This window comes from Phocoena phocoena, chromosome 1 (assembly GCF_963924675.1).
Source record: "Phocoena phocoena chromosome 1, mPhoPho1.1, whole genome shotgun sequence".
NCBI classification, from domain to species: domain Eukaryota; kingdom Metazoa; phylum Chordata; class Mammalia; order Artiodactyla; family Phocoenidae; genus Phocoena; species Phocoena phocoena.
In genome coordinates, this window is record NC_089219.1 from 75,555,395 (window position 1) to 75,627,483 (window position 72,089).

Here is a 72,089-nt window from a genome sequence, read left to right on the forward strand (position 1 = left end):
TATTTTTTCAATATTTTAACATCTCAAGTCAGGATGTGTCATACAATTAATTAAGCTGTGTTTTTTTGTTCTTAGTGGTATACAAAGTGGTGTGTCTTACAATTGATGGAGTCTGAGATTTGTTGAAATAAAATGCCAAAAGAGCTCTTTACATAAGTATAAGCATTCTAAATTGAGTTTTTAAAAAGCATTGTCATAATTTAATTGGCAGCATTGTTTTCATTCTTAGTGTTATATAAAATGGCACATCTTATAATTAATGACAGTTTGGATTCAATGAAACTCAGCAGTACCTACCTCACAGGATTGTGAGGATTCAGTGATTAATGTTTTAATGTGCTGAGAATGGGGCCTAGCTTATGCTAAGTTCTATGTCCTTAGCTATTAATATTAGTCTATCAGTCAGGGGCTTTGCTGTAGATTGAGAGATATCAATCTATAACAAAGCCTTAAAATTTTGTTTTCAACTTAGAGAGCTTCCCTACTTCTCCCACCTTATCTCAATACCCAGTCTTTATTGAGGGCTTACTTTATGCCAGGAACTGTGCTTGATACGGTGATGCAATTATCACCCACACTTTTGGACTTCAAGACCAAGTAAACAATGAAGAATTTTATCAATAATTATATAGACAGGAAGAAAGATAATACCAGGTACCAACAGGAATTAAGAGAAGGAAGAAAACCCAATGTCCATCGTTTACCATTTAACAGTGTTACCTAAGGATAAGCTTTAACCACTATGTGACTTGATTTTCTCATCTGTAAAATGGATTTATCATAAACCCTGTCAATAATACTGCTTGCAGTAACATGAATCGGTTCCATTTTCCACTTAGCCCCTGTTCACAAATGCATGTGGGCTCAAATCCTTAACTCTTGGTTGAAGCAAGGAATATGAAAGAGGGGGTGAAGGTGGGTGAGGAAGTGGCAGGCTGTCTCAGGAAGTGCAGAGGCAGAGGGTGAGTTAATCTCAGAGAAGGCTGATGAGACGGGCATCGACTACCTGGGAGATTTCTGGACTAATTCTGTTTTCCTAGAAGTACAAGTCAGACATAGGACTGATTCACAACTGTTGAAATTGTGCTTGGTATTTAGTAAGCTATTAATACACATTGGTTATTACTCTTATTATAGTGTGATATTAAAAACACTTAACCATCAGTATAGTATTAGCATCAGCCAATCAGGAGATACACGCAGTGTGAACATAACTATGGGTTCTACATGGGAGGATCATAGCAATTACTGGTCAAGCTGGGTCTCAAAGGAGAGGGAGAGTATGCTCACGTGGAGAATATGAACAAGGAGAAAGGCACTTCAGGGGGAAAAAGGCTGGGACGTATATACGGTAACCTTTTTGTTGTTTTACAATACTGAAGTAAAGGGTGGAGATGAAAGAAAGAAATGGCTGCAATATTAGCTTAGGGCCAAGTCATGAAGAGTAAGCATTTGGTACTTTATTCAGTAAGAAAATAAAACCGGCAACAGCAGAGCTGTGTAGTAGCTCATCAAAGGCTAAAGGATGCATTCGGTTATGAAGTTCAAAATGAGTGCAGCCCACCACACTCCAATATGGAAAATGTTTACATTTTAGTTCATTTTAAAAAACATATGCACAGATACTTTACATAGCTTCCAGTTGACCAAAGTTGAAAGAAAATACTTTGTAATGAAGTACAGATCCCCCAAAGGTTTATTTAAGGGCCTATTTTTATTTAAATAGTCTTTTTTTTTTTTTTTTTTTTTTTTTGCGGTACGCGGGCCTCTCACTGTTGTGGCCTCTCCCGTTGCGGAGCACAGGCTCCGGACGCGCAGGCTCAGCGGCCATGGCTCACGGGCCCAGGCGCTCCGCGGCATGTGGGATCCTCCCGGACTGGGGCACGAACTCGTGTCCCCTGCATCGGCAGGCAGACTCTCAACCACTACGCCACCAGGGAAGCCCTGGTCTTCATTTTTTGAAGCATTGTCCTCCAGTACAACTCTAATTTCAAAATCAGTATTTCTCAAATGTTCATGAAACTGGAAATTTCCAAGTCCATGATGGAAACAGACTGGTGCTCTGTGCATCTGATCAAACCAGTAGCAACATAATGTCTAACACAAATGGGAAGCATTAAAAAAAAATAAAAGCCCATAATGGCAACTCAAAGCAGCAGTGGCATCAAATAGGAACTGAAATCTCTAGTTAAAGCCAGTGAAGGTTTGCAGGTTAATTTTGAATTTTACTCCTTATGCTATTTCAAATCAGAAACCTCTTGCTACTCAAATTCAAGTAAGTGTGCAGTGTACATCTGTTTGTTACTTTTGTATTCTCAGGAACAACCTTTCGTCATCTGCTCCCTACACCTTCCCCTTTTCTGATAATTTTCCCTTCCTCTGGGGGAACTCCACATCAGCTCAGGAACGGAATGTGATCCAATCTGGGCAAAATAAAAGTTCTTACTCCAAATTTTACATAACTTGCTGCCAAGCTTTGGTTATGATGATGTAAGCTGAAACTGTCAACAGCTGTCACCTACCATCCTCACCTCACTGCTTCCCACCTCAAAGAGGGCATCCCCAAACAGAAAGTTTGCCTGGAAGAGAAAACCAATCCAGGAAAAAAAAATCAGGGTCAAGTATGGGGGCTGGAAAGATGGCTTCTTTGGTTCTTTGGATCCAGCCATGCCTGAATTTCCCGGTGTAGGAGCCAGTAAACTGCCCTTCACGCTGACACTAGTTTGAGTTGAGTTTCTGACACTTGCAATTGAAAGATGATTGGTTAATAATCAAAAGTATACAATATCTACCTGAAAATAAACAACACACTTTAATACAGTAATTTATGATTAAATAAAAGCAGAGTAGGCATCTTTACTTAATATTTAATGACTGATATGAAATCAGGTACAACACACTGTATATGCCAACCAAATTAAACAAAATGTATAAAGGAAATTGTTGGCCTCATAGTTATGTGTTTAACATTTTACTATACATTGTGAAACCTGAATCCCATCACTTGCTACAGAGAAACAAATTGGCTCAACTACACTTAGGAATCTTAAATATTCTAGTAACTCTCTTTAATTCATATTTATAATATGAACAGGTACAAGTTTTGTTTACTGTAAATTTATGGCTATTAATCCCATATGTAATAATTAGCAATTACGGAAGGCCTACCTTCCCTTTGAAATCATTGTTTAAAAAATAAAGAAGTCCAGGTGGAACTTTTCTCCTTTTAAAATGTGGTTCGTGAACAAAATGCAGGATGTTGAACTTAACATGGGTCAGGGAGTTTGTTTATTCATCAGAATTTGTCAGGAATCCAAAATGGTGAAGGCCTCTAAAAAAGAAATTGGGTTGTAATACTACAAACTTCTAGGGCTCTCAGTGAATTATTCCAATTCACCCCCTCCAAGCAGCTGACATGGTTATTCACTAAAACACATGTTTATTGTAAATCCCCTGGGAATAAATGTGCATATTAATCAAATGAGTTGATAGTTATGTCAAGGGAACTCTGCTAGTTAAATTCTTTCCTAAGGAATAGACTATAATAATTTAAAGTCTAATAGAATTCTAGACAATAGGGATGGTAAAGATGCATTAGATCATGTAGGGGTTTTTCCCTTTCTTTTTCCACCTGGGTAGGGGGAGGGAAAGTACAGGATAAATCCTTTGATTTTTGTCCAGTTTTCAATTTAAATTCTAAACGGGATGGAACTCAACACTTTTCTTGGAAATGAGACTACATCATAACAGATTTCACTGTCAGGAAATTCCTCTCCACCCTGATATTCAGATCACATGTTCTTTTTGTGTTCTTTATCCCACTTTTCCCAATAACAATTCTATGACACATTTGATTCAATTCATTCTCTTTCTTGCCTGTCTCAAGAAGACAAACTTCACTGTTAAATTTTGAATTCCCGTTTCATTGTCTCTCCAGTAATACTGTGCAAAACATAATTCTACACAAAGTTTTTGCTATATGAGGAGAAGATTCCTGAAGCTGCTTTAGGAAGTATATATATTTCTCAAATGGCAATGCCTTACTGTCTATGAATCACATTTCCACTATCACTTTTATACCAAGGGTCTTTGTGCCACTATTGCCTTTAGAGGCTCTTCTCATATATATGTACACCAAGTTACATATATCTGTGTTCTAAAAGTTTCTCCTATGCTCATGTTCTCATTATCTTTTCATATTTCTAATCTTTCCAAGTCTCTTTAATACCTCTGGTTTCCTTTTGGTCTAAAACTTATTCTAATTGTAAACTAAAAACAAATTTCACTAATGTCCAATTTTGTCATTGTTTTTTTAACCATTAAGTGCACAGATGCAATACAGATGTAATAATCTTTTATAGTCATATTGCAATTTCATAACTGTATAAATTCCAATAAAACTAGGAAACTTTAATTTTAATACGTGAGATCATAATGTATAAAGAGCTGTCATAAGGTATAAATTATGTATATAAAATAATTTATATACATACATAAATTATGTATGTATATACATAAATACACATATACATTCCAGTAACACTTTGATGAGTTCCAAGTGTTTTTTCTTTAGTTACTGCTAGATGTTTCAAAACACAGCATAAAACTGCTCATCACAACACCCTGTGTGGTAATGACAAGAGTAGAGTGGGAATGGGATGAAAGGCAAAGAATTCATAGTAAGACACAGCTCACTGTGTGAACAAGTAAAGCCAAATTCATGAGCACTGATGGTTCAAACAATGTGGAGCCACTGATTTTCTGAAATGAATATAAGAAATAGCAGTTCATAGTATTTAGACAACCCTTTACAAAGGACATCATACTGGGTGCTACCCAAGTATAAAAGACTCATCCAGTTGTCTCAAGAGGTTAAGTTACATATAATCCCAAAGACAAGAATAGGTAAATGATGGACCAGTCCTCCTGTGGCTAGATGGTCTGCCACATGGCCTTTCTGTTTAGTGAGGTTCCACTAAAGAGAACGCCAACTTTGTGGCTGACACAGGTGATCCTTGGGTTTGGTGTTGCATCAAACTAACAAATAACAAAAATTTCGGCCTACAGGATGAAGCATATTAAAGCCTGTGCCTTACGAGTCAATTCAAGAGGCTAGAAAATACATTAAAAAAATTTTTTTTTCAAGACTGTTTAATTACTTTTCAGAGAAACAAAAACTTCCAACCACCAAGCGACAATACCCCCAAATCTTCCAACAAGGTCCTCTGCAATTGTCTGGGAATTTTCATGTTCTTCCTCCAAAAGAAGTGCTCAATTTTAATTGCCAATGTTCTTAGTAGATTCACCTTTCACTGAAAAAAATAAGTAAACATACAGTCAAGTGTTTATGCTGTTTCTGTTTAGCCTGTTCTGTTTTCCCCTCTTCTCTCCTCCCTTCTGATGCATACCAACAGCACTGCTCATGGTGACAGACAAACCATGTCATGTCCCAGGCAGCTGGGATATACAATTCTGGCCACAATAAATAGAGAAATGATGTCTGAAAGTGGTAATTATATTTTGTGAGGTAACATCCTTCCTGACTCTGTGGAAGACTTGGGAATGGTCACTTCTCAGTGTGGGTAGGATCCAATACTTTTGCCACTGAATAGACCACTATTATCACAGAGGCTGGCCAAGTGTGGTTGGAATAAATTTTTTCCATGATTTTTTTTAAACTTAAAATTGAGGGTCAGTATATGTTGAGTGAATGTGGGCTGACAGAAGACTAGCTAATCTCCATCTCCTTCTTTTCACAGGAAAGAAGACTCAGAGCAGAAATGGAACTCCTTTAAAGGAGCTGCCTTGACTACAGCAAGACTATGATTCACTAACTAAACTGAGAGTTCCTTGAGGATAGACACTGGATCTTTCTTTCCTATATCTATCCCCCCCAGGGTAGCATGTATGCTGAATCAATATAACTGTAAGTTACTCCAAATTTTAGGTTTCTTTTTTCAATTTGAAAAATGGGAAGCAGAGTAACCGCACCACTTATTTCACTGTATAGTGAAGCTAAAAGGAAATAACACATAAACACTTTGAAAATTGTTAAGGTTAAAATAGAGATCATTTTGCTTGAGGCTTATAGCCCTTTATCTCCATTGTGTAGATAAAGAAAATAGAGCTCAGAGAAGCAGAGTGAATGCCAAGGACCCAGCTAATAAGAGCTGATGCCAGAACCATAAACTTGGATCTTGCCTCATATTCCAGTTGCCAAGTTCCTTGGGGTATGCCGATGGTACCTAGATGTACAATTGTACCAGCAACCAAACTGGTGTCCATTGAGTCCTTTTTATGAGGAAGGTACTGAAATAGGTTCTATCCAAGATATGGTCCTGATCCTTGTGGAATTTCATAAACTCTAGCAGAGTCCTTCAAGTATCTCCACGATATTACAAGTTAGTTGTTTTCTCCTCTGGCTTTCTCTGCACTGAAACCATTATAGAACCTATTGCACTGTGGCATTTACATGTGTGTTCTTGTGCCTAAACTCCATCCCCATCCCACTGCCACACACACACACACACACACACACACACACACACAGAAAGAGAAAGGAAGAAAAAGAGGGGGTAAGCAGGAGTGAGGGAGGAGAGAGGAAGAATGGATGAAAGGATTTATTGGCCCAAGAAGAGACTGAAGTGGGAATTCCCTGGCAGTCCAGTGGTTAGGACTCCATGCTCTCACTGCCAAGGGCCCGGGTTCGATCCCTGGTCAGGGAACTAAAATCCCACAAGCTGCATGGAGTGGCCAAACTCAAAAGAAGTTAAAAAAGAAGAGACTGATATGTAAGTAACTGCTATGCTACTATTTTCACTAATTCAAGTAATCATTTTTGGGTTGGACTCCTCAAAAGACAGAGATATTTTCTAATTTTGAGTTATATTAGAATAACAGAGACAAATATTTTGCTGGTATTTTTAAGTTAATGGGCTTTGTGCTGTTTGGCACTGCAGTTTGGGAAACACCTTTTCCTTTCGCTGCTTACTGAAGTTGCCCAGTTTTCTTCTTTTGATGGAACTCCATTCTTTTTTCCTTAGACTGAAATGTAGGATGCTTTCATTGTGTCATTTAAATCTACCAGCTAACTTTGGCAAACAAGGACCTGTGAGACAAGTAACACCGTTCTGAGCACCTCCCACTGGATTGATACAAGGTGGGTGAGCAGCTCTCTACACGCTACACCTAGTGGGCTACCTTACCTGCTTAACCTTTTCCAGTCAACCCTTTTCATTCTGTAAAAAGCAAAAAGCAAGCAAACAAAACTTGTCTATTGCCCATCAGAAAAGGCAGACTTTTGAAAAAATAAACTATGGCAATCTAGACTTATAACAAACATTATAATAATCATCAAGTGTGAAAAACAACTGAATCCCAGTCCAGAAACACATTTTTCCCAAACTAGAAGAGAGACACCTTTGCTATGAACTCAAGATCAAAATCCAACATTTTTGCCTCTGGAGAGAGAAAGAATTTCAAGGCTTTCCAAAGAAAATGCCCTGTTCTTATACAACCCTCCCCCTGCATTAAGGGACCACCCTGCAGAACATCCAACGCTGTGGGAATGTACAAAGAAACAGACAACTTGAAGTGCTTACACAAAGAAAAGCATCTACAGGAAGGCCTGGCATTATTTTTAAAGTGTGTGTATTTATGTGACAACACTGATATGGTCCTTAAAATCCTGCTAGATCCTCTTTGGTTCTTTGCTTCAGCAGCCCTAAATGATCTTCTATACTGAAAGCACGAGTCACTTGAGCTTCCTGTAAATAAGCCAAACATCGTATACCCACCAAAAAATAGCAAATTTTACTTCATAAGGTTCCAAGTACACTACAAAAGTAGCCTTTTCTTTTTGCTTCATGACAGGAAGCCTTACTTCAATGTGCATTCCTAAACAAGGTGAAAGAGGAACTGTGTGTGCTGTGGTTATTTACACAGACAATGTTTGCTCTGGCCAGTAACCCACATTACTAAACAACTTTCCCTGAAACCAACATTTAGAGAGAGAGAGCTATGTGAATTATATTAAGGAAAAAGTAAGGTTTTACACAGCTTAAAAAAAAAGTGAAATTGGTCATTTAGAACTGAAATTTCTAACTTAATTTGAGAAAATAAAAATGGATGTTCTCAAATTTTAAAAAATATAAAGTCAAGAATTCACCTAGGCTTCCCTGGTGGCACAGTGGTTAAGAATCTGTCTGCCAATGCAAGGGACACAGGTTTGAGCCCTGGCCCGGGAAGATCCCACATGCCGCGGAGCAACTAAGCCCGTGCTCCACAACTACTGAGCCTGAGCTCTAGCGCCCGCAAGCCACAACTACTGAGCCCACGTGCCACAACTACTGAAGCCTGTGCACCTAGAGACCGTGCTCCGCAACAAGAGAAGCCACAACAATGAGAAGCCCGCGTACGGCAATGAAGAGTAGCCCCCGCTCACCGCAACTAGAGAAAGCCCGTGCGCAGCAGTGAAGACCCAACACAGCCAAAAAAAAAAATCAATTGATTCAAAATGTTTAAAAAAAAAAAAAGAATTAACCTAAAGATTTAGAGACATATAACTGATTATTAGAAACTTTGTGTGTGCCAATTAAAAATCTGGTTTCACATTGTGGCACTGACAAAATTTTGGCCACTTAGGGAAAAAAAGTAATTCTATTAACTTTCACAAAGAAAAAATTCTATTAACTTTCACAAAGAAAAAATACACACATACAGAGAAGACCTTACAACAAAGGTTACTGCCTATTACAGTCCATAATGATGGTATAACAATAAAACCTGAACCACATATTTCAAAAGATATTTTAAAAAATAGAGTTCAATCCAATCCAAGGATTCTATGGCCCTCTGGAGTTTGTTACAATGAAACTTGTCCTGTACCTATAACTCTTAGCTGAAAGGGCTATCTAATGGTTTTGAGTTAAGTAAGTAGCTCTCTCTCTTTTTAGAAGTAATTTTAAAATTTTATTCATCCTCTAGAATTTACATACTGAAACATAATTAACTTAATCAGTAAATGCAGATATGGGTAAGTCACTTTATACACTAACATTTTACTTATATCGTTTCTGGTTTTAATAAATTCTCCCAATTCCACTACTCACCAAAGAGGGGAAAGTATCTACTTTTAAGGAATCACTAAAATGCCAAGGAATATAGCCAAGGAAACAAAATCAGAGAAAGTAAAACCAGTCGGTTTAAAAGAAAAGGAGATAAAGGGTCAAGGCAATGGCACCAGCTTATTCTAAATGCAGTCCAAATTTTAAACACAATGTCCCTTGAAACATTTCCCTTTTCTATAAGGCAGAATACTAAAAATGTTTGTAATCTCTCATTTTAGGAATCTCTAAAGAATTTTAATTAGGGAGTAAATTTATCTGATCATAGGCAGACTGTTACTTGAAGACTATTACCTTAAAAAAAGACAAAAACACACAAAACTCCCCAAAGGCAAAGTATATCCTTTTACAGCCAGACATTCAAACCGATTCATTCATTTTAAGTTGATGAAAGCTTACATGCTCTGAAACAGAATAGAAGCAACAGCTCAACCATATGGTTCTTTACAGTATTATCTGTAGTTACAGAGTAAATTCAGTTAGGTGTGTAAGTACAGTGGGAAAATATATAAAGACAATAATGTAATTGCTTCAGTTCACTAGAGTTATTTAAGCATTACAGGAACAAATTTACACTTACCTTGGTGAAGAACTTCCATGTCATTACTGTATTCTTTTAATACCACATGTAATGTTGGGTACTCAATGATCACTTTGTTCCTCAAATTGTCAAGGAGACTTTTGTCAGGATCCATTTCATAATATCTTATAGTAAAAAAGCAAAACCAAAAAATACCATTTTATTTGAAATTACTTGTAAATAAAATATGAGTCCCTTACATTAAAAAATTTTAAATGGTAATGACATCAATTCAACATCTATTTCCTTATAATATAGTAACTTTACCAACATAATCAGGTAAAAGAGCGATTATTATAGAGGTCCTAAAGCTAAATCAAAAGTATATGAAATAATTTGACATTAGGAAAGCTCTAGAACAAGTCATTCATTTTCATATCAATAAGGGATAAAGGCTAACTTTTATAAAATGAATTTTTCTTGGATAAAATATTGACTAGCTAAAAATTCAAATTCCTCAAATACATTTAGTTTGAGTCTTAAAAGAAAACCAAACAACTATCCCATGATAGTTCCTAGTAATATATGGTGCTAAAATGGCTACAAAATACTTTTGTAAAAACTTAATTCTAAATTATAAATACTTTCTGGAAATATATATTACCATATAATTAAATTTGGCTTTCCTTTATTTTGAAATTAAAAAAAAAACAGGTTTGAATTTATGAATGAGGTAAAAGCACAAAATTTAAGAAATATGGAGTTCATTTGTCATGGTATCATGACATAACCAGTAAATGTGTCACAGGTAATTAGATGGTAATACTCCTTGAAGTATGAAATTCTCAAGTCATTACTTAAAAAAAAAAAAAATTTTTTTTTTTTAGTTGATTAAAGTTGCATGCCCCTAGCATTCTCCCTTGCTTGTTTTCTGAGGTAGGAATAAAGGGGTGGAATTTCAGCTAGCTCACTAGGAGCTGCATAAGGGAATGTGTTGGCAAGTGACTATCACGTCACGACAAAGAGGAGAAAGTAGAGAACACCTTCACCAGTGTAGTGCAGAAGTTCTCCAACTTTTTTTCTCCATCTCCACCAATGACAGATGATATTCACATACAAAACATACATCCCAAGGGATACCAGGCCTGACAGCTGGAACTCCATCCCTTCCCCTTCCACTCAAGAAAGTACACTAGAATACCAGTCAGTGATCAAGAGTGAGGTTACCATCGGGATACATTTGAATCTGCTGTAATTTTAAGAGTAAATCATACAAACGTTGATATTTCTTAACTAGTGACAAATTATTTGCACCATACCTTGCAGCTGACTCAGACATGCAGCACACTTACTAAGAACTCTTGGTATAGTGATTTCTCTGTGTTCTAAGTCTGTCCTGTGCAATATTTTTCCAATAAGGGAAAGCAGAAGTGCTTAACAAAGTGCAAAGCCGAGCCCATTATAAAAACTGATTTCTTTTTAAGAAGTGGGTGACAAGTGAGAGGACTTGTAAAACCAAGACTTTACTCCTGTTTGCCTGACCACATGCCCCACTCCTGGAATTAAATTCTTCACTTTAGAATCACAGAATATTTTTTATGTGGAAAAGAAACTTGAAATGCAAAATATTCAGTTTTCCTAAACCAGCCACCCTCGTGCCCATAGGCCACAGAGTGCATACATTCTTTTCCCTGTGTAATATAATACAGATGTGCTTACAATACTTTAAAAGTGTTCTTCCAGCATTCAAGGATTAAATGCATCACATTTTTTGCACATTATTTCCCTTTGAAAGAAGCAGTGTTTTTTAAAAAGTTAGCAGTGATTATACAAAAAAGAGAGGCTGAATTAGATATAAAAGTATAAAATTAACTTATAAAGTGAAATATAAAGTGGATATAACTAAATTTTTCTTAAGAGAAAGCAAGACTTGAATTTTCAAATAGGAACTTTTCAAGTGGTATCCTACAAACACTTGAAGCAACTTATCTTCTGTGCATTTTAACTGAATCATAAGGCTTCTATTAAGAGACATTTCCCAAATCAGGGAATGTTTTCTATCAACACTTATTTCATTTTTTTCGTAAATAATTTTCAGTGTATACCTAATGTTTTAGGCATTTTATTTCTTTTTAAAATATTAAATCTTCATTAAGCTTCTCTAGATTTCCAAAGCTGAAACAATTAAAAAAAAAAAAAAAGAATTCTTCAAAAGCCACATGGTAATTAGAACCTAATATTAATGCTGATATAATACAAAATATGATCCCAGCAGAGGAACATTCAGAGATTCTTAAAAATTACCATGTAATAAGTTATACATTATTTCAATCTTAAAACTATAATTAATTACACTTGTTTTATTAATAAAATTGGTCCCTATTTTATGTGCCATGCAGGCTCTGTACAAAGTATTTAGAATGTAAAGATTTATGTAAGAATTTATAATGAATTACTTTAAAATATTTCACTCAAATGCAGTGAAAATCTGGTATGTTGTGTGGTTTTAATGGGAACCACTGAATTTTATTTAGTGTTTACCCGAAGATGTTGTAAACTTCTAATCACAGCAATATTGCTATTGAGTGTCAATAAGCTTCAAGGCCTCAGCTTTCCAGTCTGTCACTTAAAACAGGTCAGACTTCACTAGATAATTTTTCAATGAAATTCTGAATTTCTTTTTCTACTACGAGTGGTTACTCTTAGTCTACCATTAATATTTGCCAGTAATTAAAAAGTAAATTATGTAAACTGTTTTATAAAGAAAGGCTATTAAACACAGATGGGGTAACATTGTGGGACATGGGGTTTAGTTAAAGGAAGCAGTAACTTTTAGTGGTTGCTTGGGTTTGGAGTCTAACACCGAGTTAAAGTCCTGGCTCCATCACTTACTGGTCTGCGATTCTGGACAAGTTACTTAACTTCTCTAGTTCCTAGTTTCCATGCTTGAAAGTGGAGATAACAGCAGTATCATTTCAGAGAGTTATTATGAGGGCTAAATGATAAAACACAGAAACTGTTAGCTCATTTACTTAAGCCATGAACACAGTTTTACAGTTGTATTTACCTAAAATAACAACGCATTCTTACAGAAACTTTAGTTCAGGACAAAGTCACTGAACTTCTTCAGTAACAAAGAATGGCACTTCTTATGTAAGCACTGAAACACTTATTTGCCTTTTTATGCATTTTGCATTTTAAACGTAGCCTTACAACTTTCCGTATAACTTTCATTTTTTTATTATTTTATATTACATTTACTTCCAAGAGGCTACAACTACGTTGAATCCTCCTGTTTCCATTACCTTGAGGCAAGGTGTAGAGTCCAGCTTGGCATTGCCCAAAACATTTAGGTGTTAGCTCCTCTGCAAGTCATTAAGTCACTGAATCCTAAGGGGCAGCTTCATCTATTTTTGAAATTTTCAGGAACTCTGGTGTTCCCATTAGTGAAAGGGCTCTGCTACCACAAGACAAACTACTTGGGTTTGAAAGAATTAAGATACCAACATTTGTCTTTTATTTTACCCTTAGGGACCCTCTCAGACATTTCCTCTTGTTATTTCATTTGCTTTACTCTCACAGGCTCACTAGCTGACCCTGCTCCAGGCAACTTCACAGGGGCATTGTAAGGGCAGCATAGCTCAGTAGGCTAAACAGGTGTTACAGTGTTTGACATCATACAAATAAAAGTTGTCTTGATACTCAAGGGTAGGCTTTTAATCTTGGCTCTGTTACTAACTTTCAAAGAAACTGGCCAAGTTCTTGTACTTCTTTCTCTGCACTTCATTAGCAAATTAGGATTTATTTTTTAACTTCCCATAACTCAAAAGGAAACAGAGAATAATTAAAAAAAAAGGAGTCACAAACCATTCTATTTCCCACCTGATCACTGGCACCCCTTAGATCATCTCCCCTTCTATCCCCTAATAAAATACTTAAACTAAATTTGAATTTTCTCCAAATTTAACAATCTAATAGCAATCCCTACGCCACAGAATTTTTTCCACTATAAAATAAGGTCATCTGATGAGGTGATCATCAAGATCCCTCCAGCTCTAAAATTGTACAAGTTTTGATATTTGTTTGCCCAAGGCAGCACTTAACCAATATTCCTAATAGTCGTTTGTATTTATTTCTTAACTTAGGTTTCTAGGTTAAAAGTGCAACTAACTGATTCCAAACGTACACAGTTGAATCTCTTGCTGTTTAAAAAACTTAACCTTGGGCTTCCCTGGTGGCGCAGTGGTTGAGAGTCCGCCTGCCGATGCAGGGGACACGGGTTCGTGCCCCGGTCCGGGAAGATCCCACATGCCGCGGAGCGGCTGGGCCCGTGAGCCATGGCCGCTGAGCCTGCGCGTCCGGAGCCTGTGCTCCGCAACGGGAGAGGCCACAACAGTGAGAGGCCCGCGTAACGCATAAAAAAAAAAAAAAAAAAAAAAAAAAAACTTAACCTTAATATAAATCAGTTATCCGATAGCTAAACATTTATAAAGTATGGCTCATCTTGGTATTAACTGAATTCAGTAAGGTTCCTGAATGTATTATAAACTACATGTTTTAGATTCATACTTACCAAATTCCTTTAAAATAAGTAATTTAAAAGTACTAAACTTATTTTAATAGAGCAGAAAGAGAACAGATTAAGTGAACAAACTAGCTTTTAAAATCCAAATGAAAAGGAAGAAAGAAACCAGATCGTTAATGAAGACCCAGAATAGGAGAAAAAAGATACATACATTCAAACTAAAACATATAAAACCAAACTAAGTACAGGGGTCAGAGAGTTTTTTAACTCTTCTGTTTACAAGTAAAAGGTATTATTTAAAATTTCTCCAAATACTCCTGTGTGACAATTTTTGCAACTCAGACTGTCCACGTCACATTAGAAGTAGATTGTGTCAAAGTTAAATTTTTTCTTACCTAATTTCTCTAGTTTTCATATTAAAAAGATAACAGTAACTGAATTAGTGGTTTGCTGCACTTTGTTTTGGGACTTTTACGTAATTTATGTAAATGTGTAAACGAGGGCTCCACATACTTGACGTGGGGCACCAGTCATGAGTGGGGTAGCACAGACACATGCCTCCATTCAGAAAGCTCTACGGTCAGAAATGCGCTGGCAGATCATCCTGTCTATTGATGACAAAAGGTATGGGATGCAGTGAAATAAAGTGACTAATTACACATTTTAAAACATGCTTTAAAGAGGGCCTTACAAGGCTTTTGTTCTAGGTGCTATTTGTTCAGGCTTTCCTTATCTTCACTAGTAAGCTCAATTACTTTTAAATGCAGAAGGCTTGGGTTCCAATCTTATCACAGGTCCTTAGAAGCTGTGACTCCTCAAGGGTACTCAGTTTTCCTCATCAGTATAATGATGGAAAGGTTATCTACTCATCAGCTAGCTTATAAAGATTAAATGTAACAGGTGAAAATGTTTCTAAAGTGTAACTTGCCAAACTGATATTAGTAATAAGACTTTATACTTCAAAGGTAATTTAGCACCTTTAGCAGGGAAATAACATACTTATCAGGGATTATCTTCATGATCTGTATGATGGGCTAGTTAGTAGAAAAAGCATGAACTTTGAAGCCAAAAAGACCTGAGTCCAAATCCAGGCTTTGCAACTGTAGCTTGGTTTCTTTGGGCTAAGTCAATTTCTCAGAGCCTAAGATTCCTATCTTGTAAAGTAGAGATATAGTATGTACTTCATTAGAATTAATGCATGTGAAAATGTGAACAGTGCCTAGCTTCATTAATCAATCAATTCCTCAAATATTTATTTAGTGTCTACCATTACAGATAGTCTGCTAGGTAATGGAAGTTCATAGAAATAAACCCCACATTTTATTGGGAGTGCCAGTCAACAAACAAACTATCACATTTCATTGGGATAAGTGTCAGGATAGAAATCTAAAGCTAAGTAGATACTCAATTAACTTTCTTTCTTGTCCCTTATTCACCTCCAAATGTTCTTTCAAATATTATAGTGCCTATAATATCTAGGCACTTCATTTGCTAACTCTAGCTCTCCTCCTCCTTAATTGGTTCTTAAAATCCCTCCTCCTCCATGGATTTTCTCCTAATTAACATAGGAAATTTTAATTAGCCTTACTCTTGTTAACAAAACATATGCTTCCTCTGGTGCTAGACTAAATGCAGGAGTCTGATCAGTACAGACTCTTACATTTTCAATCTTTATTAGGAAGTATATCACTTTGGAAAATATGATCACGTTCCTCAGAAAAACTTCTGCTTAAATGTTATATTATTTTAGAGCTACAAAGAACTTAAGCTACTTTTTTTGTCTTCCAGGTGAGGGCACTGAAGCCCTGAGGAGTATCTGGCTCAGGGTTGCTCAAGGAGATGCAGAGTTAGGACTGTAAAGCCAATCTTTTGAGTTCTTCACTCAACTCTTTGCTTGTTTGCTCATTCCTCGCTCAACACATATTTACTGAGGGAGGTCTACCATGTACCAGATGCTGTTCTAGGAACTGGGAATACAATGGTGAACTATTAGGTATTCACTAGAGATGAAAAGATGAAGGCTTTCTAGGAAGAAAGTACCTATACAAGGTAGAGGATATGGGAATACACATAGAATTCATACAGTTTTGGTATATATAAATTTCAGTGAGAGGTCTGCTTGAAAAGGTGAAGCACTTTGGCTAAAATGAAGTATCTGAATCACCTAGAAATATCAATTAATTATGTCATTACTCTCTCTGAAGAGTATATAAAGTTAGATATAAATTATTATGTAACATAACTAGAATGGATAAATTTAGTGGATTGAGGGTTAAAATTTATTTTCCAAGTTTTTAGAGAAAACTCTCATTTTATATTTTACATAATTCCCTTAATCAATGATCAAAATAGTACATATTTGAAATGAGATCATTACTATGGAAATTGTAGTCTTTATAATCTGTTAAGAATTTGACCATAATATCACTTTGGATCTACTTTTCAGTATAGCCTCTCAAATTAAGTTTCTCAAGTTCACAGCAGCTGAAACTTCACTCACCCAGCTCTGCCAACTAGTAGAGCTTCAGCTTCCCTAGAGCTACCTAAGAGTAAACTTCCCTAGAGCTAAGTTTACAAGTCTTATCATAAAACTGCCTCAAGCAGAAGGCCACATATGAAACCCATTCCATCACTGGACGTGTCATCTCTGAGATGATAAAAGTATTTAGCACCCTGCTCTACATATTTTCTTTATGTGTGTGGACATTCTTCAGGTTGATTCTAACATTTTCTAGTCCTTAAATGATCCCTTGCTTCCGCTGTTCTAGAGTCTATGTCCAAAATGTGGCCAAAGGTTAAGACCATTTTGAGCATGTACTCATCCTGATCCTGATTCTCACTTTGGAAAACAATCAATAATCCCAAAGAGGGATAACAAAGAACTGGGGCTGGGTTCCACATAATCTAAGAACGTGCACTGTGGTCATTTATGGCGCTGAGAGGCATGTGCTATATTGCAAAGGCTTTGGAGACAGGTGGGCCTAGGTCTGGATCTAGGTTTCACCAGTTAGTGGTTACAAAGCTGCAGTCAGGGCTCTCCGTACAACTAAACATATTTATAATGTATAATGTATGTACAGCGTAACATAATTATAGTGTATACAAAATGCTTAACAAAGTACCTAAAATACAGTAGGAGACACTCAATAAGAGGGTGTCATTAGGACTTCCCTGGTGGCACAGTGGCTAAGTATCCGCTTGCCAAGGCAGGGGACACGGGTTCGAGCCCTGGTCCAGGAAGATCCCACGTGCCGTGGAGCAACTAAGCCCGCGTGCCACAACTACAGAGCCTGAGCTCTAGAGCCCATGAGACACAACTACTGAGCCTGCATGCTGCAACTACTGAAGCCCGTGTGCCTAGAGCCTGTGCTCTGTGACAAGAGAAGCCACCGCAGCGAGGAGCCTGCACACCACAACGAAGAAAGCCCGTGCACAGCAACGAAGACCCAACACAGCCAAAAATAAATAAATATGTTAAATATATATATATATATTAAAAAAAAGAGGGTGTCATTAATACTTATTATGTTCCATAAAGACATCCATCACCCTCTAGATTTAACCCCGATTTTAAATCACCCTTGCAGCAAACGTTTTTTTGTGTGTGTATTTGGCAAAACTTATTCAGGTTCTTCACACTTTCCTGCTTACACCTAACCTAAAATAATTTCAGAAAACAATGACACTTGTAGATTTTAAAACAGACATCTAAAATTTCATTTAATTTCTTTACTCACAAGCTGAAATAGATATAAAGAACGTAATTTATGGTATAGTGTAAATATTGATGGTTTAGAATGAAAATGTTACATCACTCTTATAAAAATTCACTAGAATCTAAGTAAAATGGGAATGGTACCAGTATCATCAATTTAAAAACTGCATGAACAAGTTCTTCCTTAATAGTTAGAAATCTTATATAGTTTCCTTTTTCCCTTGATTGTATTTCCATTCCAATTCTCCACAGAATTTTATCCTGAATACTGATACATTTATGCTTGAAAATCTTTTACTTATAGCCCAATCACACTTCTCTGTAACAAAAATGTGTATGTAAGCTAAAAATTTAATTTTATTACCTATGACCTTAAGGCTTTAAATGTTAAAATTTCTTCTGGATTGAATAATTATTATTAGTACAAAACTGATCAAAACCCAAATATATTACAAACATTTATAGTAAAACTTTACTGGAAATGCATTTCTTAATGTGATGGGTGAGTGCTGATGATGGCATCTTCTACTACATGCAAGGCTGTTTACGACTGACTCTTAGATTAAGTGATTTCCCCCATTTATCTCTGCAGAACTCATTGCCAGAATTAAATTCCAGAAGGAAAATAAAAGGAAGTTTAAGTAATCTCATCTAGAGAGCACACTGCTGTTATTCACTAACCCTTCCTTCATCACAGTTATTTTCAAGGGATCTAACTAAAAGGCAGAAATGGTCTCTGGCTATTTACATAAGACAAGGCATCTGAAAGTAGTTAATGCTGTTCTTAGAAATTCTGGAATTCCTTTAATGTTCTCTGACATATATTTAATTCTGTACCATTATTATCAAAATAATCTTAACTTCCAAGGTCTTCAGTTCTAATGGCAGGATATTTTTTTAAAAATCCTAACTTTTAACATATATATTATACATTTCCTATTTAGAGTATCTTTAAATATACTTTTCAATCATTCTCTGTAAGCCTGAAATAAGACTTAATTTTCTACTTCCAGTTCACTTAGGCAAAGGGTACAGACTAGTATCTTTAAGGATGTAGAAATCTGACTTCAAAAATTCATCCTAATATTAAATGACATATTTCTTTACACAACTTCAACAACTCAACTGAATAAACATCTACCAAATATTTATTATATAGAAAACATGCTAGACACTTGTATGGGATTCAAAAATGTCCTCAAGGATTTTATCATCCTTGGCAGTGTTTCTCAAAGTGTGGTCCCAGGGATAACTTATATCAGGGTCCCTCAGGAGGCAGAGACTTTAACAAATGCAGGTTTCTGGGTACTAGGTAAGACTGACTAAACCAAAAACTCTGAGGGTGGGCTGAAAATCGACATTTTCATCTGTCCTAGATAATTATGATGGACACTGAAATCTGAGAAGCAATGTTCTGAGAAAAGAAATACTGGTTAAATGATCAGTTGAAGAGATGCTTATGGTAAGGTAGCAAAATTGGCCAGTAGGGGTATGGGCTAGGTGAAAAGCAAGGAGGGACCTGGCAGGACTACGAGGTGAGGCAGGCAAGAGACTAGACTCTTAGAATCAACAAAGTCTGAGAGGTGGTATCTTGCAGGCAGAGTTGAGACTCTAGGAAGTCAGAATCTGAGCAAGTAATGTGAACTGGGAGGTCACTCTGCTTTAAGGTAGAAGGGGGTCTTTGCTTGCTGGTGGGTGGGTGTTAGCAAAAGTCAAAAAGACGTCAGGTGGGTCTTACTTGAGGCCTTTAGAGAAACCAATTTCTCTAAAAGGGCGTAGGAAAAAGTGTCTTACCTCTTAACTTCAGAGTGAATGATTTTTAAATATTTCATGTTACAGATCCAAAGAAAGTAAAGTAACCTCAGTTTTTTATTTAAAAAAAATCCTCTCAGCACGGAAATAAAATCATCCAAGAGAAATAGCTCATTCTTTTGCTGGTTGCCTTTTATAAAAAAAGAAAAAAGTGTTCCAAAATGATTAACTACAACCAGCACAGCAGGAAACAACTAATAGAATCTGCACGTACAATAGGGTAGTCCCTCCAAAAAGAGTAATAATCTTCTGTGACGTGCATGAAATCAAAGCTTAGATAAAGCTTTAATTTGGCTTGGGTTTAAAGTCTCAACTCTTGGCTCTATATGCCAATTTTTGGAAGCAGAGTAAAGGCAACTGGTCTGTGCATCAATCAAAAACTGACATGCAAAGATGCCATGTTTTCCACTGGTCACCTGCTATGCCGTATGTATTAAACACATATCTATTGTAACATTATCACACACCTATCTCCCCTCCTTGACTGTGAGCATCTTGAGGGCTAGTCTTTTAGATGTCTATGTGTTCCTAGTGCTTAGTGCTGTGCTGGTACATGGAAGGTGCCCAATGAATATTATCTGAATAAATGAAAAATAAAGACTTCATCTTTTTTTTTCTTTTTTTGAATTTTATTTATTTTTTATACAGCAGGTTCAAGACTTGATCAGTCTTAACCCATTGATACTTTAGGTCAAGGTTACGTATCAGAAAGCCTGTTCTCTGAACAGGTGCTACTTTTTCTGAAGAAACTTTAATTAATTAATTAATTAATTTTTAATGGACTGTGAAGACTTTTATTTTTATTTATTTTTAACTTTTTATTTTATATTGGAATATAGCCGATTACCAATGTTGTGATAGTTTCAGGTGCAGAGCAAAGCGACTCAGCCATACATATACATGTACCCATGAAGAAACTTTAAATTATACTTGGTAGTTTTAACAATCTCTCTCTCTCTCTTTCATTTTATATATTGAGAATTGAAGCCTGCAGGAATTGGCAAACTATGGTCAGCAGGCCAAATCCTGCCCATTGTCTGTTTTTGTAAATAAAGTCTTACAGTCATGCCCATTCATTTATGTATTGACTATAGCTGTTTATGTGCTACAATGGTGGATTGGCAACTACAACTGTATGGCCCACAAGTCCAAAAATATTTACTGTCTGGCCATTTGCGAAAAAGCTGTCCAAACCCTGCTTTAGAGTATTAAAGTGGTATCAACACCTAGCACATAGCAGGCACACATATATTTAAGTGCATTAGTACACTACTTATTAAAAAAATTAAAACTGAATTCCTATTATGGGAAAGTCACTGACTCAGCACTGCAGGAAATATAAAGATGAAGATGCCTAAGGCAGCCACTGTCTTCAAAAGGGAGTTTATCATCATATGGGATGTTTTATTGGGATAAAATATAAGACAGGATTGCAGGAACCTATGAGAAGTTTTTGAGGCTCAAAGGATAAGGATTACATCCAGTTGAGGGGAAGGGATAGGCTCCACTGTAGACACTGATAAACAATAATCTTCTCAAAAGAATGGAGAGAACATACAGAAGGCTCATATGGAGGCCGACCACGTAAGGCAGGGTGGTGAGGGAGAAGTGAAAGATGGCTCTAAGGTCATATGCCTTGCTTGCAAGAAGAATGACAGTGCCAATAACAAGGAATGACTGTCAACATTTATTGACTGTTTACTAGATGTCAGGTACATCAGCAGTCCATTTAATCCTCATTTAAAACAACACACACAGAAACACACACTAGGAACAAATGGATGTGGTGTGATGAGATCTAAACATGTTGAGTTTAAGATTTAATGAGATGTGTAAGTGAAGATACATGCAAACTAACATTTGAAGTCTGGGAGAAAGGTTGAAAATATCTCTAGATTTGGGAGTCATTTGTACAGAGATAACAGTTGATGACATCTTAAATAAAGTAGCCCCTGAAGCTTCATATTCTTCCAATACTAATTTATGTCAAAAGAAATGTAAACTAACATGATTGGGTATCTGCCCCCTTGTGGTTAGTGGTGAGTGACCTGTTGGGAGCACAGCTAATATTGAACTTAGAGTACTTCCCAGAAGTATAAGAAATCATTTGGCTGAAAGAAGCCATTATTTTTCAAAAAGTAATATGTAAGTCAACTGCCAGCCACACAGAACTTGTTTTTAAAAACAGATTTCCTCCTTTTATTGATACTAAGAAAAGTAATTTCTAGGATTAAAACAACAAAAACTCTTACATTCATTGAGTCAACTCAGCAAGATGTTGACCTAAATGCTGCAACTTGTAATACATGAATAATACATATTTACTGAGACTGATTTGCTATGTGCCCGGCACCATACTAAGTAGCTGACATGCATTATCTGGAAGCAATCTTCACAACAGTGCAATACCTTTGGCTTGATCCCCTCTTTCAGATGGGAAAACAGAAACTTAGTAACTTTCCAAGGTCTGCATCAAATTTATAACATTATTTCAAATTTATAGAAAATCTACTTTGATGTAGGTTTTTGGATAAGAGCAAAAAGGTTATTTTGGAACATCTCATAATTTGTGTTAGGTTTGAGAAGTAGTGATTTAATAAATTTAGTATTTGTAATGGTAAAACTTTTGGTCTACAAAGTCTAACCTGGAACCTCTTAAAGTAAAATAACGTCTACTTCTCCACAGATTATGTATTCTGGAAGGAGTTACTATTTCTTGTTGGAATGCGATATAATCTTACTGTGAAGGGAGCTTAGTAATAAGGGATTAGTATAGAAAGGCCATTCTTTTTGAAAATAACGTTCGAGAAAATGATGCCACTTCTACTTGAAACTCAATGTGCCCTAACCTCCATCTCTCAGAAGACAGATTCGTGCCAGGTACCCCAGTCACCTTTACTTCATGTCTGTTTTCTCTGCTACAACAGAACTGTACCCTACTCAGTCTTGTATAAACCCCAATTTTTATTTATATGCCTAGGAGAGTAAATGTGCTTAATTAATGGCTTTTGAGTAAATCTGGAAAGAATCATCCCACAATAGCTTAAATCACATCTTTATCAAAATCAGGATCTTATATAAACATCAAAGCAGCAAAGTAAACATAAAAAATGTATCTGAATTTCTTCATGAAAAATAAATGATTCTATTAATAAGTAAAATATAGGTCTAAAATTCAATAGATTTGAAAAATTACAATTAAATGGACAGTATCAAAGCTGGGAGTATCCTAACTTGTCAGTAATAAGTTAGCAGCAATACAATGGCTGACTCTGATGGTGCCTGGTGTTACCAACATAGGCTTTTCTGCCTCAAAACACTCACTCACTTTCTGAGAACAGAAAGCTGGTGAGAAATGATGTGGCAAGAGGGTACCTTACATGAATTCTCCTCCACTGGGAATGTAAGCTCCACAGAGATAGGAACGGTTTTGCTTGCTGCTATCAGCCTAATGTCTTGAACAACACCTGGACCACAATGGTTACTAAGTGTTTGCTGAATGAATGAATGGATTTACTTAAGAAGACATATTTACTTTTATAAGAAGATACAAATTCAAACCCTGTGTATTCTGGAAAGAAAACTCTGAAATAGATCAGCAACAAATTCTTTAGAGTTAGACATACATTCTATTATCAACTAAATCTAAAAATAAAAGTTGTATATGGCAAAGCTAAAGCCTGGGAAACATTTAAGATTGATCTAGCTGATCAGGTATATCATGGGACAATTGTCATAAACTCTTCAAGAATGGAAAACACAACCACTGGAAATTGGCAATACCAAGTATTTGGTAAAAAGACTCCACTCTGAATTTACTGGAATGCTATAAATCATATGATACATTTAAAATCAGAAAGCCACAAGGAAAATACATGGTTCTACCTTCTAAGTACTTTTCAGGAAATAATAAAATCCTCCTTATCTTAAATTAGAAGCCCACATTTTATAACCTATAATAATCGTACTTAGATGTTCTCTGAATGTACTTCCCTTTAATGATATAACTGTGATTAAGCATACGATCAAATGTGAATGCTCATCTTAGCCTATCTATGAATGTACTATCTGGTGAACACTGGTTAAAAAATCTTTAATTAAAAAAAATCTATTTCTAAATGTATCTCCATAGTATCTACTTGCATTATTCATGATTAGAAAATCCTAATAAAACTAGGAAGTTTTGTAGAAATTAGGATAACTATACCTTAAGGCTGACTGAACAGTAAGAAATATAAGGATGTACCTTACTCCAACTTAGGTCCACCTTCATGATAAAAGCTACCTCAATTGGAGTTTCTAACATTATTATTGCCTTAAAGTGATAATATCACTAGTCAAAGTTAAATAGGGTGGCAATTTTTAAATACAAAATTCTTAGATCTTGGTTGTAAACTTCTGCTTCCTCTTCTTTGATGGTATTTTCATATATCATTGAGTTCAAGTAAACAACTCAAATGGGGAAATCTGGAAGACATGTTTTCTACACAGATAAAGGAAAGTCAGAGTACTTTTCATGTCACTAAGTTTGGCTCAGGTTTAGTAACAAAACAGCCTATTCTAGGTATTCCTTAAAGTCAATACCACTTATCTTTTCCTTTATTAATCTATCATTCCCTGCCCTTTGGGGATTAAGAAGGTTAACCCAAGGCCCAACCAAAGTCCTTTTTGGGTTCCTAAACAAGGAAAGTCATAAAATAAGAGAAAGTAAAGGACCTTAAAGGGACATGAAGCCCAGAGAAGTTGAGTGTCTAGAATTAGGTCATCTGATCTCACTGCAGTACGCTCCTTTAACCTTCTTTTTTTGGTGAAGGTTTATCCTCTTTGGTTCTTTGTTAAAATAAAATGCTCCCCTCTGGGTCACGTCATGCTGCATGCATTTCTGTCACTCTCCTAGAAAACCCTGTCTCCTAGGGCAAGCTGAGATCGCCATTCTCTTTCCCTCTTCGTAGATTTACAGTACATATTTCCAAGTCAAAAATGAATGCTATCTGGGCCTATGCAGTCTGCCCTATATTATAAACTTTAAAATATTCTGTATCCTACATTTACCTTTTATCACATACAACTTTGGTTTCCTTGAATTTTAGAAGATGTTTTTTAAGAATCCATTTATCTTCTGTAGTAGTAATAGTAATAGTAGAAATAATAAAAGCATGCACTTACCATGTGCTAAATAATCATCTTAATCTCTCATGATAATCTGATTATCATCACCTCCAGTTTAGAGATGAGGAAACGAAGGCAAGTTAGGCTATGTAATTTACTCAAGTTAACATAACTGGAAGCAGGCACAGCTGGGATTCAAACCCAGCTCTGCTTTCACAGCCTGGATGCTTACATCTCTAAGCTCTATTAGCAGATGAGACCAATCCTATCTAGTCTGAACTGGATCTAGTAGTTTTGTTAATGAAACGATGGAAGACAGGGAAAGCATCACAGATATTAAAGATCAGGGTTTTGCAATTCAATGTAATGACACATAACTGCAGACACTGAAGGGACTCTCAGAGATCTTTTAGTGTAGTCTCCTTCATCATTCCATTAATGAAGGAACAGGGAGCCCAGTGATATTAAAACTCTCAAATCACATAGTTTCTTAGAACCTGGCTTTCTTCACATTTCTATGTAGAGTTCTTTTCACTGTGATATATACAATGGTCAGTTCATCACAGGAATTTTTTATTTCCCAAAAGCAAAAACTTGAACTTTGGAACTCTGTTGTATAGAATATTTCTTGAAATAAGTTAAAATGGGATTGAAAAATCTTTCAGTTGCACACGATGTTACTTTAAAATATTCTAACCAGGGTGATTTTTCAATTGAATTTATCCTGTATTATGATAAGTGTGATTATTTAAAAATTTTAATTTGAAGGTCATTTTTAAAAGCCTAGGCTTTGTTGATTGCCAGATAATTAGCATAATAACTAGCCATTTAAGCTAAGCAAGCTACTTAATTATACTACAGAATTAGAAAACATTTAAAGAAATGGAGAGGGAAGCAATTTTACCTTACTAAATTTTGCTGCATATTTTCTGCCTTCATTAAAATTCGGACCCCAGTCTGAGAGTGAATGTAGGCTTTCAACCTGAAATAAAAATGTCATATTAAAGGAAGCAAAACTGATTTTTAATGTATTTTAAAACTGTGCCTATGGAAACTAAGCATCTATGAGTAGTTATTTTTTTTTTTTTTTTTTTTGCGGCTCCGGACGCGCAGGCTCAGCGTCCATGGCTCACGGGCCCAGCCGCTCCGCGGCATGTGGGATCTTCCCGGACCGGGGCACGAACCCGTGTCCCCTGCATCAGCAGGCGGACTCTCAACCACTGCGCCACCAGGGAAGCCCTATGAGTAGTTATTAATAATACTTAAAATTTATCTATCCAAGCACAGAAACGGTGTTAAAGATATTTTTCAACCAAGGATCTGTTTTAAAAATTACCTTCTCTCTGTACAGATTAATCTTGCTAATTTATTTATTTTTAAAATATGTGTCCAATTTGGTGGCAGGTATTTTGTCTTATTGTTAAATATATGACCAGCAATAACAATTAGATTATTGGTAATAAGAGGAAAAGAAACTCAACTCTGGTAGCGGTCCCAGAGACACCGCTTGATATGTGACATGGATTTGTTTGAGTCTGGGCACCACTTTCTATGAAAAGTAGAAGATGAAATTTAACTAGAACTGAATCAGACACTTCAGAATCCACTCTGTTTCAAATTTTAACCAAAACAAGTATTCATAACCTAAGCAGGTATCAGCCGGTGAAAAGAAATTCCTGCTCAGAAACACGAATAACTCACATATTAATAGTTTCCTTTTTTGAGTGCTGCTTACTATGTGCTAGACTCTGTACTAGAACTGTATATATGTAATTTTTTACAAGCTTCGTAACAACTCTATCTAGTAAACATCATCGTTCTCATTTTACTGATGGAAAAAATTAAGGTGCGGAAGTAAGTTGGTTCCTGATCACATAGCTAATAAGGGACAGAATTAGCTATTCTAACCCAGATATTCAAAACTGAATCTTTCCACTATGCTATGTTAACCATTTTTGTCCATGGTGTGTTTCTGGACAGAAGGCAGAGTGTGTATTACTCAGTTTTATGAAGACTTGGCTGAAATAGGATTTCCTGTCTTTAACTACTTGGAAACTCAATTTTCAGAGTTTTTAGTTCAACTGTGAAAGGCAGTTTAGTTTAAGGGGTAAGGGTACAGACTCTGACTCCAGACCACCAGGATTTGAATCCTAGCTTCCCTACTTATGAGCCATATGAAGTCACTTAACCACTTTAAGGCTCAGTTTCCCCATCTGTAAAATAGATATAACGGCAATAATCTACCTTAAAGGGTTATTGTGAGGATTAAATGAATTAATACATTTATTATTATAAGCTTCAAAGAGTAGTATCTGGAATGCAGCAAACAGTGTTAAGTACTGCTGTTATTACTATAACCAAAATCCTTACCCAGAGCATCATCTCTGACTGACAAAGCCTTGAGTACACACCAAGGAAATGGGACAGAAAGTAAACAGTACAGAAACATTATACTCTAATAAAGATATGGCTTTATTTAATAAATATGCATATAGTAAATACCTCAACATTTTTAATAATTTCAGAAAGTTACAAGATTTTTGAAACATACCTTTGACGAATTACAGGATCAGACTTTTCAGGATCAATGTAAGGTCTTAGGATTTCATTAATAGTTTTATCATCTGGTACTCTTCCCAACAAAAACAAAAACAAACCTTATTACTTATAATTTTCTATTAAAGGTGTTAATTTAGAATTACTAAATATTGTGGCTTTAAAAAAATAACTGAACACAGACCTTTTATTTTAGTCTTAGCAAAATATAATATCTTTTTAAGCAAAAATTACTTAGGAAAAAAGCTCAAAAACATTTCTTGGACACATTTAACAAGTCTTAAAAATAATATTTTGAGAAGTTCCCTATAAATCAATTATAAAAATACAAAGCCTCATTTAACACACTCCTGTTTTCAAAGATGAAAAGAAAGATATCACAGTGAAGTAGATTTGAAAGTTGCAGAAATCAAAAATCTGAAAAAAAGGTTTCAGATGATGCTAGTTTCAGTGCATGTTCAAATTTATTTATTCTAAATCATAAGACCAGGTTAAAAAATTGATACTACTCTCCCTGGAAACAAAGCATTTTAGGTTTACCAAATTTCCTGTATGTATGTCTGCATATTGTTTTATACTATAAAGTTGTAGAAACAAAATTAAGACACTGTTTTGAACTAGCGATTTTCCTTAATCATTTATACATATTCATATACACTACTGTGCTACACACCCCACCTGTAAAATATGAGTCCTTTCCCTGTCTTTAGTCTGGTATGCAACCTTAAATAAGAAAGTTCTTCCCTAAAATCCATATGACAATTACAGAGAGGACATTTATGCATAATGTGAATATATGCTAAAGATATTATTTAAAAAGCAACTTAAAATTTTCCTAACCCAAGGAATCAAATAGTATATCACCATTCAAATTTTAAAATAACATTTGAAATGTTCATAATATGAAAAAAGTAGGATAAAAAACTGTTATGCAAATTACTTCCAATTATGAATACACACATATACATGTCTAAAATCATGTATTTTCTGAGAACACACTATGATGTTAATAGCAGCAATTTTATCATAGCAGAATTTTGGCTTATTTTTCATTTCCTATATAACCACCTTGCTTAAGATTCTTTCTCTTGATTCAGCCCTCTTGATTCTCCCTGCATCGCTCTCCTTAACATCTGTCCCCATGCTGAAGTAAACACCATCATGATTTCTGTGCTAATCATTTCCCTTAGAGCTCTACCACCACTAAAAGTATTCCTAAGAAGTATACTTTCATTTTTTTCATATTTACATACGAAAATCATACTCTGAATTCTTCCTTAACTTGTTTTTCTCATTCAACATTATGTTTGAGATTCATCCACGTTGATATGTGTAGATGTAGTTCATTCATTTTCAGTGGTGTGTAGCATTGCACTGTATGAATATACCACACTTAGTTATCCAGTCTACTATTGACATCACGTTTAAGTTAAGTTTATTTCAAATATGGAGACAAAATGAAAACAAGTGAGTTCTTAACAGACAGTCGTGATACTATACCTTTTTTCTACATACACAGCTTGACTCTGAGGAAACTGGAGCTTCACATGCCAACAAAACTGTTGTTTTCTAAGACAGAAAATAAACATGTGGAGATCAAGGCAGACAATAAAAGTCTGAACAAAAAACTGATTTCTTGAATTTTTGTTTTCAGATAATAATTCTAAAAGTATTCTTAGAATTTAACATATTTTTTCTACTAAAAAGTATTTTCTCTTTTCTAGGATTTTAGAGGCTATTTTTTTTTTTTTTTTTTTGCGGTACGTGGGCCTCTCACTGTTGTGGCCTCTCCTGTGGCAGAGCACAGGCTCCGGACGCGCACGCTCAGCTGCCATGGCTCACAGGCCCAGCTGCTCCACAGCATGTGGGATCTTCCCGGACCGGGCACGAACCCGCGTCCCCTGCATCGGCAGGCGGACCCTCAACCACTGCGCCACCAGGGAAGCCCTAGAGGCTATGTTTTTTAAACAATACACTTGCAAGAGGTTTTAAGAGGAAAAAACATTAGGCAGAGCAGTTCGAAATTCCAAGGACTTCGCATTCTTAAATTAGAAGGCAATTTCTCATAGTTCAGGGGCTTCTGAGATCACTTTGCTACTGCTTGAAGTTTACAAATAAATTTCCTTGTGACTAAAAATCATGAGCTGATGTCTCTGCCTGACTAGTCTGGAAAGTAGGTGAATGAAGTATTGTCTGGTTGAGACCAGCTGGCTGCAGATACACTTCTGAGCCATGAGTACTTGCATTCAGTAGCAAAACAGGAGACAAGGTGGTTGCTAAGCAGAATGCACTCTGAGTTAGTCCCTTCGCTTTCAGTCTAAACTTTGGTTTGATAACAGGATCAACAGTAATAATTCACTAAACGTGTGATTTTAGAAAAATAGCCATATGCTCTATTTAACATATCTAAATGTGGTGACACCAGACACCATTCCTTTTTAAAAAAATTTAATGCTCAAAATAGTCAATCCATTACAGAAATTTAAATGTCTTCATTACATGATTGTTTTACACATTCTCCTTACTTAGAAGAAATTTCTAACAACCCACTGGCAAGTTAATTGCCAGCTGTATGTCCAAGCAATGGCTAGCATCTCCTATAAAACTATCCCTTAGCAGCACGAGCCCAAAATCTAAAATAATTTTCTTTTAATACAATCTAGCAGAGTATCTCCCACCAAACATTTATACGATTTAAGCAAATTTTTGTCTGAGGACAACTAGCATAAAATCAAGTAAAAATCCTTCTATTAGGGTAAGTAATCACAGATTTGGTTAATAACAAGACAGTTTTGAGCACTAGTTAGAGAAAAATATGCTTGATTACGCTTATGTTGATAGTGCCACTTATCACACAAGAAACAAGCATGTTAAGTTTAATATTTTTTTGGATAGAATAAAGTTGTAAAGCACCCCTTACTAATTTAAAGGTCAGATGTCTAAAATCTCAGAGGAAAAAACTTAAAAAAAAAAATCTGAATGCAAACCACAAAGTTACTGGTTTTAAACAAAGAAGTCTTCTAAAATGAAACACCTTGCAATATTTGTTATCTGTGAACAGGCATCGTGTAGTATCACTATCAAGAGGCTGAGAGATACCACATTTCTCTCTTACTATGAAATAAACTGATTTTTTAATCTTAATGCACAATATGGTTTCTTTCTAAATAAATTTGATAAGTTACATGGGGAAGGAAAAAGTTGACCAACTTGTCATCTTGTGGAACTGTAAATCATACTCAGTTACCCCAACCATTGCTTGAGTAATTTCAAGAAACATTCACCTTTCTTAACATTCAGTAGACCCTAAATACCTTCAGAAAGTACTTAACATTCCAAAAACAAAGAGAGAAAAGCCCTTGAAAATAATTTTATTTGCTGTAGTTAGTTGTGGTTATAAGGAAATCATTCATTACTTTTATTATATATACATTGCTAAATTATGACTATTATAAAAATCTTTCTATATTTGGCCTCAGTTCAAATATGAACAAATCTGAAAAGTACGTTTAGTTTTAAAAAAATGTGATGTTGCACTATTTCAAAAACAAAAAGAGAATAAAAACATTTAATGTAACCATAATCAGATTTAACCAACTTGTATATTGCCATATTTATATGCTTGAGATGCTTTTCTTCTAAGAAATATAAGATTATTAATATGGTTGATGAGTCTTTTTACTGTTCCTTGATCCAATTCTCTTCTCATCATCAGAGGTAACTACCATCCTGAGGTTGGGTGTTTATTTTTGTCATCCATGATTTTATATATATATATATATATATATATATATATGTATATATATATATATATATACACACACACACACACACATATATATATATATACATATCTATAAATAATACAGTATTTTGTGTGATATCAAAATTTATTTCAGTGTTATACTCTAAATATCTTATGCTTTGCTTTTCATTTACATTATGCTTTGGAGATTTATGAATATACACGTAAATTAGTTCATTAATTTTAACTGCTACATTGTATTCCATTGCATGAAGAATGCTAAAATCTATTTATCTACTCTTTACTGATAGACATTTATGATTGCTTCCAATTTTTTACCATTTGTTCTTTTTCTTCCATATTAAATCACAGTAAAGAAAAAAATAAAAGAATATCCTCAGGGATGGGACCATCATTTACCTTTAACTGGTGCCCAGAACTAAAAGTTAACTTCATTGAAAAACTGCCTGTACTTTTTTACTCTATGGTAGTATAAGAGGCATTTGAGAACAGTAATGCAGAGTATAAGATTTAAGAGTGGACAAAGAGGTTGAAGGGTGTTGTATAAACAATTCCTGAAATGAGTGAGTTAATTATCTCTAAAGTAGTTCTTTAGTTTTCCTGAAATTGATGTGGTCCTGACACAGGCAACTAAATCTCTTCCTGCGCCTGAAAGAATTGAGTTTGTTTCTCATTTTTCATAAGTATATATAGTGATATATGTCCCACTTAAAAAAATACACATACATCAAAATCCCAACAACATTACTTATGAGGGGAACTCTGAGTCCCCCTCTTTTTTGCTTATAAGTTTTCTGAAAGGACAGATTTTGTAAAGGAAAAAATTAAAGAATGCTTCGGTGAGTATCTTTAGGCATATACATAACTGTTGCTGTGTTTTGGATTATTTTCTAAAGATAGATTCCAAGAAATAGAATCATTAGGATAAAGCTGGGTTTCTCAACTTCAGCAGTGCTGACATTTTGGACCAGATAATTCTATTATGGTTTGAGGGGTGGAGGTACATTGTCTTGTGCATTGCAAGATGCTTAGCAGCATCCCAGGCCTCTAACCATGAGATGCCACTAGCAACACCCACTCCCTTAGTTGTGATAACCAAAAATGCTCCCAAATATTGCAAATGTCCTCCGGGAGGCAAAATCACTATTTTTGAGAACAACTGGGACAGAGGTTTAAACATTTATTATTGTTCTTAATGCATTAGGACTACTATTCCCTAAATTCAATAAAATGCTTTCAACTATAATAATGTCATTGTGTCCTTGTCGTATTTATCAACGTTCTCAAGAATAGAAATACGGTACCCAGAATATTCTCAGTCACTTAGGCACTCCAAGGCACTATGTTTAGAGTTTGATAATAGACTGGTGAAGTAATGGTGGTAATCATTAAACCTAATGTTCCCTTCTGGACAACCTGATAAAGTAACAGAAAAACTGACCCCTTCTCTCTGAGTGCCACGAAACTGAAGTAACTATTCATGCACAGCAAACCCTTTTCTCCTCCTCCCCCAAATATCCACACACACACACGCACACACACGTTCTCTCTCTCACACACACATACCCCATGCATTTTCAACGGGGGCAGCATCACCCAAAAAAGGCTGAAAACTGGTTCTTAGGAGGGTAAAAAAAATCAGATAGTATAATGGTTTGTGGCCCTTTAGAGGGCGCCTGTACATAAACAGATATATAGAGTATAACTGTGGTATCAAAATATTGGGGGCGGGGCTCAATTTGAGGGAAAATGTTTAAAAAGCCTCCTTGGGAGGCAATAATGAAAAAAAAGTTGAGAAATACTTATATGTATAAGTATTAAATGACGAAAATAAATATTTTTTATACTTGATTTTAGTGAGTTAATATAGGACACTTATTTAACAACTCTTGCTTACTAGAAACTATTAAGGATCATTTTCTCCCACAGTTTCAAGAAAGTAATATGTGGATGAAGACACAAATTTGGGGGGGAAGTACTATACCTATATACTCAATTATTCTTCTGACTTCATGACTTTATAAGTATGAAGGATATGCCCCAAGCTTTTAACTACGGTTATTTCTTAACATTGTGAAAGGACTTAATTCTTACTTTATGTGTCTGTATTAAATAAATTGTTGACATAATGACTAGTAGTTTTTATAATCAGAAAAATCAAATATGTTTTCATGGGGAAGTGCAGGATGGTAGTCACAGAAAGGACAGCAATAATTTTAATATTCTTTTTAAACTTAAAAACATTTTATTATTAGAAGTGTTATTTTAAGGTGTTTCTTTTTTATCTCAGAAATTATTATCCAACCAGAACTGTCAAATGATTACTTATCTAATTATTTGACAGCTTCAAAGCTATCTTCCTCAAGAAATATGCTACGACTAAGAGTTACACATGGAGGCTGACTTCTAATAACTAAGATTTCTAATACAAAGTTTAAATAAGCATGAATATTTTTGTTCCTAAAAAAAAAAATCACCAATTCTCATTCCATTCCATCACTGATTAACCAACATTTACTCAAAAAATACTTCTAAGGGCTTGCTAGGCATTAGGGATGCAAAGAGACCGAGGGGATGAGCCCAAAGCAGACCTCTTTTTAGGGCAGTGAGTCAACCACCAACCCACTGCGTTTTTCTTCCAAATCACTGTGAGAAGCTTATAGAGTTTCACATAAAAGAACCCTGTTCTTTATTGACACTGTACACAGAAAGGATATCCAATATACTGTAATGCCCAGAGGTAGGAGAGGGCAGAGATTAAGTGGACTCTGTCTGAAACCTATTCTTAACAAAATTTATTACTTCATGTGATCTTGAGCAAGAGACACATCTCTGTGCCTCAGGGTTCTCACAGTAAAATGGGGAGAACAGTATTTATATCATAGGATTAAATGAGTACATACACGTCAAGAGCTCAGAACATAGTAATCAAAAATGCTAGTTAATTTTTTCCATTGTTATAATTTTACATTCAGTTTAATGTCCTGTGAGTTATGAAGCTCAGAACAGAAATACTGATGGGGCCTTTAACTTAGAATATTGCGCCATGAATTTATAACCAAACTCTACTTACACGGAATTCAGTGTTTATGAAACTGGACATGTGGGCTAATGCCAGATTATAAAGGGCTCTGAATGTTCTGCCAAACAATATGGATTTCATTCTGTGGTTAGTGCACTACCAACAAAGGTTTTTAAAGAAGAGGGAAATGAGGGGCTTACAAGGAGATCTCTCATCCTACTATTTAACTCTAATAACTGTTTCTAGAGTATATTCAGGACATTAACTTTTTAGCCCTTGTTTGTAGTTATTAAGGAAAGTAGTTCCTACTACTTTTGAGAAGTTCACTGACATAGTGCAGTTTAAATATGCCTGGAATTTTTACTTATGATTTTTAAACACAGGTGACTCCACGAGGTAAGCTAAAGCTAGATTTTCCACAAGTCTGATCTTCAGAATACTATACCACTTATTAAGTTAGGAAAGCCTACAGGTTATGAAGACTACCAGTAGATCCTTTTACCAGAGAGCACTAGCAAGTAGCAATAACAATAGTCATCCCCTGGTATCCTGGGGGAATTGGTTCAGTCCTTCCCCACACTCCACTGCACAGATACTAAAATTGAAGATGCTCAAGTCCTTTATATAAAATGGTGTAGTATTTGCATATAACCTACAAACACCCTTACATATACTTTATCTAAAAAAGTTTTTTTATTTAAAAAAATATTTGGTTAATTAATTAATTAATATAGGCTGTGCTATGTGGGATCTTTTAGCTGTGGCATGCAGACTTCTTAGTTGCGGCATGCGAACTCCTAGTTGCAGCATGCATGCGGGATCTAGTTCCCCAACCAGGGATCGAACCCGGGCACCCTGCACTGGGAGTGCGGAGTCTTATCCACTCGACCACCAGGGAAGTCCCCTCACATATACTTTAAATCATCTCTAGATTGCTTACAATACCTAATACAACATAAATGCTACGTAAACAGTTGCTGGTGTGCAGCAAATTCAAGTTTTGCTTTTTGGAACCTTCTGGAGAGTTTTTCCCCCCAAATATTTTCAATCTGTGGTTGACTGAATCTGTAGATGCAGAACCTGCAGATACAGAGGGCTGACTAGTTTATTAAGTGCCTTTTGAATGTCATGCATTGTTCTAAATGTTTTCTATGTGTTAATGTATTTCACTCTTGTAATTCTGTGGGATAAGTGCTATTATTTACAGGTGAGAACACTAAGGTAGAGAGAAGTAAGTCACTCCTCCAACACGATTATTCAGCTGGAAGGTGGCAGAGCTGGGATTTGAACCCAGGCAGCACATTAACTCCAGAGTCTATGCTCCAATCTAGTATACTATTATGAACTTTCCAGAAATGAAAGTTCAGTAACGAGCCATGTATTTTTCTGTACTGGTAATTCAAATGGATCTCAATTATATTTTATTTTAAATATTTGCCTCCATATTTTAAAATCACTTTTAAGAGTTATAGTGGACATTTTGTCTCCTTGGCAACCCTTATCACCATCCTCGTTCCCAATCCATAACCATATTTTGATGAATGGATCCCATCCCTACCTCCAGGACTATACACTTAACTGTCTGGCTTAAGAAAATCACATCGTATGTCCTCCTGGACACAATGGTTCAGGATTGGGCAGATGACCTAGGCGGTCCACTCATGGTGAATTTCAGGTTTCCTGTTCAGTTATGCTGGGAAAGAAGCATTCCTAAATATTTACATAAACTGTTACAAGGATTCAGCTGACACCATAGAAGATACAATGGAGAATCAGCAATAAACTGGGTCCTTCAAGATACAATTGAGTCATTGTACCTATTCACCCTGAAGTCCATCCAACCTCAGAACATTCAGTTATGAGAGCCAATAATACACCCTATTTATAGCTCAAACCGGTTTGAACTGAATATTTTATTTCATGAAAAATAAAGCATCCTAACTTTGATACAAGGGATTAAATTTTTCTTTCTAGATGTCATCTTGCATTTCTAAGCAACAGAAAAGATAGACTAATCTGTATATTGTCAACTGTTATAAAATTTGGACACAGCAAATAATACCTGATGGAATTTCAGGAAAAAGGCATTTTGTTCCACTATGGGTTACGAAATCTTGTTTTAACTTAAAGCAGAAGGAAAATCTACAAAAATGTGAAACCCTTCAAGAAAAAACAAATGTACAAAATATCTACATAATTCTTCACTCATAGGCATTTTATCTTTTTGAAATGTATTTCAAGATCAAAATTTAAAGTTTCAAACATAAACGTAACTATACTTCATAAAAATAATCCATCTATTTTATTAGGATTGGTACCATGGTAAGTGTTTTTGGAAGAGTGAATACAAAGGATCTGTGTAGTTACTTAGCATGGATTAAAATTACTGGAACTGGGGAGAATCAAAACCATAATTTTATGTCTCACATCATTATGAAAATACTTTGAAAAGTTCCAGTTATATATTATATTTTGCTCTTTTAAAAATCAGTTTCACTACTACATGATAATAGGAAACAGGTTAAGTATGTGTATTGGCTTCAGTAGACAGTATATTAAGAAAATGGATATAGTAGGTAAAGATCGAAATGAAAAAGTACATTTTGCTTCAAATAACTGTAAATACTTGAGCACTTAATAAAGCAGTTCTCCACTGGGAGTGGCATTAATCTCATTTGGAAGTGGCTAGGCAGTTTTGATTGTTCCAAGGCTGGGAAGCACTTTAGGCATATAGCGAGCGGGTGGGGACCAGAAATGCTAACCTTCCTGTAATGCACGGGACAGTCCCACACAACAAAAATTGTCCTGTTCAAAACGCCAATAGAGCCCCTACTAAGAAACACCAGAACACAGAAAGGATAGCAGATATGTGCATAACAAAAACTGAATACCAGCACTAAATGCCAGCATCTGTTTCACATTAACTTTGGAGAAAATATGTACTATAGGAACTCTGGCAAAGGAGAAATAATGGAGAAGATGAACTACCATGTGTACTTTCACAGATGTCTAGGAAATATGAAAGGGGAAGACATTCACGGATTAAGAATATAACCAGCCTGGGCACATTTAGTTGAATATATTAGGAAATACATATACATACAACATAATATATAACTGGAACTTTTCAAAGTATTTTCACAATGATGTGAGACATAAAATTATGGTTTTCATTCTCCCCAGTTTCAGATGGGGACAACTATGAAGATCCACTATTTGGTATGGATCCTTCAGAGGAACAGGAACGTATTCCGCTTAAAGTATGACTCTATCTCAACTCCCTGGCATGGCATATAAGGTCCTGCAAGGCCCAGCCCCAGTGGGGCTCTCTCCAGTCTTATCCCCTACCACTTCCCAACTCCCACCCTAGTTTCTAGATATACCAGACTACTTACATTGTCTTCAATTTGCTACTCTTTTTGCATTTGATATTCTCACCATAGACTATCCTTCCCTCTGTCTGGATAAAACCCTAGACTTAAAAACTCCTCCTTGTCCTTCAATAATTTGCTCAAATTCTATCTTCTCTTGGGAGGACTTTCCAGTCTCCAGCTCCTGAGGAATAACATTTCCCCAAGCAAGGCTGGGGCACTGAGCCCTCCTTTGTGCTCCCACAACGCTCCATGTATCTTCCATCAGAGCATTCACCACACTACGTTATGAGTTCGCTGTCTTGTCTTCCCACTGAACTACTTGAGAAGAAGGACAGTGACTTACTGGCATATAAGTCAGTGGTTTTTAGGTAGAGATAAACATCAGAATCACCTAGTGCCTTTTTTTTTTTTAATTAAACACAAATTATTTTAGAGCCCTTTAGGTGCACAGCAAAATCAAGAGGAAGGTACAGGTTTCCCATATATCCTCTGCCCCTACATATGCACAGCCTCATCTGGTTCTTTTATAATGTAAAGATACCTAAGCTCTACCCTAGGCTCAATGACTCAGGAATTCTGTTGGTCGGGCCCAGGTATCTGCATTTTGAAATTGTCCCAGTTAATTTTGATGTATACTCTAGATTGAAAACCACAAAACTGGCACATTATTGTCCGCATCTTACAAATAAGGCAATGGGCACAGAGAGGTAAATAACTTGCCAAGAAAACTCCCTTACACATAAAAATTAAATTAAATTTTGTCATGTTTAATACAAAATAAACATTTGAAAATTATTAAATATATTATTATTCCTCTTTTAAAAAGTAAAGACACTGAGGAAGACCCTTCATTATTTTGGGTAATGAGAAATACTTGAAAGAGATATTTCCAACTGCCTGAAAAGTAGCAATTTCAAATGGCGGGGGGATAAAGAAAGGAAGGTAATTTTAGGCCATGGAATAGAGTACAACACTTGAGAGCTTCAGGCAGTCCATCCAAAGCCACATGAGATGACAGATTTCACCTACTGGCAGTTCTGCCTATGACCAGCGAAGGTATCTCTGAGCTAATGACTCCAGTGGGTACAAGAAGCATTAAAAGATTCTGAGCAGGTGACCATCATACTAAAAACATGCTTTAGGAACATGTATCTGGCATCAATGTGTAAGAGTGACTGAGGTGAGAAGACACTGAAGGTAGGAGCTCTCAGAAGTTCCCCAATAGTCCCAGGTGAGACAAGTTGGGCCTGCATGGGAGAAGACAGCTGATAGTTGCTGCGGTGAAGGAAGTGGAAAGGGACTCATTACTGAGGCATATCATGAAGAAGCAGACTTGGTGACTGAGGAAGGACTTCCCTAACTGAACCAGTATGGGGACCCTGATATGATCAAGAATGTTTGGTTTCCATTTGTATGAATGCTGGCTAACTGTTGCTGTGGAAAGATATACCCTCTGTGATGCTGTGGCATAAGAACCTCCTTCTTACCATTGCCTACATGGCCCCAGTAAGGAAATACCTGATTGACTGAGGAACCATTAGAAAACCAGTGTGAAAGAATAGAAGTGTTAAGTCCTTGCTGTTGCTTTGAAATTTTTTCATCAGACTGTATCAAAGCAGTTACTGGAGAGAAACCATAGAGCTAATCATTTTAAATTAGTTAACAAGTTTGTACTGAGCACCTATTATGTAATCCCCCCAAATCGACCTCTCTCACCATGACCACAACTGCTAAATCCATTTCATTTTCCTTTGCTCTTTTCTAAAGTTAGTTTGCAACAAAGTACAAACCTATACTACTTATAAGACACCATACCCCCCAAAAAAAACCAAACCCACAAAACCAAAACCAAAAAACCTGTGCTTTAAGAAACGTATTGCCACATAATTGTTTAAAGAAAAAAGTGCTACTGACATTAATACAGAGGTGGATAGGTATATCATCGCAATAAAATTTGAATGCTGTAATTTTATCCAAAAAGTAATTAAAAATTTTTTTTTATTTAAGTAGAGTTGATTTACAATGCTGTGCCGATCTCTGCTGTACAGCAAAGTGACTCAGTTACACACATACAGACATTCTTACAAAAAGTAATTTTAAGAATCTATAAAAGGTTATTTCTTTACAAGAGAGACATCTAGTGGTTAGCTTCTAAAATAGGACTGGAGCTCAAATAGCAATTCACACTGTTGTTTAATAATGGGCACACTTCCACTATCTTAATACTCTAAGTTTAAGAGAGACCCCTAGACAGAGAGCCTAAGAACTCTGGGCCGAAAGGAAGATAGCAACTCAGTTCTAAGCTGACAGTTGTAAAGGAATGAAGAAGGACTGGGCTGCTTCGAAATGAGGGTCGAGGTCATGTGGAGACAAACTGCCAGAAGACAAAGGTCAAAAGTTGGGTCCATTCCTAGGGAATGGGAGGTTAGACCACACAAGAGAGTACATGCCTGGAGTTAAGCTAAAGATATTATTGGGGAGGAGTCTCTCAATCTAATTCTTTTTTCCAAATGACAAGTCAAAATATATTCCCCCTCACTGCTGAATCCTCAGGTCCAAATAGCCAGGAAAATAAAAGGAGAGACTTAGGCAACCAAACGAAATGTGATATTCAAACACAACCAAGATAATCTCCAGGTTTGCTATCCATGGCTTTCTGTAGCAAAACACTAAAACACAACTGAAAAGATGCAGCCATGGATAAAAACATGGAATTTTATATGACAGTATCAGAATACTTTTCAAAGACTATTGAATATATTTACAACTCAAAATGTATAATGGTCTTGCCCACATCCATCAATGTCTTTTAAAATTATTATTTTAAAAATTCATTTATTTATTCTTAAAATAAGTATTACATGCACATGGTCTAAAATTCAAAAAAGGTACAAAAGGGCACGTAATTCCCATCCCTGTCCCCCTCTACCCAATTTCCCTCCCTTAAGAGAACTACTATTAATAGTTTAATATAAGTATATACGGATATAACCTTTACTTTTCACACAATGGTAGCACACAATGAACATAGTTCTGTATCTATCTTTATTCACTTAGTATTTCTGGCAACCATTCCAATATTCATACATTTAGAGCTGCTGAATTTTTTCCCCATTTTAAAGGCGTACCGTAATTTATTTAAGCAGTCCGCTATTGATGGATATTTAGATTCATACTACTCTTTTGCTATTACAAACAATGTTGCACCATATGTATGGTTATATATATCAGATAAATTCCTAAAAGTAGAATTGTTAGGTGAACAAGTAATTATCATGCCTTCCTGATCCATCTATCTTCGACAACTGACCTTCCCTTTGGGGCCACTACTTATTTTAGGCAATTAGGGCAACTTGGCGGAGAAGATCATCTGAAAACTCTCTCAAGGCACACAATAAGAAATCCTGGAGAAATACAGCAAACATACTGAGCTCATCAAAAAGTATGAAAAATATTCAGGGGCCAAAAGGAAGCAGGAACTAAAAACCATAGTGGAATGTGGAAGCTATACCTGCTCTGGAGGCCTTTGCTTCCAAGTAATCAAGAGGCTTAGTAACCAAAAGGCTTATGTTTCAACAGCCACTGCGGGACATGAGACAAGATACTGATCTCACATAAGCTAGAGACCTCAAACTGAGATCACTGCATAAAACTATGCAGTGAAAGAGTGAACCAGAAAAATTCTGCCAACCAGCAAAGGGAGACAATGAGGAAACCTGTCCACCTCAGCTTGAGGTCTAAGGAGAGGAGGTATAGGAGGTGGGGGAAAGGTTTCAATTGAGAATGAATAAGTATGGACTCCTCAAATAGGTTTGGGGCTCAAATTATTATCAGTAGTATAGTCTGATAAACTTCAGACTAAGAAATTAAAGAGGGTTCTGGATTGGTGCGATGGGTGTCTGGCATAAGCAAATGCATACCATCTCCTACATGAACTTGAGTTCATAATTACATTTTAGAAAAAAACAAGCAAACAAGCCATCAAAATGAAGAGTCAGCAGAAACAGCAGACAGCAGTAACAAATTTCCAAGAAATTCAGACAATTATTTACACAAATAACAAATGCACTAAATTACTGAATAAAAAGGGAGGTTAAAACATGAGAAAGGAATACATTCTACCTAAAAGACCAGGTAGATTTGGGAAAGGAACAGAACTTCAAGAAATGAAAAGTGTAACTGAAACACAAACAAAAAGCCCACTCAGTACATGGGCTAAATATCAGATTAATTAGACACAGCTAAGGAGGGAAAGTGACTTGGTTGATACACCTGAATGAATTACCCAGAATGTAGGTAAGACCGACAAAGAAATAAAAAATTAAGATAATGTATTAGAATTTTCCAGAATTATGCAGAAAGCAGAGCAAATCCAAAGGAAGATAAGTCACCCCAAAGACAAAAGTGAAGAACTTAAAAGCAACTGACATAGAAAGACTGTATAAAACATCAGTGTTCTCAATAATGGCAAAAGAAGTAAGAAAACAGTGGAATAAATAAACTGAAGTACTAAAATAAATGTCAACTTGAGATACTTCATATTCAGCTAAACTATCATTCAAAAGTAAGGGTGACCTATATGATTCATATATATGAAATTTTAAAACAGGCAAAATTCATCTTCAGGGTGAAAATTAGAATAGGTTATCTGAGGAGGAGAGGAGATAACTAGGAAAAACCTTTCTTGGGTGATGGTAATATTTTATATATTTACAGGGACTGGGTTATACTGGATATGCATTTGTCAAAACTCAACAAATATACACTTAAGATTTGTACATTTTATTGCCTGTAAATTTTACGTCAATAGGAAACGTGAGCTTCATATCTTTCAGACAACTATTTAAACTCCAACATTATTTTTTAACTGAACATACTCAATATCATGGATGTCATTCCATGACAATACATCTGTATCTAACTGTTTTTGTTTAATGGTTGCATAGAATTCCACTGTATGAAGGCATCATTATTAACTTAGCTCAGCCCAATACTGAGGGATACTCGAAGCTGTTGCCAGTTTTTACACTATTAAAAACAATGTTGCAATAGATATACATGTACATATATCTCTGTGAACTGTACTAATACATTTGAGGCTAAATTCCTTGAGTAGGCAGGTATAACATTTTTAGAAATATTGTCTTCTAAAATGACACCTAAGTTTTACTCTCAAGAACAGTGGAAGAAGAAAATGGTCTGGCTAGCTCATACCTTCATTATATCAGATATTGTTAATATATGCTTGTCAGACACATACTGTGTGTGTGTGTGTATGTATATGTATACATCTTTCTATGACCATCTCTTCTTATCCTTTGCCCCTTTTCCTAATTAGTTACTAGTCTTATTTATTAATGTGTAAGCACTGTCATATATGTTTAAAGATTTTTTTTGGAAGCGGGTCTGGTAGTCTTTTGATTTTATTATGGTCTTTTTTGGCCAATTAAAAAAAATTATGTAAATTTAGTTTTTTTTCTTTTATGGCTTTGGATGGGATGTTCCTCTCATCAAAATTATGAAAATATTCCCATATTTTACATTTCATTTTAAGTTTAAGATTTTACTAACATAATATTGTAGGTCACTTATTCTTCAAAAATAAACTTATTCATAGAAAAAGAGATCAGATTTCTGGTTACCAGAGAGAGGGGAGGAGGGGGAATTGGACAAAGGTAGTCAAAAGGTACAAACTTCCAGTTATAAGATAAATAAATACTAAGGATGTAATATACAACATGGTAAATATAATCAAGATTGTTGTGTGTTATGTATGAAAGTTGTTCAAAGAGTAAATCCCAAGCACTCTCATCACAAGAAAAAAATTTTTTTTCTATTTCTTTAATTTTGTATCTATGAGATGACAGATGTTCATGAAATGTATTGTGATAATCACTTCATGATATATGTAAATCAAATCACTATGCTGTACACCTTACACTTATACAGTGCTGTACGTCAATTATATCTCAATAAAACGGAAAGAAAAAGATTTTAATTCCACCTGGAAGTTCCGGTAAAAAAACTGTCAAATGGCAAACAGTCTCAACCCCATTTATTGAATAAGTCATTCTCTGTATTAATTTGAAATACTATCTGATCATATACTAGAGTGCCAAATAGCCTCATGTCTATTCTCTGTTATCTGAACTAACTGTTCATTTCTACATCAACACCATAAAACTTTATTAAAATTTCATACATTTTAATGAGTCCAGCCTTATTACTTTCTTTTCCCAGGTTCTCCTGGTTGGTGCTTCTCCCATGTTTACTCTTCCAAATGAACTTAAGTCATTTTTATCATGAATCCTTTCCTTCTCCAAAAAAAAAATTAAAAAATCCGAAATCAAAACCAAAAAACATCCCATTAATATTTTCATTGGGATCACATCAGATTTAAAGATCACTCATTTAAGAAATAAATGTTATTTCTATAATATTGAGTCTCTTAATAACATGGTCCTTTCCCCCCATTTGTTCAACTCTTTTAAGCCATTCAGTAGAATTTAAGTTTTCTTCATAGAGATCTTTCATATTTCTTTCAATAGTTTTTGATTAGCATTGGGTGAAAGTAAACATCAAGTTACATGCCCCACGTAAGAGATGAGGCAGAGAAGTTACCTTTGAAAGAGTCACAATTTAAAAGAAGTAGTTTGGGATCTGCTATAAAATAAGTAGGGGAGCCTTACATTGCACACATTTCCTTACTAAGCTCCTCTATTTTTAACAAAGAATGTCTTTTCCGTATTGGCTCAACTTATTCTTAATATAAGCATCCCTTAACTTTTCTTTGTTCATTAAAGTTATCCATTATGACATTCCAGCAAATTCACCAGTCCTCTAAAATTTGTTGCTACTGATATTAAATACACTTTTGACATCACAGGCTGGTTAGTGTTATATGCCACTTTGACTATAAAATGAAAATTATGGTTCCTAGTCTTAGAAAAATTCACATATCACATAATTTTGCCTATGATTTTAAGAGATTTGAAGTCATACTGGTCAAAAACTCCTACCATAAAGGATGCCTGGCTTAAAATGAACCTATGATTCTAAGGTACCTAATGCACTTGCTACCACATAACCTGCTGTTAGTCCTACAGAGGTAATTCAAGCAGAATGTGCTTTAGTCACACTTCATATGGGGCTATTTAATTGTTTTTAAAAAACGTTTTATTTTCAAGTAATTTCAAACTTTACAAAAAAGTTACAAAAACACCACAAAGAATTCTTCACTCAGAATGCTCAAAAGTTACCACTGGAACATTTAATTTTTTTTTAACATCTTTATTGGAGTATAATTGCTTTATAATGTTGTGTTAGTTTCTGCTGTATAACAAAGTGAATCAGCTATATGTATACATATATCATCCCCATATCTCCTCCCTCTTGCATCTCCCTCCCACCCTCCCTATCCCACCCCTCTAGGTGGTCACAAAGCACTGAGCTGATCTCCCCGTGCAATGCAGCTGCTTCCCACTAGCTATCTACTTTACATTTAGTAGTGTATATATGTCAGTGCTACTCTCTCACTTCGTCCCACCTCCCCTTCCCCGTGTCCTCAAGTCCATTCTCTACGTCTGCATCTTTATTCCTGTCCTGCCCCTAGGTTCATCAGAACCATTTTTTCTTTTTTTAGGTTCCATATATATGTGTTAGCATATGGTATTTGTTTTTCTCTTTCCGACTTACTTCACTCTGTATGACAGACTCTAGGTCCGTCCACCTCACTACAAATAACTCAATTTCCTTTTTCTTTTTACGGCTGAGTAATATTCCATTGCATATATGTGCCACATCTTCTTTATCCATTCATCTGTCGATGGACACCTAGGTTGCTTCCATGCCCTGGCTATTGTAAATAGTGCTGCAATGAACATTGTGGAACATTTAATTTTTAAGAACTTCAATTTGAGTTTTTGTGTATACTATAGCTCAAGCTGCTTAAACAAAGGAACAATTTAATACCTAGGGAGTAATTATCTTAGTACAGGACCAAGATTGCAAACGAACAATTCCAAACCCTGAATCTCTGAAATTGAAAAATTTTCATAACTCCTCTAGCAGCAGAAACCTGACTGAGCTCATTTACAGTCATTATTTTCCCATTAAAATGTAAACATTTGTAGGTTTCACTGCAGAAATAGTATTGTTTGATTACATAATGCTGCCCCAGACCTACTAGGGATGAATATAATATAGTAAACGTAACATATCCTCAAAGATTTCCAGTAAGAGAATGCAGATCGTTTACTATCATTGCACATTATCTACTAAGTGCCAGGTATTAATTTAGGTATTATTTCATTTACTCCCCTCAACAACCCAGTAAATTCGCTCTTGCCTGAGGTCACCTAACGTGAACATATGTAGAGGCAATATTCAAATTCAGGTTTATCTCAGTCAAAACCTTAACCACTTCTGAAAGTTTAAAAAAGCATTGAAAACAAGTCTCTTAAAAACACAATACTGGTGATGTGGGAGGTAAAAATAATTCTTTGATAAGATGTAGCATCCTCTTCTTCCCTCCTTCCAGCAAATAACACTACGATCATCTAAAATTTTTACCGTTTTCATATGAATGTCTGAGAAAACACAGATATCACAAAAAAGGTACTTCTAAATGCCTTCCTTCACTTTTCCCCCCTAACAGTTAAGTACAGGACCATATATATTTATCTTGCTACTTATATATCACCTTTTAGCAATCAAAATTTTCTGCAATCCTGATCTTGCCAAACATCAAGTTCAATAAGTATGTCTTCCGTATTCATCTAAATCAGTGGCTCTCAAATTTTGCCTCTCCCCACTGCCCCCATCCCAGGGGATGTGTGTGTGTGTGTGTGTGTGTGTGTGTGTGTGTGTGTCCAAAATCTAGTCAGTAGAAGCCAGGGATGCTGCTAAACATCCTATAATACACACGCCAGCCACGCACGACAAAGAACTCTGTGGCTCAAAACATCACAGTGCCAAGATAAGAAATCATGATCTAAATCACTGATGAAAATGCTGAACAAGAATGAACAAAATATAGGAACACGCTAAAGAGATTTCCAAGCTGACTATCAACCAACTAAGCAAAATATTCTAAGTATGGCTATTAACTAACAGGGAATTCACCTTAATGCTTTACTATTCATCAAACATCCAAACACAGACATTTTAAATTCAGTTCGTGGCATTTTCCATTTATAAATAATAATGGGCAATTTAACAAAGAACAAATAGAAAAATTCGGTTCCATAGATTTCAATTATTTATTTCACCAAATTATTTTGAATTATTTATTTCACCAAAATAGTTAAAAGAATGAAAGATCATCTTACTACCACAGATTGGATTAAGTCAAACTTCACTCTTGAATTTTAAGATATTATTCTGAAACATGTGGCCAAATATTCCATATCTAAGTAGCAATTAAATAAAATCAAATTAAAACAAAATATCATTTCCACTTTCCAAAATAGCAACAAAATTTTTTAAAAAAGAGACAACTCAGTGCTAGTGAGATGTTTAAACAGGTATTCTCATTTACTACAAATGGAAATGAAAACTGGCTTATCCCTAGTTTATTATTACTAGCCCTACTTTATAGATGAGGAAACTGAAGCACAAAAAGTTAGGTGGCTTAGCTTAATATCACATGGCTAGGAAGTAGCTGGTTAGAATCTGAACCCAGGCAGCCTAGCTCCAGTTTGTGCTCTTAACCACTCCATTTTACTGTCTCTATGTTTTATAGAATTTTTTTTACAACTCTTTAAAATGCATCAAAAATGACTGGAAGACAAAATTAAGGGTGAAAAGACTGGCGAAAACATTTACAATGCATGCAACAGATCAAGATGAGATATAAGCAGGCACATTAAATGAAAAAATTCAACTGTTCAACCTCTAATCAGATATGCAAAAAAGTCTAATAATATTCAATTAAAGTGCAGTATAACTAAAATAGGCACTCATACATTTTTGTGGAAGGTACGAAGTGGTACTTTTTTGGGGAGGACAATTTGGAGTTTCCTTCAAAAGTAAAAATGCATGTAGTCTCTGACCCACTTTCTAGGAATTGATCATACAGAAAAAGCACACAAAACATAAGCACACAAAACAATTTATTCAAGGATGTTTATAACAGCATTATTTGTAATAATTAAAATCCAGAAATTAGCTAAAAATGTTCATGAATATAGGAATAAATAAATTAGGATACAGTCATAGTTGAAATATACTACTTAAACAAAGCGAGGCAGATTTGCATTAACAAGTAAGATGTCCATAATATATTGTTAAATAGAAAAAAGCTAGCTGTAGAAAAAAGTGTGTGCCTTTATTCACATAGATGAATAATGTTTAACTTGAGGAGAGTCATGTAACTTTTTATACTTTTATATAAGTATTTAATATTATGCTTTACTTTATTAATTGAAAAAAGGACACATGATTAGAAGAAAACAAAATATCATCAGTGGTTGTCTCTGCGTAGTGGAATTAAAGGTGCTATTTTTCCTTTAATTTTTTTAATGATGAGGATGTATTACTTTTACAATTGCTACTATACGCTGATTCCTTCCTACACTCCAGTTAGTGTCTAGGTAAATTAATACACTAAGGTCACAACTACACAGTAGCTATCATTAGCTCCATTTTACAGATGTGAAAGCAGCTAAGAAATTGATTCTAAAGTCTACTGTGTACTATGTTGCTAAGCTCCGCATGGGAAGACACTAAAAATATAAGAAAATCAAGCCCAAATCATTGTAAATTCATGAGTAAAAGGCATAATGCAAGAAGAGTCCAATTTGCCATTTCAGAGATCTGAGGTGTTCCAAAATAACAGTATAAATTTGTGTTCTGAACCCAGAAAATACACCGAATGTAGTATTCTTGGAAACAACTTCCGACATACATTCATGTGTCTAGAGACCCCAAAATTAAAAATTTGAGGCTATATTAGTAGTAGTAAAACCATTCTGAATGGTTTCTTTCATAAAACAGGAATACATTTTATATTTCAGATGGCACAAACCAGTTATCTTAAATTTCAAACAAATTATGTCTATTTCTAAATATGTGTTTCAAAATACACAAAAGAATCATCTCATATTTGATAAATGTAAAGTATTACTTTACTCCTAGAAACCAACCAAAAAAAGGGAAAACCACCTTTACAAATATTTGTCTTGAAACATATAAAATAAGTGGATAACACCATTCTCTAATAATATAATATCTTCTGAAAAGATGGAAGGTTTATTAGAATAATTCTGATCATTCTGTCTCTTTAATTTATGTAGTAAAACTGTGAGGGAACCTTACAGTTTACCTAGTACAACCCCCACCATTATGCAGATGCAGCCCAGAGAAAAGAAGTAATTTGCTCAAGGCCTAACAGTTACTAAGAGGCTGAAGCGGTGAGGACTCACTCAGGTTTTTGGACTCTAAATCCAGAATATTGACTTTTGAAAGGTATTATCCAATAATTTAGTGGGCTACTTATAGTACTTTGGGATCCTGTTCTTTTCTGTACTACTGGGGCCTTTTTGAACCAGCACTTTCAGAGAGCAGGAAACTCATCTCTAATGTATTATCTGTATTCACGGATTCACTACAGACTAAATGTTTTCCAAGTTCCCCTTCTTCTCCATCACTGGCTCTCAAATGAAATTCTATTTGGAATCCCAAAGTAAAAGGATTATAAAAGCCAAGCTGCTCTGGTTAAAAATATGCAGGAATTCTGCTTTGACTTATTGCTTTGTACTTGAAGCTTCTGAAATACTTCCACGGTATCTTAGGTCTCAGAGAGAAGGACAGACACGTACACACACTCTCTTCTTTTTCTCTCCATCTCTCACCACACACACACACACATACACACACACACACACACACACACACACACAGAGCAAACCCAAACCCAAACTGTTATTAAAGTCACATGACATAAAATTAGCATAAGTTCCTAAATGTATATTTCCAATTTGTGCAGTCATCTTGTCCTGTACCAATAACAAACACCTCACAGACCACACTTTGAGTAGCAATGTTCTATAGTAAACCAAACCTTAAAAGATGTTCCTAATCAAATCAGAACATCTGATATACTAAGAAAGAAGTCAGACACTTACTTCTTATCAAAAAATGTTGAATTTTCTTTCCTTTTGCTGAATCCATTGGGTAGAAGTTTTAAGTTAATAGCTTGCTTTCGAGCACGATTTTTCATAAAGTACATCTAACAACCAGAAACAAATAGGCAAATTAATATTAAAATGCCTTAAATTCCAAAAGCACGTAAAACAATGTTCAGAACATAATAGTTAAGATTTATTGAGTACTTATGTTTCACAAACTGCCCTAAACAGCAATGTCTCATTTAATCCTCACAATACTATGAGGCAGGTACTATTATTACTCCCATTTCTGCTATTTCAGCTATTTCTGAGATGTAAAGCCTACATTCAAATCCAGGTCTGTCTAATTCCAGAGCCTGTGATTTTAACCATATACTCTATAAGCCAAAAGAAGAATTTTATGGGCCTTTAAAAAATACAGGTTTTAGCAATCACAGGGATTACCTATACAGTTCTTTCTTTTTTTACTGATGGTTTCATACCATAGTTAGCTATATATATATATATATATATATATATATATATATATATATGCCTGTTTCTATTACTAGTCAGGTAGCTTCATTCAGGGAGGAACTATGGCACTGCCTAGTACAAGGCTTAACTTAAAGTAGCCACTGATGTAGGATGTACAAAATGGGATATGAGAATTCTAGCTCTGACATGCGTTACTCCATGGATCATGTAGGTTGGTTGAGCCCATGCTAGCCCATGAAATGATCTGCCTTGCTTGTTTGGTTAACACAGTCTTAAACCTTCAACTTGGTTTATGATAGTCCAGATCTGCAATGTTCTTAGGTACCTGGTAGAATAAAGGAAGGCCTGTTTCTTCTAACCTTCAAAAAATTCCCACAAATAATATTTAAAGAAAAAAAAAAAAAAAGCAGTACTCAACAAAAAACAAAAAAGTATAAACAATATAAGAAAACAAGGCTCAGTGTACTGGAACCAAAAGAGAAAAAAGATGTAGCTGAGAGAGCTCCCTATATATTCAGACACTAAAAAAATCATACACAGATTACAGAACTGCTCTGCAAAATTTAAAGGAATAAAAGAAAGCCTGAAAATATGTGCAGTGAAGAGAAACTATAAAAAGTGAGTCAGCAGATTTTTAAATAAGCCAAAGTAAAATTTTGCATTAGAGATAAAAAAGATGAAAAATCAGGAGAGGTTAAGGGGTAAGTGTGATATAGGGAGAACGCCTAAGCCACATTTAATGGTGGTTTTAGAAGAAGAGAGAATGAATAAAGCACAAGTAATATTTTAATAGAAATGAGCTGATAATTTCCCATAGTTGATGAAAGACACTCCACTTATTCAATAAATCTAATAATTCTCAAGTAAGATAAATAAAAAGAAAGGTGCATTTTCACAGTATAGTAAAAAATGCAGAAGACCAACAATAAAAAGAATGCATTCAGAGAAAAAATATTTCAAAGGCAGTTAAAAATGACAAATGACTCTACAACAATAAAAATGGAAGCCATAGACAATGGAAGAGTAATTCTGAACCCAGAATTCTATAGACAAAAATCATTTAAGAGTGATTTAAATGCCAATAGAGTAATCTAAGAGGTGGCAACCAGCAAACTCTCTCTAAAGGACATTCTAAAAGATCTACTTGAGGTAGAAAGTGATCTCTTAGACAGATAGTCTAAGATGATGGCAGAAAAAATAAAGAGCAAAGAAAGTGGGAAATATGAAGATAAACCAAAACAAACACTGACTGGATAAAACAGTAATTATTGTATGGAGATTGAAACAAAAAAGACAATCTAAATACCTGAAAACAATACGAAAAGTCAGTAGAGTGTTAAATGGAATTTAAGTGTTCTAAGGTAACTGCTGGCAAACTAGGGCCAAATCCTGCCTCCTGCCTATTTTTATAAACAAATTTTGTTGGAATACAGCCCTGTGCATTTGTTTATGTATTATTCATGGCTGCTTTTTTGCTACAGTGGCAGAGTTGAGTAGTTGTGACAGAAACCATAAGGTTTGAAAAAAAGGTTTACTATCTGACTCTTTACAGAAGAAGTTTGCCAACTCCTGTTCTAAGGTCATTGCATTGTTTAAGTACAGGCTTAAGGTACTGATTAACTTTAGATACTGATAAATGAAGTATGCATGCAATGTCTAGCCTAACTAATGAAAGGATAGAAAAAGGATGCATAAGTTCTAAACTGATAGAAGAAAAATTCAAATGATAAGAAATTACTCAATTAGTCCAAAAGACAAGAAGAAAAAGAACAAAACAAAACAAAGCAAGTGGACAAATAGCACAAGTAAGGTGACACATTTAAAGTCAAATATATAGGTAATTTTTTAAAAAAGTAAATGAATTTGATGATTCAGTTAAAAGTTCCAGATTGTCAAAATGGAGAAAAACTGGAACCCAATTATGTGGTACTTTGAAAAGGTACACCCAGAACATGAAGATACAAAAAGGCCTAAAGTAAAAGTAAGGGACAAAATACACCATGCAAATACCAACCAAAGGACTGAAATAGTTCAATACCAGATAAAGTACACAAAAAGCTTGAGACAAAAAGGGCCACATCATAATGCCAGAGGTTAAATACACCAAGAATTTCCTGAAGTATGCATCTAATAATTTAGCCTTAAAGCATATGAAGCAAAGCTAACTGAACCACAAGGAGAAACATACAAATCCTTTTGATTTTATCTATTGGGAAATGTTAACACACCTCTCTCAGTAACTGATAGAAAAACAGACAAAAAACAAAAAAAAACTAGTAGCACTATAATTTGAACAACATAATTAACAAATCTGACCTAAAAGGAATATATTTAGAATACTAGATTTAGCAAATGCAGAATAATTTTTCTTTCCCAAGCAAACAGAGAACATTACAAAATCTGACCACATGCTGGGCCATAAACACAAGTCTTAACGTATTTTAAAAGAATGAACTCAGAAAAAATATGTTCTCTGACCACAATGCAATTAAGCTAAAAATATAAAAGGATATAACAAAAGTCAAGAGGACACATTAACAAAATAGAAAAGGAATTCACAATAGCAACTGATCTAGAAAAGAAGAGGAGACAAATAAGGATTATCACAAATGATAATACAACTTCTACAGACATGTAAAAGAAAATATGAAGAACTTTATGCCAATGCATTTGAAAATTTAAGTAAAATGGAAAAATTCTTAGAAAAATGTAGTCTACTAACAATGACTCAGGAAGACAGAGAAAACCTAAATAGTCTAATAAACAGTAAAGAATAAACTTCCCAAGCCCATTAATAAATTTTACCAAACTCCCATGGAAGAAATAATCCCAATGTTAGTTAATGTATCCAGGACCAAAATGGGAGCATTCCCAAATAATTTTATGAAACTAAAATCACAATGATACAGAAACCTAAGAATACCAAAAAGGAAAATCAGAAGTCATTTCACTCATGGACAGAAATGTAAAAATGAATGAATGGATAATGTGTACATATACATAATACAACTGAATTCTGCAAAGTATAAAAAGCAGGGTATGATAATAATATACCATGCAAGTTTAACTTACAATAGAAAATTGATTAAAGGATTATTATTCATACTAGAATATTATATATTAAAAGAAGAAATAATCAAATACAGAAAAAGCATTTGATAAAATATAACCACCATTCATGTTAACATCTGTTAGCACACTAGGAACAGAACTTCTTTAATCTAAATATCAAACTGTATCTACAAAAAATTTAAAAGCAAACATCATGGTGAAATCTTGGAACTTTTCCCTCTATGATCAGGAGTTATGAAACAAAGATGTACAGAACAGTTAATATACCAGGCCCGAGACTGTTATCCTTAGAAAGTTCTGTTGGCAAGATTGGCTCTTGGCTGGTGTCTGGGAACTTGACTGACTGGTAAATGGACCCTACACTGACATAAAGCTTTTCCTAAAATGATAAGAGTGGTTCACTGTGCTGAAATTGCACAAAAATGTGGTTTTATCTGCTTCTCTTCTGGGAGTGTGGAATTTGGCAAGTGCTAGGGCAAGGGTGTTTCTGCGATCAGCCCCCAATAAAAACCTTGGGCAGTGAGTTTCCCTGGTAGACAATAACTTCAAACATTAATTATCATAACCCATTGCCCGAGGAATTAACTGCGTACGATGTGACTCCAATAGAAGAGGACTTTGGGAAGCTTGTGGCTGGATTCCTACAGACTTTGCCCCATATACTTTTTCCTTTTGCTAATTTTGCTCTGTATCCTTTCACTGTAATAAATTTTAGCCATGAGTACAACTGTATGTTGCATCCTGTGAATCCTTTCAGCAAATCATCAAACCTAGGGATGCACTTCTACTTACAACATAAATATCTACTATCATCAGCACTATCTGACATTCTTGGAAGTCCTAGCTATACCGAATAAGGCAAGAAAAAGAGATAAAAGAACAAGGACAGAAGGATAGAAACAAATTGCGATGAACTGTTTATAGAGAAAATCTCAAAGAATCTATAGATAAGGTATTGGGACAGACTTTAGTATGGTTACTACTATAAAATAGACAACAAAAATATCTCATTCCTAAATACCAGCAAAGAGATAATAAAACATTAAAAAGAAAACACTACTTAAAATAGTATGAAAAAATAAAGTGCCCAAGAATAAATCTAATAAGAAATATGCAAGACCTTCACTGAGAAAGTTATAGAGATGTTAAAGAACCAAATAAATGCAGAGATACAACAGTCAAGGATTTAAACATTCAATGCCGTAAAATCCAATCACTCAAGTAACTCTACAAAATAAATGCAACCCCAATCAAAATTCCCAGGTGGGGAAGGTAGGACTGTACAATCAATAGGCTGATTTTTCATATTTGTATAAAATTACAAAGAGCCACAGCCATATTTTAGAAAATACTCCAGAAAATATTCTAGAAAAATGGCTATATTCTAAAAAATGAATGAAGTGGGAGGACTTACTTTTTCAGTGAGTTTCAGTAAAAGACTACAATAGTTTAGAGTATTGAGCATTGGTGTGGATAGATAAGAGGACCACCAGAATGAACAGACAGGCCAGAAACTGACCCAAGCATATATGGATGCTTGATATATGACAAAGATGGTCCTGCAGAGCAATAGGGAAAGGATGAATTTTTTCAATAAATGGTGCTAGAAAAAGTAGATTATCCATGTGGAAAATTACATAGGACCTCCACTTGACATGCTAGACAAAAATCAATTCCATGTTTACAGACATAAATGGGAGATGCAACACTGTAAAGCTTTTAGAAAATAGTTACAGGAAAATAGCTTCATAACAAGGTAGGGAAGGATTTCTTTATAAACTCATAAAACTATTAACTATAAAGGAAACATACAACAATTTTTACTACATGAAAATTAGGAACATCTGTTTACCATAAAACACTAAAGAGAGTAAGAAGACAAGCCACAGAATGAAAGAAGGAATTTATAACACATACAACCAACTAACAACTAGCAACTAAAAATACAAAGAATTACTACAAACCAGTAAGAAAAAACAACTGACGAATGAAAAGATGAACAAAAGACTTAACAGGCATACCACAAAGAAGAATATCCAATTGGCCAATAAAATATTTGAAAGGTGCTCAATCTCTTTAAGAATCAGACTACAAATTAAAAATCATAATAAAATAACACAGCCATCAAATTGACAAAAACTCAGAAACTCTGACCAAGTCAAGTATTGGAGAGGATGCAACAACAGGTACACTTAAACACTACTGTGAGTATAAACTGGTATCACCACTTTGGAAAATGTTTTGGTAACGTACAGTCAAATTGAAGATATGCATACGCCACAACAAAGCAATTCAGCTTCTAGGTATAAACCCCAGAAAAACGTATGTATAAGCAAACCACAATCCCTAAACAGAAGTGTTCACTGTTTCTAAAATTTAGAAAACCCAGAGTCCATTTATTACAGAAAATCCAGAAATAAGAATGGTTCAGGAAAGGGCATAAGCTGGTGGCAGGAACTTTTGAGAAGCTGGTAATGTTCTAACTTTAGACCTAGGTGGTAGTTGCATGGATGTTTACTGCATAATTATGCATTAAATTGTGTATTTCTGGACCTCCCTGGTGGCTCAGTGGTTAAGAATCCACCTGCCAATGCAGGGGACACAGGTTCGAGCCCTGGTCTGGGAAGATCCCACATGCTGCGGAGCAATTAAGCCTGTGCCCCACAACTACTGAACTTGCTCTCTAGAGCCCGTGAGCCACAACTACTGAGCCTGTGCACCACAACTACTGAAGCCCATGCGCCTAGAGCCTGTGCTCCGCAACAAGAGATGCCACCACAATGTGAAGCCCGTGCACGGCAATGAAGATCAGCCCCTGTTCGCCGCAACTAGAGAAAGCCCACGTGCAGCAATGAAGAGCCAACATAACCAAAAAAAAAAGTGTATTCTATTTTATGCTTTTTTATATGCATGTCATATTTCACAAAAAAATTTTTAAAATTTATCTTTTAAGTAGAATTTAATTATGTCTAATTAAGCTTGAGGGAAAAAAAGACTTGGTGCATGGTAATTTTTCTTTCAGATGTGGGTAATGTCATGTCTACCAAAAACACCAATAAAATAAACTGTTTAAAAGGTACTAAAATTCTGCAACTCCAATACCAAAATGGTATTGAAAAATGAATATAATTCCATGATGTGCTTTAATAATATTATTTTAGAACAATAGCAGTTGCAAAATACTTCAAATATGTAAGTTTTTAATTTTGCATAGTGCATAAGGAATGAAAAAGGGATGAAAGTATGAAAATTAAGTATATTAAAACAACAAGTCCTGTTAGCTCTTCCTTCAAAATTCAAGTGTAATCACTTCCTAATAATTCTAACAGCATCCTCTCTGACTAGAACCACAACAGCAGCCTTATAACTGGTCTCTCAGCTTCCAATCTTCCACTCTTGCCTACTCAAGTCCACTTTCCAGAGAGCAGCAAGAGTGATCTTTCAAAAAGCAAACAGGCTCAATGTCCACCCATGGCTTCCATTTTTACTTCGAATACATTAGGAGCCCTCACTAGTTTCTTTAACCTCACATTCTACATGCTCCTCACTCAACTACGCTTGTCACCTTGCCCCTCTTCTAACTCCTCAAACACCCTAACTTCATCCCTGACTTTTTTTTTTTTTTTGCGGTACGCAGGCCTCTCACTGCTGTGGCCTCTCCCGTTGCGGAGCACAGGCTCTGGACGCGCAGGCCCAGCGGCCATGGCTCACGGGCCCAGCCGCTCCACGGCACGTGGGATCCTCCAGGACCAGGGCACGAACCCGTGTCCCCTGCATCGGCAGGCGGACTCCCGACCACTGCGCCACCAGGGAAGCCCCTGACTCATTCTTTACTTTTGCTTTTGTCTCTACCTGGAAAGTCTTTTTCCAAACCTTCACATGACTGCCTCTTTCTCATCATTCAGACTGCTGCTTAAATGTCATCTTTCAGAGAAGCCTTTCCTGACTACTGTACGGAAAATAGTACCCTTAAACACCCTCCTCCCCCGGCAAACAAACACCATTTTCATTTTCTTTAATTTCCTGTGTCCTATCTTCCAGATGCACTTAACATTACCTGAAATTATATCTGTTCCTCTACTCATCTCCTGTCTCTCCTGCTACAATACAAGCTCCATGAGGAGAAGGACTTTGTTTTGGTCACTGCTGTATCCCTAGTAACTTAATATATTTGATGAGTGAAAAAAAAAAAAAGAATCTAATTCATTAGAAGAAATTCTAACTGGAAGGGAGTAGAAGAAATACTTACATGTTTATTGCTTATTGGTCTTTTTAAGAAAGCATCTCTAGAAATATGGTCTGCTGTTCTTGCCACATCTTCCAAAAATCGATAATCTACAAATATCGAAATAGAAAAACAAATGATATATGCCAATGGCCAGGAAGCATCAATCGGCTATGCAGAAGATGGCTTACCACTTAGGAGATTCATTTCAGAAAACTGTTGCATTGAAACATATGCAGTTTTATCTCGAACTCCATTACATGTCAGTTCTGCTTTGTGTTTCTTTACACAGGGCAAACTGAAGAGACAAAAGAGGAGGTACTTTTACACTTTGAGGTAAAAAGGATACAGGCAGAGATAACAGGGTAGGAAATGATATACATACCTGCAGGAATAGCGCATACAGCGTGGACATCTGTACTTTGCTTCTTCTGTACCACAAGTTTCACATCTACAAAAGCCCACATGAAACTTGATAAGTTATCAAATATTAATTTTACATGTTTATTTATAAACTTTTAATGCTGAGTCAATTACTCATCACAATCAATTTACAGACATGTAATCATAGTGAATAAAGTAGATGCAAGTAACTTATGAAATACTTGATAGCTGTCAAACATCATTAGAAAATTCTCCTCTAGGAAACGACAACTACATTTACAATGTTGTTAATGATATGTAATTCAAGAAAACACGTATTCAATTACAAAAAATCATCTCACTTTGACTTCCTTTCCTACTATAATCTGAGAATGAGATCATTCGATATTTTAACTTGTAACTATTGACACTGCTAACAATTGTGTGCGTGCACATACCCAGAAGTCCAATCCATGAGCTATGTTTATTTATCTCAAAGGCAGACACACCAGAAAAAGATATAAGACCCAGGCAAATTTAGAGAGTAGCAGTTGCATCTTTCTTTCTCAACTCCTCACCCAACCTAGAATGGGCGTCAAAATAATCTAGAAATGCTATTATCCAGCATCTGTCTTCAACTGTTCTTTTAGGGTCTTGGGATACTGACAATCAAACTACAGCTACTTCTGTTTTACTGTGTTCGAGACAGTGATAATCCCAAGAAACTGACTACTCTTATTTCCTATGCTGCCTCATTATCACACTATAAGGAAATTAAATCAAAAGCAATAAATATTCATAGTACCCATAGAGAAACTAGACGGTTGGGTGAGTTCAAGTGTATTTTGTCTAATTTTAACTTACTCCACTTTACCCTTGTTGGTTTTATTAGACTTTTCCTCACACCTATCCTCTCTCAAAAGAATACTGGGCCAAGAGCATATTAAGTCAAGCCAGATTCTGGTACAAGGGCTTTCTGGTCCCAAGGATTTTCACTTCCTAACTTGGCCACTAGACACTAGTACCAACCTCACATATTTTCACTAAATTTATTGTCATCTGACAAAACCCTCCCTTCCCAATCGCCCTTCCCCCCATCATTCAGGCTCCAGGGACCCAAACTGGCACTTATTTATCATTATTCCACACCTTTCTGGTAGTGTAATTTCTTTCAGTCTAGACAACAGAGAATTCCATAGCTTTATTCCCCCAATGGAATACTCCTTGCCCTACCTTGACATGGCCAGTTTCCGCTTGGAGCCCACTGGGGGATTTATCTGAGGCTCTTCTTTCACCTTTGTATCATCCATCACTTCTTCTTTAGGGAAATACTTCTCTTCTTTTACACACACTTCATCCATTATTTCCTCCTTCTTTACGTTCTGATCAAGAAACATCTCCTCCCCTTTAATCTTCAAGCTATCTTTCTTCTCTTCCTTCATTACTAGCCAGTCCATCACTTCTTCCTTCACCTTCACTTTCTCTTCCTTTAGCTCTGGTTCTTCCACCTTCTCTTCTTTTAGCATCAAACTACTATCCGTCTCCTGCTTCACCTCCAACGTGCCTGGTTTTTCCTCTTTCACCTCAGGCCCATCCTCCACCTCCTGCTTTACCCACTGGTCATTCCGCATACCTTCTTCCATTTCTGACCAGTCCATTACTTCTTGCTTCACAACTGCTAGGTCCACTCGCATCTCCTCTGCCCTTGGTCCATTTCCTTCTTCCCCTTCCCCTGTCTTCCCCATTCCGGTCGGTCCATTCCCCGCCTCTCCACTGCCGGCCTCCTCGGTCCCTACTGTGCCCCTGGCTCTCTCTCCATCTGACTCGAGACTTAGCCGCGCCCCTTCAGCTCTACTCTGGAGACCTCCTCCCGACGTCTCCTCATTTTCAGCAGCAAAATCCATCAGCTCAAGATCCTTGACCTCCGTTGCCACTCTGTCCCTCAATATGGCTGGTCCACGCCAATAGGAATGAATTTCTGGCTACAACACCGACAGCGGCCCACGTGTGGATCAGAGAAGTAGCAAGCAGAAAACGCCGGCCCGGCGCGTCTATCCAAACAGTCGTAAAGCAACGCTTCCGCACATTGCCGCTTCACGACTCGTGGAGCTCTTTACGGCTTGCTGCAGTCCGGCACAGATCCTACGGGATCCGCGTGAGGCCGCGCCCACTGTCATCCCGCCTTCGGGGCGGGGTTTCGCCAAACCCTTCCCTTGGGGAGGCCGCGCCCTATGCACGTGGCCACACGCTTCCGCTTAAAGAGAGCGTCTCCGCGCCGCGGGGGGGTGGAGAAGCGGGACCCTCACAGCTTTGTATTTGGAAGACCACCCTAATCTGTTCTGAACTTGCATGAAAATGGAAGAAACACCTGATATTACGCCTCTCCATGCTTCAGTTTCTTCAGCAGTACTCCAGAGACGATGGTATTACAAATCTTTTGGTTTATTTTGATGATTAAGTGTAATCATGCATGGAAATAAGCTAGCAGTGATGAAACTCAACATATGGTTGCTATTATTACTGGGAATCCTGATAGGTTTCAGGTAGGAAAGAGGGCATTAACTTTAATTCTTTCACTTCTTTGTCCGTAACAGCCGGCATCAGCCAGTTCCCCATTTACGAAAGAGGGCATTAACTTTAATTCTTTCACTTCTTTGTCCGTAACAGCCGGCATCAGCCAGTTCCCCATTTACAGCATCTTACAGGATTCTAAGAGAGAGAATATATATATATATATAGAGAGAGAGAGAGAGAGAGAGAGAGAGAGAGAGAGGGAGAGATGTTAAAGAACCAAATAAATGCAGAGATACAACAGTCAAGGATTATATATATATATGTATATATATATATATCACATATTTAAAGACTGGGCCAAAAATTCAACCCCCAGGACTAGAACATCTTAAAAAAAACCCAAAACACAGAAAACAAAAACTGGCCTGGCATCTGTTTCAGTTACTTTTGAAAATTAATATTACATACTGAGCATTAGGCATTTTCACCTAATCTTTACATAATGTCTGTGAGATTCATTATTTTTCTCTCTGCATAAGGAGACATCAAAGAAATGGATTTTTAGCTGTGGGCTGCTTTGTGCCAACCCCTCAAATCCTGTTATGGTTTGCAGGGCATTTAACTGTTATCACTCATTCACATGTTCATCAGGGAATGGGAATTTTGAATGGGTGAGCAGAATGAGGAAATTTTGAAACCTTAGTTGGGGCTCCACTGATACTGTAGCACTGTAAGGAGCATTGAAGTAAGTTGGGAAAGTTTCATAAAATTTTTTTATGGGTTACGAGGAAGAGGCTTGCAAAGGAGTCATATGGACAGTGTTTTGTCAGTATACTTAGAGGTGCCAGCTACCCATGGAGTCAAAAAGAGCCTGACTGGTAACCCTGTTACCGACCAGGATTCTTGGACTCCTTAATCAATAGAGATTGATAAGAGGCCAGATAAGAAAATCAGGCAAGAGTTTATTGGGACTAGTGCTGCAGCACAAGGGAGCGAAAACAAATAACAGGTGCCTTTGTTGGCTCGTGGGGTGGGGCAGGAGGGAGCTGGTTCCTTTACATGCGGTGAGGATAGGGGTGGGTCAGGGGTCCACCTGAGGGGTGGCTTAGGTGGTCTGCCTATCTCCTTGGTGGTGCTGTGTTCAGGGTTCAAGTGCAGTACCCTGCTTTTGCTGCAGACTCCTGAGAAGTGGCAGTTGGGTTTTTGGTCTTTTTGTATCTTGTTGTTTTTAATTTGCCCCACCTGCACTGCACACAGTTATTTTTAGTCCCTTATAGTTTCTTTGTATTCTGTTACTCTTTGTCCAGGTGCAAGCACTGCAGCAAAGGGTCCCAGGTCCCACCTGTCTCAGATTTGCAGGCCAGATTACATGTTTATACTAGGAATAGGGGCTAAATGACAGAAAGAATCCATGTGGCCTTGCTAAAGACAACATTTGGGGCATGAGAACAAGAGGAAGTGTTTATTCCCATGAGAATAATGGATGTCTATTTAAAATCACAGAGAAAGTTGTGAAACTACAAATCAGACACCAGAAGCAAAGACGCTTTGGGGTATTTTGGATATTTGTCATTTTCCTACATTTGTTCTTGTAATCTGTGTGTTTTTTTCACAGTCACTGGAGGGAATTTCGTTAAACCAGTAAGGATTCTTGAGAGTATCCCAGCTAGTCACTTAACTAAGTTAAACAATCAACACTTTAGGACTGTAGTTTTGATGGAGGTTGTGATGTTGTTAAATGGCAGTTTTGAAGGAAAAGGGGAATTTGAGTGGTCCTGCCGGAGAGAACTTTGGGTTGTTGGAGTATAGAGCAAGGGTATTGCCTGCAGCGACAGACATGGCAGGGATGGGGGGATGAAGTTATTTGTGGGGCTATCCTTGAATTCCTATCCAGTTCCTCAAACCCCTTTCCCTCCCTTTTCTACCTCAATGGAGTAGAGGGACAAGCCCAGCTCCTGCAGTATAGGATTGAACCTTCATGCCATCCTCTATCATCTCTGTCTCCCAGCCCTGCACCAGGCATCCATGGTGCAGCTCTCCTACTCACTTTGGGAGCTGGCCCTTTGCCGAAATCATAGTTAAGTTCAATTTAACAGCTAGAAAGCTGGGGATACTTTCTAGGAAAGCATCTAAGCTAAGACTGAAATACCATGAGAGAGTGTATATTACGGACGGTTAAAACCATTTTGGTGGCTCAGCAGGCAGTGTGTAATCAGCTGTCTGGTTGACTATAGGGTAAAGATTTGGAGGGCCTTTCCTGACCACTTAATGGACAGGTAAGAAAGTGAAGACCCAGAGAAATAAAATGATTTGCTCAAGATTACGTCGCTATTAGTGGCAGTACTCTAACAAAATTCATGATCTGGTCAAAGCCTTTGTTCGCACCTGAGCCTGGTTAAAATAAAGGCTGGAAAGTGGAAGTGCAGCTGGGCCCACACAAGAAGCAGGAACCAGAAAGCCTGGAAGCCTGAATTTTATCTTGTGGGCATGTGTTGTGATGGGGTTGCATGTTGGGTTACTGAGAAACAGATGCTGATAGGAGTTATTAGGGTTCAATGCCTGTGAAAGGAAGGAGGAGGAAACAGGATAGGTCAAAGAGAGAATTTAAGATGTGATGCAGGTCTGACAAATCCTTGGCCAACTTGCCGGGTAGCTCTGGAGAAAGCGTTTTCTTTCGAGTGTCCTGCATCAGGCGGAACTGCTCCATGCTTTATATCTGACCCCACTCAGTCACCTGATGCAGGCTGCCCCAGAAAGGGCGTGATCTTGGGCAGTAGGCTTCTCTGCAGCTGGAGCTGACAGCTGGAGGCTGATGACTGCACTTCTTGTGGCTCGTATCAAGTTCTTTGAAGGGGGATCTCGGTGGCACCTCTCCATGGCTACCACAGTGTGAATGTGTGTTTGCCTCGGTGGCCACAGGACCTTTTGTCACTGAATCAGCTTCGTTCTTCTTTCTTTAAGGCCAGTTGTCTCTCTTTTCCATGTACCTTGTTAAGAAATACAGCCACTCCACAACCCCCTGGTTTATATATTCTCAGTGTGTGTAGTCATGGAGACTCACTATTGTCCAATTCCAAATGTCTGGGGAAGAGTCTGATTGGATAAGCAAAATAAAGGGGGTAGGATCTCTTAGTGTAAACATGATTGTGGAGTTGTCAGGGAAGACCAGTTTGATCTGGGCAGTGTTCTCTGATGACAATGGGAAAAGTACTGGGTTTAAGTCTCCAAGCTATGTGCTACTAGCTACTAGTAGCCACTAGTTGTGTGACCACGCCGCGTCTAATTTGGTTTCTTCATCTGTAAAATGGAGATAGTTATACCTATTTAACAGAGCTGTTTTGAGAATTAAATGAGAAAATGTATGTGAGCTTTTAAACAGTAAAGCATTTTATAATTATAAGTATTATTTTCCTCATTCTACTAGTAATTTTGAAAGCTTCACTGGTGACAGCTTCCTTGTTTTCTCTTTCAGACTGTGGAGGGCAAAGCTGAGATAATCACATTCCCCAGTTCTCAGCACATTCTCACCATGTGCAACAATCCTTTCTTTAATATTTTCGTCATTTGTCCATCTCCACTCTCATTACCCTCCCCCTCACTCTCATGCATTTGATATGGTTCCTTACGTAAACACGTCTTTGTGAAATACATAGTGTTGTTTTATTGTGTGTTATTTGTAACAGCTTCCTTGAGGTATAATTCACTTAAAAATACACCTATTAAAAAGATACACCTATTATAAACTTACCTAACTTTAAATTTATGGAGTTGTGCAACCATCACAACAGTCCAGTTTTAGAACATTTCCATCTTCGCCCCAAATTCCATTGTTTCCATTTGCAGTCAATCTCTGTTCCCAGGCAACCATTGATCTGTTTTCTTTCTCTATAGATTTGCCTTTCTTGGAAGTGTCATATGAAATCATACAATATGTGGTCTTTTGAGTTTGGCTTTTTTCATTTAGCATAAAGTTTTTGAAGCTTACCCATGTTTTAGCATGTATTGGTAGTTTGTTCCCTTTTTATTTCTGCATAATATTCCATTGTATAGATATATCACATTTTGTTCATTTCTTTACTAGCTGATGGACATTTGGATTGCTTCCAGGTTTGGTATTATGAATAATTCTGCTTCCACATTCACATATAAGTCTTTATGTATACATATATTTTCATTTCCCTTGAGTAGATAGGTACCTGGGAGTGGAATTTCTGGACCATGTAGAAAGTTTATGTTTAATTTTTTAAGAAATAGTCAAACTGTTTCCCAAAATAGCTATTCCATTTTACATTCCCACTGGCAAAGTATTAGGGTTCCAGTTTCTCTACATTTCATGCTCAAATTTGGTATGGTCAGTCTTTTTGATAATGGGTATATAGTGGTATCTCATTGTGAATTTAATTTGCATTTTCTTAATGACTAGTAATGATGTTGAGTATCTTTTCATGTGCTTACTGGTCATCGTATGTGAAATGTTTATTCAAACCTTTTGCCTATTTTTTCTTATGTTATCTTTTACTTTTTAAGTTTAAAAAATTTAATACAATTTTACAAGGTTATTTTCCATTTAGTTATTACACAGAATTGGCTGTATTCCCTGTGTTGGTATGATACATCCTTGAGCCTGCCTTACAACAAATAGTTTGTACCTCGCACTCCCCAACTCTTATATTGCCCCTCCTGCCCCCCCCCCCCACCCAAGTGGCTACCAGTAGCTTGTTCTCTATATCTGTGAGTCTTCTTTTGTGTTATGTAATAGCGGCGGGGCAAGCGCACAGCTATTAGCCCACGACCGTTAGCACTTGGCGGTTAGAGGTCCCGCTCTGCCAACAGTCTGCATGCAGTGTTCCTCGGGGCAGAGAGTGCCGTGAGAGGCGTATCTCGGCCTTCTCCCCGGGGCCCTCCAGGCCCCCTGGCCTTGGGCTGGCGGGTGAGCTGGGGAGCCGGGGACAGGCTGAGGGCTGTGTCCTGCAGGACTCCAGAGCCCTCACCACAGCCACCCACTGGCCAGACCCAGGCCTTGAAGTAGCAGCGACCCTCTCCCCCATCCCCACCTCTGCGACCTAACGGTGGCAGGCGTGACCATGGGTTGCAGTCCGGGAAATCCGGCACCCATTTGGGTGGCCTGAGGAGCCTGAGGGCCAGTTGAGTCCTGGGCATTTGCTCCCTCACTGGTGATGGCTGGGCAGGGTCTGGGACTCGGCCCTGAGGGCGCCACCAACTGATATCTGCCTCCTCAGCTGCATCTGGGCACTGGTGGGAGGACCCAGACTGGGTACTGGACGAAGGCTCCTGGGCAGGGTAACCAGACAGCAAAGGGACCCCTTCCTTTTAGACAGGGCTTGGACCTCGGAGGTCAAAAGTTGAACCTTGGGTCCTTGCCCTTTCTTGTCAGAACAGAGAATAACCTCTGTTTCAGTGGAGGTTTACAGAACATCACGACCTATGACCTGACCTCAAAAACGAAGGATCTGACACCAAGAAGTTTGCAACAACTAACCAGGCCCCCCCTCACCTTTCCTATAAAAGGCTTTGCTAGAAGCTTTCGGGGAGTTTGGGGTTTTTAAGGCCTGAGCCACCCATCTCCTTGCATGGCCTTGCTTTCTCTGCTCCAGACTCCAACATTTTGATATTTGGCTTCACTGTGTGTTGGGCACATGGACTTGGATTGAGTAACAGTTATGTTCACTAGTTTGTTGTATTTTATAGATTCCACATATAAGTGATATCATGCATTATCTGTCTTATTTCACTTAGCATAATGCCCTCCAAGTTCATCTATGTTCCTGCAAATGGCAAAATTTCGTTCTTTTTTATGGCTGAGTAGTATTCCATTGTAAAGACATACTGCCTCCTCTTTACCTGTTCATCTGTTGATGGACCCTTAGGTTGCTTCCATATCTTGGCAATTGTAAATAATGCTGCTATGAACATTGGGGTGCATGTGTCCTTTCAAATTAGTGTTTTTGTTTTCTTCAGATATATACCCAGGAGTGGAATTGCTGGGTCATATAGTACTTCTATTTTTAGTTTTTTGAGAAACCTCCATACCGTTTTCCACAGTGACTGCGTGAATTCATATTCCCACCAACAGTGCACATAGGTTTGTTTGTTTTTTGTTGTTTTTGAATTGCTTAGTTTTAATTGAATGAGTTCAGAACTGGGAGACTTTTACCAAAAAATATGTGAAACTTACACCTAAAATTCAAGGCTTTTTAGAGCCTTAGAGTTATGGTTTTTCTTTTCTCATTCTCAATGAGTCCCTCTCTCTCTCTCTCTCTCTTTTTTTCTGTCTCTCTGATTCTGGATTTTTTACATAATCATTTATGCATAAAGTTTTGAGCCAGGAGAAGGTAAAAAACATTGTGGAATTCTTGGAGGTCCTTAGAATGCTATGGGTTGCTAGAGTTCAAAGTAGTTGTCTCTACTGAAATGGACAAAGTGAGACTAATTCTTTTGGCTTATCAGGAGGGTATGCATGGATTAAGTGTGATCATAGTATAGTAAAACTGTTTATTTTTAGATACATCTAAATGAATATTACCCTTCTGAGTAGTCAACTAGGGATTGCATATACTTATTTTTCTTGATGCTGTTGTTTAAAAATAGGTTTTATAACTTTTTTCTTAGATTTATCTTCTGAAATAGTTTGAATCAAGATAAAGCTTGTTTCACATATTGTTTTTGATGTTTTTTTAACATTTTTATTTTATATTGGAGTAGAGTTGATTTACAATGTTGTGTCAGATTTAGGTGTACAGCAAAATGATTCAGTTATACATATATGTATAATTCTCTTTTTCAGATTCTTTTCCCATATATATTATTAAAGAATATTGAGTAGAGTTCTCTGTGCTATACAGTAGGTCCTTGTTGAGTATGTATTTCATATATAGTAGTGTGTATATGTTAATCCCAAACTCTTAATTTATCCCTCCCCCCACCTTTCCCCTTTGGTAAACATGTTTGTTTTCTGTGTCTGTGAGTCTGCTTCTGTTGTGTAATTAAGTTATTTTGTATCTTTTTTTTAAGATTCTACATATAAGTGCTATTATATGATATTTGTCTTTCTCTGTCTGACTTGCATAACTATAATAATCCCTAGGTCCATCCATATTGCTGCAAATGGCATTATTTCATTCTTTTTTATGTCTGAGTAATATTCCATTGTATATATGTACCACATCTTCTTTATGCATTCCTCTGTCAATGGACACTCAGGTTGCTTCCATGTCTTGGCTATTATAAATAGTGCTGCAATGAATATTGGGGTGCATATATTTTTTCGAAGCATGATTTTCTCCAGATGTATGCCCAGAAGTGGGATTGCTGGATCGTATGGCAACTGTGTTTTTAGTTTTTGAAGGAACCTCCATACTGTTCTCCATAGTGGCTGTACCAATTTACATTTCCACCAACAGTGTAGGAGGGTTCCCTTTTCTCCACACCCTGTCCAGCTTTTATTGCTTGTAGACTTTTTGATGATGACCATTCTGACTGGTGTGAGGTGATACCTCATTGTAGTTTTGATTTGCATTTCTCTAATAAGTAGTGATGTTGAGCATCTTTTCATGTGCTTTCTGGCCATCTGTATGTCTTTGGGCAAATATCTATTTAGATCTTTCACCCATTTTTTGATTGGGTTTTTTTGGTTTTTTGATACTGAGCTGCATGAGCTATTTGTATATTTTGGAGATTAATCTCTTGTCAGTTGCTTCATTTGTAAGTATTTTCTCCCATTCCATGGGTTGTCTTTTTGTTCTGTTAGTAATTTTCATTGCTGTGCAAAAGCTTTTAAGTTTAATTAGGTCCCATTGGTTTATTTTTGTTTTTATTTTCATTACTCTAGGAGGTAAATCCAAAAAGATATTGCTGCAATTTATGTCAAAGAGTGTTCTGCCTATGTTTTCCTCTAAGAGATTTATAGTATCTGGCCTTACATTTAGGTCTTTAATCCATTTTGAGTTTATTTTTGTGTATGGTGTTAAAGAATGTTCTAATTTCTTTCTTTTACATGTAGCTGTCCAGTTTTCCCAGCACCACTTATTGAAGAGACTGTCTTTTCTCCATTGTATAGTCTTGCCTCCTTTGTTGTAGATTAATTGACCATAGGTACATGAGTTTTTTTCTGGGCTTTCTATTCTGTTCCTTTGATCTATAAGTCTGTTTTTGTGCCAGTACCATACTGTCTTGAATACTGTAGCTTTATAGTATAGTCTGAAGTCAGGGAACCTGATTCCTCCAGCTCCATTTTTCTTTCTCAAGATTGCTTTGGCTATTTGGGCTCTTTTGTGTTTCCATACAAATTTTAAGATATTTTCTTTAGATCTGCATAAAATGCCATTGGTAATCTGATAGGGATTGCATTGGCTCTGTAAATTGCCTTGGGTAGTATAGTCATTTTGACAATATGAATTATTCCAATCCAGGATCATGGTATACCTTTCCATCTGTTTGTGTAATCTTCGATTTCTTTCATCAGTATCTGAGTACAGGTCTTTTGCTTCCTTAGGTAGGTTTATTCCTAGGTACTTTATTCTTTTTGATGTGATGGTATAAGGGATTGTTTCCTTAATTTCTCTTTCTGATCTTTTGTTGTTAGTTATAGAAATGTAACAGATTTCTGTGTATTAATTTTGTATCCTGCAGCTTTACCAAATTCATTGATGAGCTCTAGTAGTTTTCTGGTGGCATCTTTAGGATTTTCTATGTGTAGTATCATGTCATCTACAAACAGTGACTGTTGTACTTGTTTTCCAATTTGGATTCCCTTTGTTTCTTTTTCTTCTCTGATTGCCATGGTTAGGACTTCCAAAACCATGTTGAATAAAAGTGGCAAGCCTGGCATCCTTGTCTTGCTCCTGATCTGAGAGGAAATGCTTTCATTTTTTCACCATTATGTTAGCTGTAGGTTTGTCATATATGGCCTTTATTATGTTGTTGGTATGTTCCCTCTGTGCCTACTTTCGGGAGAGTTTTTATCATAAATGGGTATTGAATTTTGTCAAAAGCTTTTTCTGCATCTGTTGAGATGATCATATGTTTTTTATTCTTTAGTTTGTTGATGTGGTGTGTCATACTATTTAATGTGCAGTTGTTGAAAAATCCTTGAATGCCTGGATAAATGCCACTTGATCATGGTGTATGATTGTTTTAACGTATTGTTGGATTCAGTTTTCTAGTATTTTGTTGAGGATTTTTGTGTTGTGTTCGTCAGTGATATTAGCCTGTAATTTTGTGTGTGTGTTTGGTATCTTTGGTGTTGGTATCAGGGTGATGGTGGCCTCATAGAATGAGTTTGGAGTGTTCCCTCCTCTGCAATTTTTGGGAATATTTTTAGAAGGATATGTTAATTCTTCTCTAAAAGTTTGATAGAATTCGCCTGTGAAGCCATCTGGTCCTGGACTTTTGTTTGTTGGAAGTTTTCAAATCATAGTTTCAATTTCAGTATTTGTGATTGGTCTGTTCATATTTTCTATTTTTTCCTGTTTCAGTCTTGGGAGATTGTACCTTTCTAAAAATTTGTCCTTTTCTTCTAGGTTGTCCATTTTATTGGCATATAGTTGCTTGTAGTAGTCTCTTATGATCCTCTGTATTTCTGTGGTGCCTGTTGTAATTTCTCTGTTTTCATTTCTAAGTTTATTGATTTGAGACCTCTCCCTTTTTTTCCTTGGTGAGTCTGGCTAAAGGTTTAAGAATTGTTTTTAATCTTTTCGGAGAACCAGCTTTTAGTTTCATTGATCTTTTCTGTTGTTTTCTTCATCTCTATTTCATTTATTTCTGCTCTGATCTTTATGATTTCTTTCCTTCTACTAACTTTGGAATTTTTGTTCTTTTTTTCTCTAGTTCCTTTAGGTGTAAGGTTAGGTTGTTTACTTGAGATTTTTCTTGTTCCCTGAGGTAAGACTGTATTGCTATAAATATCCCTCTTAGAACTGCTTTTGCTGCGTCCCATAGGTTTTGGATCGTTGTATTTTCATTTTCATTTGTCTCTAGATACTTTTTGATTTCCACTTTGATATCTTCAGTATTCCATTGGTTCTTTAGCAGCATATTGTTTAGCCTCCACATGTTTGTTTTTTATGGTCTTTTCTTTGTAGTTGATTTCTAATCTCATAGCATTGTGGTCGGAAAAGATGCTTGATAAGATTTCAGTTTTCTTAAATTTACTGAAACTTGCTTTATGATCAAGCATGTGATCTATCCTGGAGAACGTTTCATCTGCACTTGAAAGGAGTGTGTGCTCTGCTGCTTTTGCATGGAATGCTATATAAGTAATAATTTAGTCCATCTCGTCTAATGTGTCACTTAAGGCCTGTGTTTCCTTATTGATTCTTTGGATCATTTGACCATTGATACAAGTGAGGTGTTGAAGTCCCCCACTATTATTTTGTTACTGTCGATTTCTCCTTTTATGGCTGTTAGCATTTGCCTTATATATTGAGGTGTTCCTATGTTGGGTGCATATATATTTACAATTATTACATTTTCTTCTTGAATCGATCCCTTGATCATTATGTAGTGTTATCTTTGTTTCTTATAACAGTCTTTATTTTAGAGTTATTTTGTCTGATATGAGTATTGCTACCCCAGCTTTCTTTTGATTTCCATTTGCATAGAATACCTTTTTTCATACCCTCACTTTGAGTTTGTGTGTGTCCCTCGATCTGAAGTGGGTCTCTTGTAGATAGCGTATATATGGGTCTTTGTTTTTGTATCCATTTAGCCAGTGTGTATTTTGGTTGGAGTGTTTATTCCATTTATATTTCAGGTAATTACCAATATGTATGTTCTTATTGCCATTTTGTTAATTGTTTTGGATTTGTTTCTGTAGATCTTTTTCTTCCCTTCCTCTTTTGTTCTCTTCTTCTTTGGTGACACTGTTTAGTGTTGTGTTTGGATTCCTATTTCTTTTTTGTGTGTATATCTATTGTAGATTTTTGGTTTGTGGTTACCGTGAGGTTTTGATATAGCAGTCCATATATATACAAGACTGTTTCAAAGTTGCTGGTCTCTTAATTTCCAAATGTATCCCTAGTATACTGCATTTGTACTTTCCTCTTCTCACGATTGCTCGTTTTGATATCATACTTGTTTGTGGATGATTTCCTACCTTTACTGTATGTTTGCCTTTATTAGTGAGCTTTCCCATTTGTAATTTTCTTGTTTCTAGTTGTGGCCTTTTCTTTTCTGCCTAGAGAAGTTCCTTTAGTATTTGTTGTAAAGATGGTTTGGTGGTGCTGAATTCTCTTAGCTTTTGCTTGTCTGTAAAGCTTTTGATTTCTCTTTCAAATCTGAATGAGAGCCTTGCTGGGTAGAGTATTCTTAGTTGTAAGTTTTTCCCTTTTTTCACTTTAAATATATCATGCCACTCCCTTCTGGCCTGCAGAGTTTCTGCTGAAAAATCAGCTGATAACGTTATGGGGACTCCCTTGTATGTTATTTGTTGCTTTTCCCTTGTTGCTTTTAATATTTTCTCTGTTTTCAATTCTTGTCTATTTGATTAATATATGTCTTGGTGTCTTCCTCCTCGGGTTTATCCTGTATGGGACTTCCTGTGCTTCCTGGACTTGGGTGACTGTTTCCTTTCCCATGTTAGGGAATTTTTCAGCTATTATCTCTTCACATATTTTCTCAGGCTCTTCCTCTCTCTCTTCCCTTTCTGAGACCCCTATAATGCGAATGTTGGTGCATTTAATGTTGTCCCAGAGGTCTCTTAAACTGTCCTCATTTCTTTTCATTCTTTTTTCTTTATTCTCTTCTGCAGCAGTGATTTCCACCATTCC

General features: G+C 36.3%; 1 protein-coding gene across 2 annotated transcripts; it reads right to left on the minus strand.

Moving 5' to 3' along the window:
• Positions 1-5,144: 5,144 nt before the first annotated feature.
• Positions 5,145-59,866, minus strand: ZNHIT6 (zinc finger HIT-type containing 6). 2 transcript variants are annotated; one of them, XM_065882510.1, is made up of 11 exons: positions 59,463-59,693; positions 59,023-59,342; positions 57,812-57,877; positions 57,618-57,724; positions 57,451-57,536; positions 49,650-49,753; positions 28,863-28,931; positions 27,358-27,438; positions 25,711-25,788; positions 9,706-9,830; positions 5,278-5,312 (listed from the first exon to the last, which is right to left on the minus strand). In XM_065882510.1, the coding sequence occupies exons 1-11, from the start codon at positions 59,691-59,693 to the stop codon at positions 5,278-5,280; spliced, it is 1,302 nt and encodes a 433-aa protein (XP_065738582.1). The 2 variants fall into 2 exon arrangements, with proteins under 2 accessions (XP_065738574.1, XP_065738582.1); XM_065882502.1 differs by having other exon boundaries at positions 5,145-5,312; positions 59,023-59,866.
• Between the last annotated feature and the right edge of the window lie 12,223 nt (positions 59,867-72,089).

Coding starts and splice junctions, on each gene's coding strand:
- ZNHIT6 (XM_065882502.1), bottom strand. CDS start 59,693: ATGGATTTTGCTGCTGAAAATGAGGAGACGTCGGGAGGAGGTCTCCAG. Junction 57,878..59,022: donor CGGAAACTGGCCATGTCAAG/GTAGGGCAAGGA, acceptor GGGCTTTTGTAG/ATGTGAAACTTGTGGTACAG. Junction 9,831..25,710: donor ATGCAGCAAAATTTAGTAAG/GTAAAATTGCTT, acceptor TTTTACTATAAG/ATATTATGAAATGGATCCTG.